The sequence below is a fragment of the Clinocottus analis genome, unplaced genomic scaffold (assembly GCF_023055335.1).
Source record: "Clinocottus analis isolate CAN_PGR_092001 unplaced genomic scaffold, fCliAna1.0.p SCAF_22, whole genome shotgun sequence".
Classification (NCBI taxonomy): domain Eukaryota; kingdom Metazoa; phylum Chordata; class Actinopteri; order Perciformes; family Cottidae; genus Clinocottus; species Clinocottus analis.
In genome coordinates, this window is record NW_027175954.1 from 2,258,090 (window position 1) to 2,312,500 (window position 54,411).

Consider the following 54,411-nt stretch of genomic DNA (forward strand, 5'->3'; position numbering starts at 1 on the left):
AGAGAGAGAGAGAGAGAGAGAGAGAGAGAGAGAGAGAGAGAGAGAGAGAGAGTTGTCGGCTGAGGAGCAACACATTGGTGAGAAGAGGGAAGCAGGCGCGCGGCACGGGGACCCGCCGGAAGAAGCAGCAGCAGCAGCAGCAGCAGCAGCAGCGCGAGCTGGACGCAGACCGACAGCACACCGGCAGCACGAGCGACACCGCGGCGGCCAGCGGGGCGGAGAGGAGGAGGAGAAGGAGGAGGAGGAGGAGGAGGCACCTGCACCGCGACTCGCTCTCCCCCGCTGCCTCCGTCGTCTCTGCCTCTCTCCCGTCGCTCTCCTCACCCCTCGTTCCTCTCGGACCGCCGCCGCCGCCGCCGCCGCTGCCGCTTCCTCGTTAAGATGGCTGACCCCAGCAGCGACGGAGAGGCGCCGGAGAGCGCGCGCGGCTTCGCCCGCCAGGGAGCCCTCCGCCAGAAGAACGTGCACGAGATCAAGAACCACAAGTTCATCGCGCGCTTCTTCAAGCAGCCAACCTTCTGCAGCCACTGCACGGACTTCATCTGGTGAGTGTGTGTGTGTGTGTGTGTGTGTGTGTGTGTGTGTGTGTGTGTGTGTGTGTGTGTGTGTGTGTGTGTGTGTGTGAGTGTGTGAGAGAGGGAGAGAGAGAGGGGGTAAAGGACACAGGTGAATCACTTGCTGCGGCTCTGATCGGCCTCCTTCCACACCGACAGTGTTCAGACACTGCAGTGTTTCATTCATTGTCATTGTCAAAAACACTGCGATGCGCCATTCCCCCAGTTTTCCACAATGCGACAGCACCGCGGGCCTGTCAGGAGGGTGAGAGGAGGAGGAGGAGGAGGAGGAGGAGGAGGAGGGTGTAGAGGGGGGGGGGGGATGCGTTGTCGGCAGCCGCCGAGCAGTCTCCGCTGCTCGGCGTTTACCGCATCGACCCCCTCGACACCCATCTCTGAAACTGGAGGTCTGGTGGAGGAATGCAGCTGGAGACACAGACACACAGAGGGCCCCACTGTTGCTGCAGCAGCTGTGTGTGTCCATGTGTGGGTCCATGCCTGTGTGTGTGTGTGTGTTTGCATATCTGTAGGTCTGTGCATGTGTCATTGTCAGTGCATCTCCTGTGGACCCCCCCCCACCCTAAAAAAAAAAAATTCACATCCCTGTCTTCTGTCCACAGGGGCTTTGGGAAGCAGGGATTCCAGTGCCAAGGTAAGAGCAGTGGCCCATTCACAAATCCCTCTGCTGCATATGGCTGTGGGTGTGTGGACGGATGTTCACTGTCTGAAGGAGTGTTGCTGTGTGTTTGTTGTGCTTCGGGGGGGCCGCAGGTCTGCGCGCTGTTACAGTGACCTGTTGGCTCCTCCGTTGACGGTGTGTTGGTGTTGGCAGGCAGGTGTCAAACTCAGAGTACGTGCTTGCCAACAGTGATAAATGAGAGTGAGAGCACTCTGAGGAGGCTCGGGCTGGAGAGACGGTGTGAAACGTAAGAGTAGAAGAGTGCTGAAAGCTGAGATGCCTGTTTTTGGCCAAGGAGAAATGGGAGGAAGACAGACCAGGAAGTGAGGTTTCTCGAGCTCCCCACCACCTCTTAACATCGAGCCTGACATCTGATTGGAATTGTAAAATGGTGGGTTTGTGCGTGGGCGGGTGGTGATGTGTGCAGTCCACGGGTGGGCGGCTGGTTGTAGTGGCGGGTGGGTGTCTAGACACGGACCTCTGCACAAAATGGTTTCATAAACAGGCTGCGACGTAGTGACACCCCTCAATCACATGCACGCTACAGCGAATCAGCAAATGCGCTCGCGGTATCACTTCCTCCTCTTCACCGATGCATCGCTGAAACCCACTAAAATCTCATCTGGCTCCAGTCACGTGACCAGTCATGTGACAAGAAGATGACCAGCTGTTTCCCCATTATGCTCTTTTGAGAAAGACTTCATTGACTGTAAAGAGTCGGGCAAAGTTGTGTAACCGTATCAGTAGGCTCCTTGAGGCTACAGGGTTTGCAGAAACGCTGGTGGTTTCACAGGAAATGCACTGAGGGTAGAACAAAAATCCACACTGTATCCGCTTGTGTGAGTGTTCGCGACCTCCTGGACTAGTGAGCTTGTGTGGTGATTAACCATGAGCTGATAACACACTTTAAAAAGCACGGGCCAATCAGATCCTTCCATTATAGCGCTGCTCTGAGGTCAACAACAAGTCGGGTTTCGTGGTGAGTTTCCAACCGTTAAGCGGTAACTCTTACATTTGGAGACGGCTTGTTGTACAACAAAGTGGCGCTCAGGGTTGTTTGTGATGTTGTGAGTCCGCCAATATTGCTCACACCCCAGATATAGAAAGGAGATCAATCGAGCTGCACAGATTTGGTGATTGACAGGTCAAAAAGGCCGAGGCATCTCGGAGTAAGGCGGGGCTAAGTCTGGCAACAAATCTGTAACTCGGAGTCCACTTACGAGCCAAATTGTGAAATAAATCTGGATACGTTTGGTTAAACTGTAGCAGTTAGGCTGAGGGCCTCCTCCTCATGGGCGCAGTCAGCTGTAGACTCTCATGCAGACAACAGACTTCTATGCAAACTACAATCATGCAAACGCACACACACACACACACACACATACAAGCAAGAAAAAGAGCTCCCTCGTTGGTTGTATTTGTACATGGAAATGTGAAAGTAAAAGAAAAGGGTGCACGCAACCGCTTGGCAAGAATACCACCATGGTTTACACAGGGAGGACAAACGAGAGTCCAGTTTACTTTTCGAGTGCAGACGGTGTGGACGGATGGCAAGTTTATGTCACGAGGACACGCAATTCATTAATTGACCTTTTTGTCAATTAATCGATTTGTTGTTAAAAATATAACGAGTCGGCAACTATTTTTAGTCGGTTTATCGTTGATGTCGTTATTTTAGTAAATATTCCCCAAATTTTCCTTTTCTTCGGAATTTAATATGATTTTATTTCAAAAACAAAAGGTTTGATAAAGTCACACTCATCAAGTACAAAAAAAGTTAGTTGCATTTTTCGATCCAATAGATTTGGCTCAACTTAAGAAAAGTGAGTGTAGATCTCTTATGACGACGTGTTGTTTGTACCTTTTTCTTCTTCTCTCCTGTGTCTTTTGACCAGTAGATCGTCAAATCAATGCTGACTGGGTTTGTTAGCAGTTAGACAGTGAAGAGCAGCTCGTCAATAATATTCAGTTAATTTATTTTATTTTCCTCCTTTTGGTCCCTGACAGGATAGTCTGAGATGGGGTGAAAAGGTCAGAAGGTGGTTTACGATGCTGTAAATCTCAGTGATCGAAAATCACAGTGAAGCTACAGTAAAAAAAGAAGAAGTAAAGCATGATTTTACATATCTTGTAAACTTAAGAGATCTTAAGGATGTGAACTCTTCAAATTCTTTCATTTTACATTTCAATGACAGACTTAGAAAAAACACGTTTGAGTCCCACTTTAGTGTGTTTTTTTTCCCTCACAAAAACTACAAGGATCTGGCCGATAAAACAGTGTCAGCTCGACATCCGTTAGCTGCTCTGGAGCGTTGGCTCATATTGTAGCTGCAGTTTGAAAGGTCAATAAAATAATGGTAAGATTAGTTTGAACGTGTTGTGGCAGAAGCTTTGATTTGGCGACTGGCAGGTCGTAACACGACAAAACTGGGGAGATTTTGTTTGCAATGTCTGTTTTTTTAGGCTTGGTTTAAACAGAATCTGATGACTATGTTTCAACTTGTAGTCCAGACTCATTTTACAGTGAAATGTTGTGTTTTGAAAGCTGTACAAACACAAAAACACTCGTCAACCAGCGTTTCAACCGCCACAACAGTTTGTGAATCCTTTCTCTTTAATTTGACATGTGAAGACCTCATATCCAGTCAGTGTGTTTTCTTTTAGTACATTTAACCGTGGCATGAGAGAAAAGGGGGAGAGTTGTGTGAACGGTGACGTCTCAAGAGAGCCCGAGGAACAGGAAGGGTGTAGATGCAGTTCAGCGTGATCGGGGAGGAGAAGCACTCGCTTCGCGGTCGGGAGGAATGTCCGTCACGTGGTGCCGACTTGTTCTGACGTGTGCGGCAGATTGTGTGTTTTAGATGTGATTTTGTACTTATGTTTGTGTGACATCGGTGTCTTGTGTTGCATTGTGGGTGTGTGGTTTTCAATACCTGTTCTGCAGGTAAATCTTTCTCTACTTTCCTTGGCAGCGAATAGAGGAAGTCTCTCCCATGTGGTTTCCTGCTTTGTAGAGATTCAGACGTCTGAGCAGAGTTTGGATCGAGGTTCACGAGGTACAATTTCTTCTCAGCCGTTACATCAGATCAGTGGAGGGAAAGTTTCTGAATTGGGAAATATACAAATAAACGGTTATGTTTTCTGACTGTGACGAGTCAAAACGTCTTCAAGTTTTATCTTTGCGCCGGGACATAAATCACTAAATTGTCCGATTTCTTTGAAAGACAGAAGCTCAGAGCTTCAACTTTCACAACTCAGGTTGCTTTGGACTTAAAAAAACAACAACAACAACAAAACACCGGGAACATTAAGCGCAGCTGAGGCTGATGGGAACATTTTTCTGGTATTTGATCATACAAAAAAGTACTTGACAAATTCAAATTTTGACTTTGTAATGGTGCTATAAGGAAAGTTGGATGTTTGCCAAAGTCAGTATTGGATTGATCCTCCTGGAGAACATGAATTTAAACACTTACAAATGTCCGGCATTGTGTTGAGATACTTCAAACGTGATCTAAATCTATGCATTGTTAATCTGAATAGCAATATTGAGGAGATTACAAAACACAGATGAACAGGAAGAGATTCTCTAAAACAGCTACCGGCACGTCTGACTGACAGCACCCAGTGCTTTATTTATTTATTTAATCCTACCTCTGACTGCCATGTGCTCCTGTAACTCCACTCAAAGTTAACGAGAGCGAAACATGTTTATTTTTCAGTCTTGTCTGAGAAGCTTTCCACATCTCGCCCCAGTAGTGCAGACACAGATCCGATCTCCTTTACAGAGCAGCAAAACAAATGATCAAGTGTGTGATGAATACATGCCGGGGCATGTGTCCATATACAGTTTTTTCTTTTCTGGCAGAAAAGCACATACAGGCATTGTGTGACACTTTTCATCCCGGTGTTTGATGAAATGTTTCTATGACAACAATATCTTGGCAACATACCGCCACTCTAACTGCTGTCGTATGATAGACGAGCGTCGCTCCGGTTTAGTTTTTTTTTTTATCATCCCTTTGGGCTACTATCTATTTGTTCGACTTTGTTTTTTTTATCCTTCATCGTCCGTGCGGACGAGCCACCGCTCACGCCGACAGCCTCGCAGCGGACGGGACGACGACGCTTCAGAGACGACGTGTCCGGCGATAAAAGCAGAAGAGCGTCAGCGTCTGTCCGGATGATTTCACTCTTTGATGGGGGAGAAACCGCCAGATGAGCCTCTTCTGTGCTTTCTACCGGGACATATTCAGCCTTTTTATGAGGAAAGTTTAGAGATTTTCCAGTGGAAGCGCACAAAAAAAAAATATGGCGCTCAGAAAAAAAGGGGGGTTAGGTGCTGATATGTTCTGGAGGTGACCTCATGCGGCTACACATGCGCTCTGCCTATTGGGAACAATCGAAAAAGCTCAGAAAAATGTACCCTGTTTGCACTCAGCCTCAGAGTTTAGGTCTCTGTGCCCACATTACAACTCAAACAAACTCAAATACAGGAAAAACGCCAAAAGTAATAAAAAAAAAACCCACTCCTTGCCATATTGGACCTGTACTTGTGATGCACTTTTCTAGTCTTCCAACGACTCTGAGCGCTTTCACTTTTCTGCAATTTTGTGGTAAAGTGCCTTGCCCAAGGACTCATCGACGTGGGCAATCGGAGCCGGGGATCGAACCGCCAAATCCTCAGATTCGTTGGACGACGGCGCTCACCACTGAGCCACGCTCGGACCCGTCCCGTCAGTTATTGGCTCAAGGCTTTTAATCCTGATCGCTAGCCGATCAGCGGCTGAAGCGGTATCCTTGTTATTGATTCGAAGACTGGCGTAAAGTTATTGATTACGCGATACGTTTGAGACACTGTGGACGAGGAAAGCGAACGCATAGTTCAGAGCACGCCCGTCCGCGGCGCGGCGGCTTGTTCGTCAGTAAACTCTCGGGGTGGGGGAAAAAATCGATACAGCAAAAAGTATCGCGATATTTTACGTGGTGATATTGTATCGATACACGAAAGCCAAGTATCGATCGTTAATTTAATCGATTTCTAAACGTTTTGGTCCGAGAATAAGAAACTCAATTCATTTTTTGTTGACAAAGTTTTCCTTTTAGAGACAATTTTCGGTTGAAAAAAATGGAATAAATCGCATTATATCGCAATACTCAATGTATCGCGATAATATCGTATCGGCACTCAAGTATCGTGGGACCTCTGGTGATTCCCACCCTGGTAAACTGCTTCACAATGAATTTTAAAGCCGACAGATCTTTGCATCTCTGAAGATGGCGGATGTCAGGATGTCTGACCGGATGTTAATGCGACGGGAGAACTACACAGATTATTGTGAGGTGAAGATAAAAAGGTTCAAGTCACAGGAAACCACAACGGTTCAAAGATGGTGGGTCTACTGATCGGTAGGGCCGCAAATAAAGATGATTTTTCATATAGATTTATTGATTTTCCCCTTAATTTGCTTCAGTCAACAACCACCAATGTATTTAACTTACAAAGAGTGAAACATGAACCAGGTATTTTTGACCTGTTTTCAACACTGTCATCACTGTGAATTACTTGATTATTAGTTAAGTGAGGTTGTTGAATCGTTTCAGCTCTATCACTTATCAGATCCAGTGATGATCACCTCAGCTGACCCGGATCACATGACGCAGCGTGCATGTCGTCTAATTTAGCGTAGAAGATAGCCAGAGCTTTCCATTAGTACTCTTCACTGTATCCAGCTTACAACACAATTAATGTATTGACTCATTAAGTTCGTGCACGAATGTCCACTTAAGCTAAAGGTTGAACTGATAAGATTTCGACGGTTAAAGGTCACTTTGAGAATTCAAATGGCAATTATGACAATTTCACACAGATGTCTAAGACGATAACAGGAATGAAGCGATAACATTTTGGACAGATGTAACGGCATTATGGCTGATTGGCATGAAGGCATACAACCGCCAGCCGGTATTTCTGCTTCCTTTTGCACATCACAGGGGGAAAAAACAACAAAAACATTCTTTGTTTCTTTCAAGCTGCAGTATATAAAAAATAAAAACACGGCTCATGACTTTGTATCTCAGTGGTCTGATTCCCCTGAATGTTCAGCTGCCAATCAAACACATGATGCTTGGATGCTAGACCAGCATTTCTGATGGATCTCCTGACACCTTTTCTTTCTTTTTTAGTAATAAAAAAATGTGAAATATCAAGTGTATCTTTGACAGAATCGTGTTAGCGCGGACTAGTTTAGCCACGTATGAAGAACATGTTTTCTGTTTGGTGACAAAGTACAGCTGGGCCAAATACTTATATATCAATGAATATTGAATTCATATATTGAAAACAAATGTGTATATTTTTTGTATGTTTATGTGGCAATTGTCTAAATCATGTGCCCCCCCCCCCCAAAAAAAAAATTAATCAGCTTTATATTGCCCATTTAAATAATGATAAAAAATTGGCTTCTTTTCTCTTGTTTGGTATTTGTCGTTCGTCAAGAAGACAAACCCGACGCAAACACAACTCCTTTTGGAATTAGCTGAATCGATTGTTTGGGTTAAAGGTCGAGTCGGTAATCTTCTCTTAGGAAAAAAAAAAAAAAAAAAAGGTTCATGAGCTGTAAATCAGCCCGAACACACTCTGCACATCTCCCGTGCGCTCATTCCCCGTCACCGGAGTCTTCCACTAGCTGCTAGCTTGACAGCTGTGAGCGCTAACAATAGCTATGTGTGTTGTTTGCGTAGTGTACACAATAATACTTTTTGGGGCGTGGCTCTGGAGAGGCCTGAGGGAGAACTTCGGGAGCTCGTGCTGCTGAGAAAAAGATGTTCTCCAACCCCAGCTTTATCATCTAAATTACTTTTATATGTCACTGACCGAGACGTCGCCATTTTTACGAGTCGACTGTCTATACTGTGAATAAGTGCCGACACTTCTGTGGTTTCTTTTCACCAAGAGACATCACAATTCACAATCCCCCCCCCCCCCCCCCTCCCCACCGATATCTCCGGCTCCGAATTTCGGCCAAGAGGCTGACTCGGTAATTAGGGTCTGAAGGGAAACGGCGAGAACGTCGGCGTCCGTCGTTCAGAGAGCTTGTTCAGCGTCAGGGTCTTATCTGCGGTTTCGGTTTCAGACGATTTCCACCGCCGTCCGTTTGAGGTTTGTGGATCCGTAGACCCGTCCAAGATGGAGGCAACGTCCCGGTGTGAGACAGCCGGCCCGCTGTCGTCCTGGCGGTCCATCGCAGGAGTCTTTTTTTGGAGCGGCTCAGTTTTTTTTTTCTTCTGTTATCGCCGTCGTTTAGATAAAACGGGGCGTTTTTGTGAGTGTGTGTGAGTGTGTGTGTTGTGTGTAGACTCAACTGTAGGGCTCAGCCTGGTTGCTAAGCAACAGAGCAAAGACCTCCTCGGCAGGTCACTAGGCCTGTCTTTCAGGAGTGTGTGTGTGTGTGTGTGTGTGTGTGTTTGTGTGTCGAAGTGACAGAGCAGATTTATGAACAAAAAAAAGCTATAAAGTGTGACTGCAATCCGTCACCGTGTTTTCTGGAGCTCCACTTCTCTGATTCTGTCTTTCTGACACACTGCAAACACACAAATGAATCCTCCACCCCCTCACATCGCCTCAAACCCAGCTGTGCCCCCATCCCTTTCTGCCCACACACACACGCACACACACGCACAAGCATGCACAAGCATGCACACGCATGCACATACACGTTTCTCTGTTTGACTTTATTTCTTCTTCATTCCCTCCTGTTTTCTTCTTCTTCTCTTTGCGTTTCCCTGTGTTTTCAGTCCCTCCAATCACTGTGTGTGTGTGTGTGTCTGTGTGTGTGTGTGTGTGTGTGTGTGTGTGTGTGTGTGTGTGTGTGTGTGTGTGTGTGTGCGTGTGTGTGTGTACCCGTTCATTTGCATCGTGCAGCATCGTGTCGGTTACTGTTGTGTCTGTCGTTGGACTTAAAAAACTGCACCAACCCAAAATGTCCCGTGTCGGTCCAGGGGTCCGCTGACGGGGACCCACGCTGCGTCCTGACGCACAAACACACACACACACACACACACACACACACACACACACACACACACACAGACGCACAAACACACACAGACTCGACTGCGAGAAAGCGGCGGAAAAGGGCCGCCGGTTGCCACGGTGCCTCATGAAAATGTAACGACAATGTGAATAATTAAGATCAAACTAGAGCTTAATGTCACCCTCTCTCTCCGTGTGTGTGTGTGTGTGTGTGTGTGTGTGTGTGTGTGTGTGTGTGTGTTTCGCTTGGGCTGTGGCTGTTGTTGCAACACGTGTGTTTTTAATATCTTCGTAATGTTGAACCATATTGATGTCCTACTTCTATTTTTAGTCGGCATGTCACAGTGAGGTGGTTTCGGATCAGCACTGCGGAAGGTTTTTTATTTTTTTTAAATTTTTTTTTTTATGTCAAAGTACACCAGCGGTACGAGGCTGAGCCACAAAGTTGGGCTCCGGCTCAGAGGACCCATCTGCCCTATTTATCTAAATGGACTTCTGGTGTCGTCCACGTCCACGTCCTCGTCTGCAGAGAGGCACTGATAAAACTTTAAAGGGATGGATTGCGCTTTATTTTCATCCGACCCCGCGCGTGCAGTTCCGAGGTTCACTGGCTCGTGGTGTGATCTCAGCTGCATGTCTGAGGGATCGGGAGCAGCTCTGCTCCAACACACCGTCTCCACCTCTCCGAGGGCTCCACGCTCATTAGTGCTGCTCGGTTTCGATCAGGGCTGCAACTGTGATCGGTTTTTTTTTTTCCTCGGCTATTAATCTGCAGATTATATTCTGATTGGATCGTTTTGTCTCCAAAAATGTCTTGAAAAATGTCTTCAAATGGCGTGTTTTGTCCACCTGACAGTCCCGAACCTCAACATATTTAATTCCCTAACTTATAAAGCGGAGAAAAACAGTTTTTTTTTTTGTATAAATAACTTCAGGGGTTATCAAAATAGTTACCAGCTCAATCCAAGTTCTGTCTCACTGTCACATCGTGGAGTGCTCAAGGGTCTGTGGCAGACATGTTGAGCCCTTTTATGAACCCTTTCCGTAAGTCAGCGTTAGATGACGACTTTGCCCAAGGGAATTACCCACAATTCATTGCAGTGTGTCGTTAAACTCGCAGTTACCAATAAAACAAAAAAAAGGTAAACAAAGTAGCGCGTGAGGGTTCGGCCCGATAAATCACATTTACACACATTAAGGATTAAAGATGGAAATTATATACACAGATTTATTCATCAAACATTTCATTTGGTTATTAAAGCTGTTTTGACAAAAACAAGCAACTCTTTTTTTGAAATGACGTCTCATCTCGTGAGCCTCAAGACGTTCAAATCAGGGAGTTAAAAGTATGAAATAAATACCCACAATGCACAATATATGTTCGTCTCGTCGTGGTCACGTGATATGTTGCAGCCAATGGGTCCCATGTCTTCATATTTACAGTTCAAGCCCTCGCGGCCTCTCACACATCACCAGGTGACGTCAGTAAGTCCCTGAGTGTTCAGGGTTTGAGTGTTTAGTGGCCAATGATTGACTAATAAAGTAAATACAGCATCTAATATTTCTGCTTTGATCTGGTCTTGTTTGTATGTAATTAATTTAATAATCTGCTGTACACAATTGAAATGTTCCCAAGTAGTGAGCACTTCCTGTTATTCTTGATGCCTTTTTAATCTTTACATTGTACCTGTAATTCTGAGAAACGACTTCCTACCTTATACACTCCATTCAAGTTTAATACATGTAGTTATGTGAGTCACTTGTGAAGCAAAACATTCACTGAATCTTGCTTTTGCTTTTGAAGTATCAATATGTCGCTGGTTTTCTTCATTCAGCAAACCAAATCTCTTTGTTTCTGTTGGTAATTTCTTCGACAAAAGGAGCCATTTCGATGTGTCAGCTTGGGCTTTGTGAGATTGTGATGGACATTTGTTCGTTGCAGCGTTCACAGCGATGGATCAGACCAGCTTGTCCGTCTCTCCTACTCAACTCCTGTCAACGTGTTGGTACCTTAAAGCATTTTGCATCTCTTTGTCTGCAGTTTGTCAGCATTTAAAAGACATTCATCAAGAGGCATGTGAACCGCCGATACGCTGAAACACACGTGACATTTCTGTCTCTTATGAATAAATAACAAAGCACCTGGGGGCACCTTCTTTTTTTTTCACGTGTGAACCCTCTGACAACCACATGTTGATCCTGTTTTCCATTTAAAAGACCAGAAAACCACGGGAGTCTTTTGAAATGTTAACAAAGTCATCGGGTTTGTTTTGAAAAAGCTTAAAGTGAACACAATTTCACACAATTTACTGCGGACAATGACGCAAGCAAGAGGTCGGATGCTTCGGCTGAGAAATGATGAAGATATTATTCAAATCCATTTCAAGAATGCTGGACGTTAGCCGTTTAAAAAAAAAAGTAATTTCATTGGTGTAAGAAGTATTTTGATGGTAAAACCTTGGTGTAAAAATAGGCTGTTAAAATAAAAGTCTACAATAAGTAAAAGTCCCGCGTGTAAAATAATACATACGTGAAAGTGTATTGACATCAGAATTTACAAAAGAATACTCACAATCTGAATAAATGTCTTCGTCTTTACGTAGAAATGTGTATGTTTCGTCAGGGCTTTGACTTAAATGCATTAATTTAACGTGATCACACATTTAGACTCAGATTTCTTTCTGAGAATATTGCAGGCACTAAACCGGTGCTTCATGTCACAGTGTGTGTGTATTTGTATGCGTGTGTGTGTCTCTGTGTTGCCAGTGTACTCTTTTTGCAGAATTATGCATAAAATATAATGATTATAGTTAGTGATGCATTAGTGAAAGTGAACGTAACTAATGTTGTGAACGTATAAAGTAGCATGAAATGGAAATACCCAAGTAAAAAGCAAGCGCCTCAGAATCGTACTTAAGTTCGTGGCAATATTTATTCTATTGATCTCGTGACATGAAACAAGGTATCGTCTTTTAAATCTTGATATTGTATTATGGCACAGCTGTTGTCTTTCCTCCTTTTAAAAGGCTGCGACACAGTGAAGTGAGGTCATTTTCTGAGCAGAGCTTCTACCTGATTGTAACGTGATAGACGGCCATGATTAGCAATACTAATACTCCCACGTAGTTCTTAAGGAACACCTGTGTGTGTGTGTGTGTGTGTGTGTGTGTGTGTGTGTGTGTGTGTGGGTGTGTGCACCCATCCAAAGATCTTAAGCATGCGTCTCTGAAGTGTCCTCATGCAGTGGCAGTGTGCAGGTGATGCATTTCAGTCCGTCGCCGCGCTGAATGGTTCGAACTTCGAGCGGCGAGCGGCAGCATCCAGTCGTCTGCTGCGGCGAGCCGTCTGTCTCCGTTTCCTGCAGCAGCTTTAATGTTATGGGGCGCGATCACGAGACGTCCCACCATGCTGCGGTTGAATTTACAATCATCTCAAACTGAAGCAATAACGCTAAATATAGATGGCGAAAGCGCGGAAGAAACAAATGGGAACTGCAGAAATACGAGTAGCCTATTGTGCAGTGACTAATGCCACATAATTGACATATTGATTCATTTCTTTGTTGCTATTGTGTCGCCTTATTTGCCGTTGTAAGGAAGCCTCCGTCTGACATTTGCTTTTTTTTTTGTGTGTGCCTCCACCAGTGTGCTGTTTTGTGGTCCATAAGCGCTGTCATGAATTTGTCACCTTCTCCTGTCCGGGGGCCGACAAGGGACCTGCCTCCGACGTAAGTAAAGAAAAACACGGGAGTCCGGATGTGAAACTGCGGATGTTGAAGTTAGATGTTAAACACACGGTTAGTTATTGTCTCGCTGATGAGTGATGTTTATTAATAACATTAGCAAGGTCAGCACTGGATTTTGGTGTTTGTGGGTGTGTGTGTACATCTATGTAGTTCCTGTAGTTGCTGCTGGATGAACACACACACACACGCACACACACACACACACACACACACACACACACACACACACACACACGTGTACAGACCTCTGGTCCTCCTGCTGAGCTGTCAGCCCCAAATCACATTGAGACATGTCAGTTAAGAGAATGTGCTGCCTGGCTGCCTCAGGTTAATCAGCCAACATCACTCATTCATTCTCACAAACACACACACACACACACACACACACATGCACTCGCACACATGTGTGAGTCAGCGTGGATTTTGTAGTCATATAACTGATGTTTATTAATTTCTAACTCCTCTGTCTTTCTTTGTTTTTGTTATATCACCAAAGCTGTTTCGTTGTTACCTATTTTTAAGCATCCTCCAAACTCACTCGATTAGAACCGCATCGCTTCTCTCAATATTTTTTTCTTTAGCGCCTCTGTGATAACGGAGGCAACATTTAAAGGAACGGTTCACCACAGAAACACTCAAAAGTGTACACAGGAGGATGGTCTCGGCTGTCACAATGATGCCAATACCATATTTTAATTAACAGTTTTGAGGCAACACTTTTTTCTTTCAATGTGGCAGTGCCTCTGTGCTCAAGTCCAGGTCATTTTAAAGAAAGTGGTTTTCCCAGTTTGGTGTGGAGGAACACAACTGGCCTGCACAGAGCGCTGTTCTCAGCCTTATCACCGAACATCAATAGCTAACCTCGCACCTTCTAGCCGGATGGGAGCAAATTCCTGCAGCCGGGTTAAAAAATGTCGTGAACAGTTTCATAATCCTTCTCATGGTTAAGGCGTTAGATGCTCACGTAGGGCTTAAATGTCCTGGTGGCCACATACCTTTGGCCATAGTGTATCTGAAAACAGGGTTAAACACCACGAGAGGTAAGTGAGATCTTTTTTTGGGGGTGAACTGTCCCTTTAAATACAACCTAACAGCACGACTGGGAACAACTGAATAGTTTACAATCTTTTAATAGAGTTTAAGCACAGCGCCGATGCAGGAACCCGACTGAAGCCACCTGGATTACTTTAAATATTGAATTCAAGTCTCTCTCTCTCTCTCTCTCTCTCTCTCTCTCCCCCTCTCTCTCCTCTCTCCTCTCTGTGTTTGTGCCTCTGCAGGATCCTCGGAGTAAACACAAATTTAAGGTCCACACTTACTCCAGCCCGACCTTCTGTGACCACTGTGGCTCCCTCCTCTACGGGCTGATACACCAGGGCATGAAATGTGACCGTACGTACACGTGTGTGTGTGTGTGTGTGTGTGTGTGTGTGTGTGTGTGTGTGTGTTGCCATGTAGTGCCTCGGAAGATCCCAGTGTACTCTTTTGTGTGCGATCTTTAGAATTTGCGTCAATTTTAAAGACATAAATAAACACAAAAGGCCTATCTATCTATTTATTTATTTTCCGGTGAGTTTTATTTCCTAACGCCACATTAGTTTCACAGCTGTTTTGATTTCCATCTGTGAAATTAATATGAGTGAGGCAAGGTTGTCTCAGATTATGGCCCAAAGCAACGGCTCAATAATTAGCCGGCTCGCGCTCTGGAGACTTAGTGGCAAGCTAGCTAACTGCCTGCCTTTTATCTTTGTCATGTTTATCTAATTATTAGGCATATTTATTTATTACATATATTCATTACAATTATATTTATTTGTTTATTTGTGGCACACATGGACTGAACATTTTAGACCTGCTTTATGGCACGCAGTATAGATGCAAACATTTCAAACAATTCACTTGTAAGACAAATTAAATTGAACTCTTTCAAGTATTGACACACATTTTATAGATTCAGAACTTGAATATCCGTGTTTATTATGATTTGCATTCAGGTTACATGTGAAGAAATGTCTACTTGTAATGTTATTTATATTTCTGTCATTCCAACTAATACGGTTTTACTTTCTCGCATTCATAATCTTCAAAGACTAAAGTTAAAAAACACATCATCTGAATTCACATCGCAGACACCGTCCACTATATTTGACCTGCTTCTGACTCCAGTTAAATAGATATTATCAGCTTAATGACCGACAGTTAGCGAGATACTATCAGGTTCTCATATCAATGAGTGATCTGTGTTTGTTTTCGTATTTATTGCTGACCATTTGCCTGTCGTTGGCGACAAAGACCCAAACAGGAAGTAGGCTCCACCTCGCGGTCTGCAGCCATCAACATTATTTAGTGGGCGGACAGTTCCTCATGGATCTGTGAGCATTACGCTGCGTTTGATGGACTTTGAAGCAGTTTTTATACATTTATATTTAGTATGAACTCAAAAAGGAAAAGAAGAAGGTTGGTTATTGAAGTGTTGGTGCTGAAAATACTGTGGTGGAGGTAGGTTATATATTAGTCCACGTAAACAAGCAACATTTGACTGGGAACGCTATGTCACTTACAAATTTTATTAATATAAACAAATTAGATTTTCTACTTAAAGCCAAAACCTGGAGAGACCTTCTTCTTCTGAAGTGTCGATACTTCATCATTTAACTGTCTGACCTGCAGGAGGTCACAGTGTGTGACCTCTTGTCCCTCAAAACTGAAGCCCGTACTCTGACTCGGATCAAATCCCTTCCCGCTTTAAACTGGAGGGACCCAAGAAGGCGTCGCTTAATACACAGGCGAGGGATTTATATATTTTACATCTGCTACCACGATGAGATGAGATGTGTTGTTCTGCCACATTAAAAACAAGTTTTTTTCTGGGTCAACCCTCTATAAAGTTTTAATGGACAGTGCCGCTGAGTGGAGCCAGACAGTAATGTGAAAGTTGCATGAATGAATGATGTGTTTAGTCCACTGCCGTGTGGAGAGATTTAAGATGCGACTCATCTGAAGAAGTTATTATAAGAGAGGTCTTCATCGTGGAATGGAGAACAAACAACCCTGTGTATTACCTCCAGGGAGCTGAGGTAAAGCTTTGTTTGTCAGAGCAGGCTGACATCTAGTGGACGGGCCGAGAAATTACAAAGAATATCTCACTCTACAGAGATGAGCTATCTCTGTTTTCTATGTTTGCCTGTGTGGCGAAACCAACTAATTAATGTGAAACAATCTCAGTGGTGAGTACATTGGTGTCGTCGTGCACGAATGGGCTAATAAAATGATGCTAGTGAGTTGCATTACGGAAGATGTAGGATCCAGTATTTCTGGGACTTAAACCTCCGGATGTCTCGACCTTTTGTTGCTTCAGTTTTGACCAACTTGCTTTCAATCTCTCCCCAAATGCTTGGCATGGGACGTATGACAATTTTTGGTCACGACAATTGAGGCCCAAACGATTGCGATTCACGATATTGTCTCACTAATTATTAAAATATGCACTCAAACTTTTAAAAATGGTACTGAAATGTACTGGAAACACTTCTACTTACATTTTGTTAAGACACACAAATGATATTTTTGTTAAAAAAAAAAACAAATCTTAAAAAAGATCATCATAAATCATAAGGTCCCCCAGCATAAATAAATAAAAATAACAACATTGTGTGAGTTTGTTGTTTGTCACATGATACTTCCTGTATTTTTAAATCATGCTCATTTCTCACGACCTAGACTCCTTTTTTAAAGTCGCTCATTTGAAGATTTTAGAGATTATCCCAGCAATGAAAATTCAAAACAATTAACTTATTGAGTGTTTTTTATCCGGATCTGCAATTTAAAGTTGTACATCGTCCCGACCCGACGCAACACAAGATCAATAAAAAGTCGTTAATCTGCAACGACAACATCGTGAGAGTTTAAGGAGGGTCGAGTCATACGGTTGTACTTTTTGATTTTGCTCCATAAAGGTGCAACTAACTTGTGCGTTTGTGTGTGTGTGTGTGTGTGTGTGTGTCTGTGTTCAGACTGTATGATGAACATACACAAGCGATGTGTGACCAACGTCCCGAGCCTGTGTGGGACAGATCACACCGAGAGGAGAGGACGCATCCAGATCACTGCCCAGATCGCTGACGACACTCTCACCGTCACCAGTGAGTGCACTCTGTCTCTTCATACACACACACACACACACATGCACACGCACGCGCACACACTGAGGACCTCCCAAAGCTCTATCAGCCCAGGACTAAAACTGGAAAGTCCATTAGTCGATCAATGATCCAACGATTGACCCATATCGCCGCTGGAACATGCGTCCACGTGCCAGCTCTCGCTCCCTCAGACAGCCGTGGATTGATTATGGAACAGAAACTAAACTGTTGTTAAATGTTGTCAAATGTAGCCCGAGTTATTTAGAGCAGGACTCGCACCAACGCCGACAGGTTCACGTCCTGCTGTCCTTGGAACGGACGCAATCCAGAATAAACTGTCTCAAAGTGCATCTTGAAATGGTTTCCTGACACTTTGTTTTGTGACCATGTCCTCCTCACCCCGTCGCAGTCAAAGAGGCCAGAAACCTGGTTCCCATGGACCCCAACGGCCTGTCAGACCCCTACGTCAAGCTCAAGCTGATCCCAGATCCCAAGAGTGAGAGCAAGCAGAAGACCAAGACCATCAAATGTTGCCTCAACCCCACCTGGAACGAGACCTTTACGTTGTGAGTCCTTGTGTTCCAGGAGTTGTGAGGCTTCAGCAAGCTTATTCTTGGCATTGTTGCATTATGCACGTTGGTTTCAAGTTACTCTATCGGACCCGTTTTTTTTTTGGTCACTAAAGCACAAATGTGACTGGAGCTCATGCAAGTGGCCCTGTCCCCGTTGTTTTTCTTGTTGTTGCTCGTTGTCGTTGCTATTCTGGGTTGCTGCGTGGCTGCTAGGAAAAGCACGGGCATTCAAAACTGTCACTTTCTGCGGTGTTTACCAGGGGATGTGGCTTTGAAATCAAACTGTGATCTTGGTTTTTACCTATTTTAAGAACGCCCTTCATCTCACTGTCCCGTCCTTCCCCTCCCCCCTCTTCTCTCATTTCCAAAGCAACCTAAAAGAAACCGACAAGGACCGCCGTTTGTCGGTGGAGATCTGGGACTGGGATTTGACCAGCAGGAACGACTTCATGGGATCCCTGTCCTTTGGGATCTCAGAGCTTCTGAAACAAGGAGTAGATGGATGGTAAGGTGTCAAGATACGGCGGATAATTGGGAAAATAACACAGGTGTAGACACTGATAAGAAAGGCAGAGTGAACAGGGTGTAAGGGCTTCATTATCATATTCTGGTGGTAATCCTGTTTTTCAATGCTGGGGTTTAGGTTTAAGATGCTTTCTCAGGAGGAAGGAGAATATTTTAATGTTCCAGTCCAGCCAGATGGAGAAGACGGTAACGAGGAGCTGCGACAAAAGTTTGAGGTGAGAAACGGAGACACAAAAAGGACAATCTGTGCAGTCCTTCTCCTTTTTTCGCTTGTAACCTTGTTTTTTTCCTTGTCAATCCTTCTCTCTAGAGGGCGAGGGTGGGGCCGGGGAAGACCGCAGACTCTTCTTCCTCCTCCTCGGTGTGCAAGTACGACAGCAATGGCAACCAGGACCGGGTCAAGCTCTCGGACTTCAACTTCATCATGGTGTTGGGCAAAGGCAGCTTTGGCAAGGTGACGGGCGGCATTAGACACGGTTGACGACCGGCTGGACCGGCGAGATGACCTCCTCTGTGAAGCTGATGAGTTTTCTTCCCTCCAGGTGATGCTGGCTGAGAGGAAGGGCACCGACGAGTTGTACGCCGTCAAAATCCTGAAGAAGGACGTGGTGATCCAGGACGACGACGTGGAGTGCACCATGGTGGAGAAGAGAGTGCTCGCTCTGGCCGGGAAACCGCCGTTCCTCACTCAGCTGCACTCCTGTTTCCAAACCATGGTACGGATGCACGACGTCTCGCGTCGGCAGAGACGGCGAGCACGCGCAGAAACGCGGTTTATCACATTTTTCACTTGTTCTCCTCTTCTTCTTTGTCTTCCAGGACCGATTGTATTTTGTTATGGAATATATAAACGGAGGAGACCTCATGTACCAGATCCAGCAGGTCGGCAAATTCAAGGAGCCTCATGCTGTGTGAGTGTTCATGCAAAACAACTTTGTTATGCTTCTCCTTTTCTCTTAAGCATTAAGGGTTAGATATACAGTATTAACAGTGGGTTATGAATACACTAATGTGCATACATACATACATACATACATACATACATACATACATACATACAGTATATGGTATGAACATGTGCAAAAGTTACAGTACAAAGTACTTATACTTGCTCTGTATGTGTTAAATACTGTATATAAGTACAAGTAAGCTAATAGTAAGACATTACATAGATAATATACATCCATATATCTGATATGTACAGTATAGAGTCTATAGACGGTGTTATAAATAAACATACTGTAGTTAGTTTGGCGTCTAGACTGCGGTCTCATGACTCATCATGCAGATATGATTACATGAGATGATGAAATCTATAACATGTATTCCCCGAGCTAGGCGGAGCCTGCAGGTGGATGTGTGTATGTGTGTGTGTGTGTGTGTGTTGGTGGGGCTGAAAAAGCAGCCGACAACACTGACACATTAACGAGGCAGAGGGGGGAGATGGGAATGTTTTGCTGCCTGGATAGACGGCAGGGTGTGTCCGGTCGATGACATGGAGAGCGAGACGCATGACTTGAATACGTATCAGTGCTGCTCGAGTCGACCGCTCCAAGTAGCTTGCAGAAAATGATTCATCACAAGTGAAAAAGTTGTCTTTTATTCATACCGTCACACACCATACTGTGTATCTGTGTCGATACAGACGCACGACAATGATCAGAAACTGGTTTGTCTGTATTTTAGGTTCTATGCTGCAGAGATTGCCATTGGACTCTTCTTCCTTCACTCCAAAGGCATCGTGTATCGGTGAGTCAGTTTTTGTGAAATGGCTCGAGTCTCCATGTGCAGTTTACGGTCATTGGAGAATGTAAGTGTGTGTGTGTGTGTGTCAGGGATCTGAAGCTGGACAACGTGATGCTGGACGCTGAAGGCCATATAAAGATAGCGGACTTTGGCATGTGCAAAGAGAACATGTACGACGGGACCACGACAAAAACGTTTTGCGGCACACCAGACTACATCGCTCCAGAGGTGTGTTAGCGTGCCGGGAACTGGTCGTTTAATTCTTATTTTTGCTTTTTTTTCAACCCCTGAATAAGACTCATGACTCCCTCATTGTGTCTTACAGATCATAGCGTATCAGCCTTATGGAAAGTCTGTAGACTGGTGGGCCTTTGGAGTCCTGCTCTATGAAATGCTTGCTGGACAGGTTGGTTTTTATTTAATGTCTTTACTTTATTTAAATTGAGATTAATTGTGCCAGGAAGACACAAATGAAGTATGTTTGTGCTCATCCAGCCGCCTTTTGACGGGGAAGACGAAGATGAGCTGTTCCAGTCGATCATGGAGCATCACGTCTCTTACCCTAAATCCATGTCCAAAGAAGCTGTCGCTATCTGCAAGGGGGTGAGGCCGCACGCTCAAATGCACGCGCACATAAGCTCAGTCAAGACCTCAGATGACGTGCGACACTACAAGCGCGCACAATGTGATGCTCACAATGTGATGCTCACAATGTGATGCTCACAATGTGATGCTCACAATGTGATGCGCACAATGATGTTCGTTGCAGTATCTTCCAAAACGTCTACTTTATTGTCCTTTTTCATTAGAATTAAATGCATAATAAAGAACTTAAGGTTGAATATCATGTAAACAATTTGATTTAACTTGCAAAATATGTACTCAAATGCCTTTTTTTTTCTCGCGCCACCTTCACTACGTCGTGTATAAACCAAACTATAGAGACTCAGTCCTAATGCGCCCCCATAAACCCTCCATATCCCGCCTGAACACTGGAGACATGCGCCATGTTCAAGGCTATTAGTTTAGAGTGAAAATGCGTGCAGATACAGCTGAGCTGACTTTTCATCCTCTACAAGCCCAAAATATAAGCTGTGAGCTCTGATAATGGAGGCGACACCGAGCACGTTTCAGAATCCCATCTTGCTACTCGGTCAACATTTTGGTGAAGCACATAAACTCCTCGATATGTTTTCTTAAAGCTGCCTTTTCATGGTGGGTTTAACATGTCGTCAATGAGCAAATGACAAATTCTATCAAACTCAGTTTATAGCTCAGCCCTAATAAAGTGTACCTGTAATGCAGCTTTATACAGTGAAGGGGGGAGGGTGTACACACCTTTGTCCAAACTCTCCTCACCTTGTCTGTCTGTGTGTGATTCCAGCTGATGACCAAGCACCCAGGTAAGCGTCTGGGCTGCGGTCCAGAGGGGGAGCGGGACATCAAGGAGCATGCCTTCTTCCGCTACATAGATTGGGAAAAACTGGAAAATAAAGAGGTCCAGCCGCCTTTCAAACCTAAAGCTGTGAGTACATTACACACACTTGCTCTTTTCAACTGTTGCATATGATCTGAGCTCCACTGATCGCCTTAGAAATGAGTCACGAGGGAATAACGTACTTAGCGAAGGTAAGTTCTAGATTACATCGTTCATCCCCTGAACCCAACCATCACCCATCGTTGGTCACTACTCTGACAAATGCTGAGATGAGATTTGTGAGTGTAATCACCAACGATGAAGCTGAGATGTCACCGGCTCACATGCGGACCAATGGAAATCCACAGTTTCGGCTGTGAGTGATTTGATTGGTTGATGCCATGTTTTAGTTGTATTTCTCTTTTTTCTCTTTGTCCTTTTGTTGTTGTCCTTTTTTTCCTCACATCCCTCATCAAACTCACTTCCTCCCTCCACCCCCCCCCCTCCCTCCCATCTCTTTCTCCTCTCCTTTCCTCTCCACGGCAGTGTGGGCGTGATGCAGAGAACTTTGATCGCTTTTTCACGCGCCACCCCCCCGAGCTGACCCCCCCAGATCAGGAGCTTATATCCAACCTGGACCAGGAAGAATTCCAAGGCTTCTCATTTGTTAACCCTGAGTACCCTCACACAACTCACTGACCACGCCACATACCACTGGGCTGCACTAGTAATCCCCGACACCTTCAGAAAACATACAGCACAAAACTAACACAACATCTTCACCATGATGTCATCTCCAGGCTGCATCGGGCAGGGTGAAACGTTGAAGGAATAGTTCAACACTTTGAAGAATTACTTTTCTTTCCCGAGGCTTCGGTGAGAAGATCGATGTCAGTCTCACGTCTGCGTGTCGGGTAATGAGCTGGAGCCAGGAGGCGATTAGCTTAGCTTATCATAAAAACTGGAGGCAGGGGGAAACAGCTTCCCCATTAAAAAAAACAAACATATCTTTATTCTTAAACTTTCTTCGTTTGTGTGCGTATATAAAATAAAGGGGATAAAACATATTAATTTGTCAACTTTGGTTCTAATAGCTGCACTTTTGAGCAGAGCGATGCTAACTGTTTCTCCCCCGGCTTCTAGTTTTCATGCTAAGCTAAGCTAATTGCCTCCTGGCTACAGCTCTGTATCTCCAGTCATGAGCTTGGTGTCAATCCTCTCATCCAACTCAAACTGACAAATAAGCGTATTTTTATTCCTCCAGAAAACAATTTCTCCAAACGACGTTCAGATGCAAATGCATACGGGTGCTCAAACGCTACGAATCAGGAGAAATACTCAGATATTCACGTGTCAAGTTGCCAGTAGGAGACACTGTTTTCGGTTTACTGTGGTCCAGCACATACCGGCTGCGCAGAACTGTTGCTCGCTCCTGAAAGCCGCCCGGCTGCGCACGCCCACAGGTTCAGGCCGGGGTCCGACCTCAGGGCCGACCTGACCCCGCTCCGTCTCCGTGTCACCATCCCTGTGATTGCATATTGAGTATGACGACCTATCGGTAATATTGACGCGTGTACTAGGATCACATATTTGGTAATACACATGCAATGTAAGGGAAAACTGACCAATTGCTTTGCTATGATTGTTTGAGGACCGATTAGTTTCCCCATGTCGACTTTATATTGTATATAGGACCAAATGCTTCTACATTTTCTGTTCAGTCAGTGTTGTGATGAGCTTAACATTTTTGCTGATTTTAATTTTGAACCAGTCAGAGAGGATAGACGTATTTATACATGCAGCCAGCAAGTCTGCATCAAGTTAGTGATTTCTGACTGAAATTTTATGACACAAAAATGAAAACGTCACCCCATCACACTGTGTTTTAATGACATATCTCTTCGCTTGTAACATTTATTGGGAGGATTTTCACATCGAGACGAGTCTTGTGAAGCTGGTAGTTTGTTAGGATGTCCAAAAGTGCCAAAAATAAAATAATAGGGTTCAGAATCATGAGGACGTAGAAAGATATTGTCCTCAACAACTGTGATGAAGGGCAGCCATCTTGTGCCATTTTTTGCAGTACATGTGTAATTATTAGAATATGCATCGCTTATCTGTTATCTCCAACCGTACAAAACCCTCGGAAAGTCATTTTCATGTATAAAATGAATGAAGACGCGTGTTTCATTGTGAGGCAGGTTGTATTATCTTTTTTTTTTGTAACTGTGTAACGATGCAGGGTTGTAACAATGTGTCAAATCTTGTTCTTTGAGCTCGTATCAAAAAGGGAGGCGGCACCACGCTGACGTCACAGATGCACAAAGATGCTCGCCGATTAAGACGATTGATTCTGCCAGGTGGAAAAAGTGAGCGTTTATTGTGATGATCGTAATGGTGTGTGATTAATGGTGACATGAGGAGAGAGACGATGAGGGGAAAAAATATATAGATATATTTGGAGTTCTACATCAAGAGAGGTATTTGGATAAATTGTTCTGGATGAGAGAGATGCTTCTGTGGATTGTGTAACTGTCCTGTATGACTGGAAACTGATAATATACTCACTGGTGCCTACCAGACTACTTCTGCTGTGTCTGCCTTGTTACTGCTGCTACACCCAGATCGGCAACGCGTTTAAAGAGCACACGTTTTTATTTGGGTGACGTGCTCCGTGAGAAGATCGGATCAAATCGTGTTCATCATATCTGGAGGATGAGCGATAGAGGCAAGAGACGCCTGGTTAGTTTGGCTAAGCATCAACTGCAAACGGGGAAAGAGATAAGACGTTATGTCTTGTTAGTTTAATTTGTAAAAAGAAAACAAGCCATAAAACGTACATTTCTAATTGATTGGACTTGTAAAACTGTTTTATATTCCCCGATGATTGTCTCTGTTGAAAGGTGTCTGTCAGCCAGCGCTCTGCTTTTTGTTTTTTTCTTACCTTTGTGATTTTATTTAAAGTAAAACCGCAATTAATTTGTGAGCCAGAATAAAACACTACCGCCTGGGTACTTGGTTAATGTGAAAAAAGTCACAAAGGTTTTATATTTTTCGCGGGGATCTCTGCTTTTACAGTGTTCGCTCAGCTGGCGTTACAAACTTGTTGAGCCATGAGCCATGGTGTGGTTTGGGGCTTACGGGAGGAAATGATGTTTGTTTGAGGTATCTGAAATACAAACAATATTACATTGCCTTGAAAAAATAAATAAAGTCCACTTACTTTTTCAGCTGCAATTAATGGCTTTCATCCGTGGATTAAGATACCATTTGTTTAAATAGATATTTCTAAAAAATGTGCCGTAAACAAAACCTGAATCTAAATTGTAATATTATTCCAACTGTGTCCATTGTCCATATACACTATATAGATACAGCTGTTACTGATCACACAATGCATTACTTTATTCACTGCAAAAAAGGAATTTCAAGAAAGTTAAAAGAAGGCCTTGTATCAAGAAAATAAGAATTGGAAAAACTGTACTTTTTATCAACCATTCATTTATTGGATTTGCCATTCTTATAAAAGCGACGTAGGACGGTTAAAATACAACGTCGTCCACAAAACAAGCGCACATTGCAGCGATGAAATATGCAGCGTCACACCTGCCTGGTTCACAAAAATGAGCTGAATTCGCGGTGAGTTCGTGGACCCGTGCTAAAGGTGGGAAAGTTTCCCCCGCTCATTTCAGCTGGAAGCCCTGTGATGAGACGAGAGAGAGAGAAAGAGAGAGAGGTAGGAAACTGAATGCTTTGTGTGTGACGTGAAGTGTGTGTGATACATGTTTCTTGCCTGGGGCTCACTGCTTCACCTCCCCGTGTGAAATCCTTTTCCCGGTTGTGGATTCGGTCCGCAGCCGGTCTGTTCTATCGATTCATGTCTGTTTTGTACTGGAACGTTTCCTCTCTCTGGCTGCGGACGTTTGTCTTGGACCTTTCTGCATTTGTGCTGTTGAAATGTTTCGGTGGCTCTTCTTTCATCTTCTGACTGTGTTTCTGGGTTTTGTCGGCAAGGTGTGTTTTTGTTTTTTGTCGACTTGACCGTCCCGTCCCCCTGTCCCGTCCCGTCCTGTGTGGAACCAGAGGTGTGTGTTTCTGAGTCGAGACTGGCGATGCCACCATTTACAGATGATCAGAGGTGTGGACGAGACTACTGAGACTCTAAATACACATGACTTCTCTTACACTTCAAGGACAGGTTCACAAAAGTCTTGTAACAATAATTGTTTTTTTGCAGGGCTTTAGAATATAACTCATATTTTCCAAATGTTTCGGGTCAGTGGACCAAATTCCTTTAATGCAAATCGTCATATTATTTTAAATTTAACATATTAAAGTCATGGTACGAATATGAATTTAGTAAAGTTTTACTTAAACGATAATATGCATTGTCTTTCAAACATTTGCCACACTGATACGACAAAAAAAGTAGAAAGTTCATTTAAAGTTGCAATGTGTAAGATGTATCCCAGGGGATTGTCCCAACATTGCTCCATTTCAGCAACTTTCTGTTGCTGCAGTCCCACAGTTACCCAGCAGCACTAGCGTTAACACTGATTACTGGGAGAACATGCACGGGAATAAATGACAATATATTATGTTTCCCCCGAAGATCTAAATAAGTAGGCAACTAAAATAAAGAAATAAAGTTGCTCAAAGCGTCTGAAAGTCAAACAAATAAGTTACAAGTGGTATTACAAGACTCAACGGGCCACACCCACTTCCACGTGACGGAGGCCGCATGCAGCGTCGGCTTCGCTGTGATTGGCTAGTGCTTATGTGTGAAACGCATGCTACGCTGTGTGTGGATGAAGCATTCATTCGTTGAATTATACTCATTTAGCTAGCTAGCTAGCTAGCTAACAAGCTAATTCCCACCATGCTGTCGTGCTACACTGAAAATAAGCCCAAAAGCTGTGACCTCAGGCTCCAGGTGTTGCGCTGGCTGAACTTGAGTTGCGACAGCCGCCAGCTGAAGGTCCGTCTCCGGAGCTGGGCAAGATGTCCGCTCCTGGCGAAGTAGCCTCCCAGCGGTGAGGAGTGAGGTGGAGGGACTGCAGGGTGTGGTAGCTAGCTATATATTCTCTAATTTTTATGGTCAGAAACAGGAGGCATGCACAAACCAATAAGTCATGAGGAAGAATCATTCTAGGAGGTGTGGCTTCATCTTAGGTGGGTTGGAAAAACATTGGAAGCTACCGCGGCTAGCTGTTTAGCGCGCTCGTTTCAGTAGATCTCCCTGCAGCACAATACAAAGACGTCTTTGACATAACGGCAAAACTATAATCTTTTTTTGTTGATTGTTCAGTTTCAAGCAAAAACTTCAGGCTAGTTCTTACATGTTGCTCCTTTTTTTAAAATTCGGAGTCAAATATTACCAAAGTTATCCTTCACATCCACAATTTGTGTTTAGCTGTAGAAATTAAAGTTTAAATTAAGAGTCCTTAATTTGTGCAAAAATATATTACAAAGCTATTTTGAGACTTCAGTCGTAGTTGGACAAAAGTGATTATCTTCCTATGAAATGTTTTTTTTTTTTTTACTATGTTACATTGTTAATTTAATGTCAAATATATCAACATTTTATACACTTTTTACGTGATGGATGAGCTGCATTTGAGGACTTTGGTCCCCTGAAGAGACGACAGAATAAGATCCAACTGGTCATTTAGCTTTTTCTTGAAAGTAATAAATGCCCATTTTGAAAGTAATATTTTATTTGTTTTTATTGTACAGTTCTCACTGCTTACAGATTTTAAAATCACAATAAGATGACGATTTACACAACAATTAGGACTTTGACTTGGGACTTGAGTCGACTCGGAAGACAAAGACTTCGTCCCACCTCTGCAGATTGTCTTTCTGTGCTGCAACTATAAATCCTCCCTTCCCTCCTTCTCCATCCTCCATCTTTGTGCCTCTATGGGAGAGTTGTGCATTTTGCTTGTTATCAACATTCTTCCTTCTAAACTTCCCCTTTTTTTTTTTAAAACGCCGTACAAATTCACTAACTTAATTTAGTTAAGTTCACGTTCTCTCTTTCTCCTTCTTCTTCTTTCTCTCTCTCTCTCTCTCTTTCGCAGAAATCTCGCCGCGACGTCGGCAACTTCGACAAGGAGTTCACCAAGATGGCGGTGGAGCTGACGCCCACAGACAAGCTCTTCATCATGAACCTGGACCAGAACGAGTTTCAGGGCTTCTCTTACACCAACCCCGAATTCATCATACAAGTCTGACGAGTTCTCGTCGGTTAGACGCAGCCCCAAACGAGACTTTACTCCAATCCTGTACCGCCCGGTGACGCGGCCATTCAAGGACTCATCCAGCATCTCATCGCACCGCCGCTGAGGCTCCACCCACACCAGCACCTTAACTGGACAATAATTACAAACCACCACAATGGCTCTCGCTGCTGGTTTGGTCACACTGGGGACTGAGTTTTGACCAGTAACCGCGTCGCCACACGGGCCAGCCTCCCCAGAAAAACCTCCAGCCATGTGTAGTATTAGCCGGTCCTCGTGGTGAGCAGGTCAATACAGAGTCATAGTGAAAGTGTAACTGTGTGTATGTGCTCTTATCGATCAACAACCGTGTGCATTTGTTTACTTGATTCTTTTCGGCCTGTAAACATTGCGTCATGAACATTCCATGATCAATATGTCATACATGCCCACACACACACACACACACACATCTGTGCAGGCCGCGGTTCGGAGGTTCGGAAGGTTTTTGAAAGCCCTGATTTAAAACCTCAAGTCTGAGTTAAACCTGAACTTAGTCTTAAGCACGTCTTGTCTTCCGAATTGATGCAAAAAAAATAATAATAAGAAGAGAAATCCCCCCCCCCTCCCAAATGCCTGTTTGGCAGCGATATTTAAAAATGTCTCAGTCTTTTTCTCTTGCTTAATCTCTTTCTCTATGGCACTGTGTACGCAGTGGTTTAGTGCTGTGTAGGCCTTTACAGTCTTTGTGGTGCAGCTCCTCTATGCATGCCATATTTGTTGGTACAGTAGTTCCCTTAAGATTTGCGTTTGACATCATGGAGGAGGGGGAAGAACAACCTCTGGTGTCTTGAATTTATCGATGCAAGTCAGTTTTGAAATACCCATGCTCTTTTTTTGTTTCTACTTCGAATGCTGTGTCTCTAATAATGTCGAAATATGCTAAAGAGTTTGCTTTACAAAGTGTGGTGCAAACACTGTTTCACTATCCTTTACACGAAAATATGAGATTCTGTGAAATGAATATATAAAGTAGATGTAATAATTCTGTATGACTTGTGTTTCAGTGTATGTGTAAATAGGAATGGGATCTAGAGGTAGAAGTGGTTGTCATGTTATAATACACTTCTATACTATTCTTCACAGCCCCATCTCACTTTTCTCTCTGCTCTTTATCTCTGCCGACACTCAGCTGTCACTTTTTACTTTGTTTCCCCATTTTTATATCTCCCTTTGTCCTCCTCTTCTTCCTCTGTCCCCCAACTCACAGTCACTTCTACAATTTAAGGAGGAAAATTAATGGAAAATGAGAGATGTAATACAAGAGGGGGAGGGCAAAGGAGGGAAGAATAAACTGTTTACTATGCAAAAGGCTGGAAAAGAAGAAGGGGTTGAGGGGAAGAGGGGAACTTTTATAAAGCAACCTGGAAAAATTGTGTAACAGGACAGTATACGTGTTGCATGCGCCATATTTACCTGCGCGTGAAAGACACTTTCAGTATGATACCTCCATTAAAGTGAATTATCATTATACCATTTCAGTAACTGTGGCTCTTGTGTTTTACTCGACCGTACATAACAGATTACGCAACACTTTTGCATCATCAAATCGGCTCCGAGGAGCTTTCATTTTGGGTTTGGATTCTTTCTGAACATCAGTGTTCCTCTAGAAAAACTTGAATTTTACTGCACCAGGGTCTGACAGTTTGAGCACCTTCTGGTTCATGTGCCTGGGTCTGTATGAAGCATGTATGTATCGATCGATGTAGAAAAAAATAGGAATATATATATATATATATTTCCTTTAGCAGCAAATCAACAGTGGTTAAAAGCAGTTTGCCATTAATGTTTGACATTTTTGCCTAATAATTGACTTCAGCAACTATTCAGAAGAATATTGTTCTCATTGGTTTTAATCAGCGTTTAAAATTGGTTATGGTTTTTTTTTTGTGTGTGTGTGTGTCGGTTTGTGTGTGTGTGTGTGTCGGTGAGCTGCATTCCAATATTTTTCCTCTTCAACCATCTTTTCTGTTGATGCTGATTGCTTTGGCTTCTTCACAGATGCTCACTTTAAATTCAAAGCCTTTAATATTCATATGGTCATTAACTCTTTTATTCACATGGAGGATCGTGGATGACTCTCTTCAGGCAGCTTCTCTCCCATTTACTGGTGCGTGTGCAGCAGGTGGTGATGTTAATATAAAGACCATGTAATGAGTAAACCGCTGGGATATCAATCAAAAGCTCCTCAGAATATAATGTCGTGGCTGTACCTGATTTAAAGTTTTCAAAATGTTGTAAAAGTGTGTCCAACGTCTTATAAAACTCATTTACATGTACCAAGGAAGGCAGCCTCATTGATCAGCTAACACACATTATCGTGACTTATTAGATGTTATATATAGCTATTATCTCAGCAATATTATTATTATCCATTGTCTGGCAAAGACAGTATTTAGATGTTATTATTTCACATAATTATTGTGGCTAATCTTCAACCAAAGATGATGCAGTAAAAGGAAAGACGTCACTCTTTGAAATAAAGACACTTGACTTATTAAGTGTGTTAGCTCATTGTGGACATTGGAAATAGTTTCAATTGGTTGTCGATCATTTTCAATATTTAGGGATTATACATTGGATTAGTGCATATAATGTACTATACGTTATGAGGCTTTCTTCATTAAACTATCATTACTATAGAAAGCATGATTTAACCAACCGGTGTAACTATAGCTCATGTCTTATAAACGAAGAAAGTAAAGTTTTCTGTACTTCTGAAAACTCACATTTGTTCACTGTCCATGGTGCTGAACTTCAGACTACAGGTTGCTCCATAATGCTCAGCGACGGGAAAACACACACACACACACACACACACACACACACAGGAGGGCGGGATCATCCCGCAGTTAGCGACACACAGTCGAGCTCCAACAAACTAGATGGTGTCCAGAGAAGCGCTGCTGCTGCTTCTTGTCCCAACAACTTTTTTTATTCATTTTTTAATCGAGGATTTGTTTTTATTTTTTTCCCCCACTTTTCGTCCCTGGGCTTGTGTTTCATCTCTAATTCTTCACCTCTACTTGTGACAAAACTTCCCACCTCAGTGGACGTGTAGTCTCGTGCATGTGAGAGGGGGGGGGATCCTGCACAGTTGTCCAACTACACGGGCGGGCCTCCAGCAGAGGTTGCAGAAGATGTGCACACAATGTGAGTTTCCTTCAGCCGAAGGGATCCACGCAAAAAGAAGACACCGGGGGAAAGTTTTTCACAGTTTCTAAACGCCGCCGGTCTCCGTCCGCTGGAGGACCCCTCGCTGTGGAGGAGGAGGAAGAGGAGGAGGAGGTGGAAAAGGAGGAGGCGAGGCCGACATGAGGCTGTGTAACCGCGGCGTGATGATGCTGCTGACCACGGCGGGGGCTTTCTGCGCCTTCAGCCTCATGACCATCGCGGTGGGCACGGACTACTGGCTGTACTCCCGCGGGATGTGCCGCTCCAAGAACCTGAACGACAACGAGACCGTCCGCAAGAACGAGGAGGTGCTGACCCACTCCGGACTGTGGAGGACCTGCTGCACGGAGGGTAAGACACACACACACACACACACACACACACACACACACACACACACACACACACACACACACACACACACACACACACACACTCCTTCACAAGTTTTGCGCAGGGGCAAACTCACAGCAAAACTTTTGGATACAGCAGTATTATTGTCGTATATTAATATATCATCACATATGAATGTGTCAAGTAGTGTGTAGGGAACTACTTGATATGAAGTAACAGATACACTGTAGGTCCATGGTGCAAAGTCACTTAGAGAAAATGTACATCAAGTCTCTATATTGGGTTATACGCTTTATAGGTATAGTAGCCTACATTATACATGAGTATATACAGCAGATACATCTTAATTTCAATCATTCACCGTATTCATATCTACACAACTCTGTCTGAGATCTTGCAGAATTAAAATAATAACATTACTCAACATCATTTAGCAGTGGAGGAAGTGTTCAACCAATATCACAATGTAAACTTATTTACGAGGGAAAGTTTTCAAGTACTTATTGTAATATTGTTAAAATGTACTTAAAGTATAAAGAGTAAAAGCAGAATAGCATTATTTAAATATTATGATTATTATTTGACGTGCGACAATATAAATCATTTGATTGTTGTTTTATGTTGTTTTACATTACATCAAAATGAGCTCATCATATATAATGTCATATGTAAAATCTTGACCTCTGAAGTAACTACGAAACTAACATAATTTGAGTAACCACTGACTTTTATGTATTTATCTATTTCATTACTTACAAATGATCTACACAAGGGATAAAACCAAGTCAATAAGAAACTTGAATTGACGTCCAACCAAATGATAAAACCACTGATGCTGAGTTGGAGTTTGTTCCACAATCTTTGAGCTTTTATCAACCAGCCTTTTGAGCCTAAAACAGTCAGTTAAAAATACATTTGAGTCTTAGTCTTTATTTTTATCTCTCTGCCTGATGAAAACCTCCAACTCTTTTGTTCGGCGCTGACAGTCTTCAGAGAAAATGTGCTCTCCTCCAACACATCACATGTTCTCAAGTGGATTCATGGTTGGATTTAGATTGCTGTACACCTTGAGGAGGGAAGGAGAGTTCAAGTCTTGGATGTGTGATGGATGGAAATGACATTTTGAATTATTCATTATCCTATATCCTCCGGTTGCACTTGATTTGCTAATTTCCTGAATGAAATGGAAATACTCATCTCTCTCTCTCTCTCTCGGCCCCTGCATGCTGCCCCACCGTCCCCAAACCCCAAAATGGTTTAATGGGAAGGTAACAAAGCATGCAGAGGACATCAATGCTTTTACAGTCCTGTGTGTGTGTGTGTGTGTGTGTGTCCTTCAGTTTGTGCCACCGCGAGCCAGAAGCAGGCAGACAGAGAGACGGGAAGCTGAAGGCTCTTTGTGTATTATAACTAATTATAGGACGAGGCTGCAGAGTGTATTTTTTCTTTTTTTTTTTTTTTACAGGATGACACACTACAACAATAAATAGTGACATGACAGGCATAACAAAGACATTGAAACAAATAACAAACGCACAAGGACAGCAGCCCCGATGCGTGGCTGTGTGCACTTGTGAAACCCAGCGCCATAAACTTTAAACTACTAATGGGAGCTCTCGGAGATATTTCCATGTCGAGCAACAACAAAATTGTCCTCTAAAGCATCTGTTTGAATAAAGACTAATGGCACTAAGCCGGCAGATAAACACGCCGCATCATAAAAGTGCTCAGAGAATATCTATTCTTCCTGAGAGTGAAGGGTGAAATGTGAAAAACAACATGTTACCTCATCTCTCCCTTTGTCTCCTGACAATAATTTGAATAAATTGCTGATCACCGACGGCCCGAGTTGTAGCCCTCTGAATGAGTTTTCTTTCGGTAACCATGGCGACCGAGTCCCATCGTCAATACTGGTCAATCGGAGCAGCATGCAGGGACATAATTATCAATACCTCCCCCACGTGAACAAATGCTGAAAGGCACTGCTGGGCCAGAGGTTACTGGGATGAGGGAGGATGAGTGCAGCTGACTTTTTTTTTTGGCTCTTCAGAGGAGTTAAAGTACAGAAGTCATACTTAGAAATAAGGTTTCCAAAAGGTGTGAAAAGGGTGATGTCCTGCACAGAAACAGTCGCTTTTGAAATAGCTTTATTTAAAGAAAGGGTTTTTTTTTCTAGAGTTCTTTACTGCTGTGTTCCCACTACAAGGCTTTGGCTGCTCATAGTGTTGGCAAAAGGTTGCCCTTAAAAAACCCTTTTCATCCAAATAACCCTTTGTTGGAAGAAAGAGTTGTTCAAGGTTTGTTTGAAGCAAACACAATGAATGTGATTGTGAGCCAGGCATGTAAAGGTTGTGCTGCCCCACATCAGTCCCAGGTTCTTTAAACATTTCTTGAGGAACCCCAGGTGTGTTTTGGATGAAAACCCAGGGGACACAAAATGGTTTTTGGTACATTACAACATTGTTTTTAATCTTTAACATTTTTTTTTTTAGCATCAATAGAAGGTCAGAGGTTCTGGATAGACCCTCTGTTGAGGGTTGTGGGTTTGTATATTAGATGAAGGGTTCTCTTTAGAACTTGGGTAGTTCTGGCTGGATTCGTTCCTCCATTTATGTAGAGATAGAACCATCTGCACTGGGTTCCTGGAGCAAGGTTCAACCAGGAATCAAAAAGGAGTCATGGCAGTCTGGAAAGCCATAAAGGGGTCGGGCCTGACCCCCTGACCTCTTATTCTCCCTCCAGGTCCCTCAGGTCAGCTGACTTGGGGCTCCTTGTTGTCTTTTGACATAATTACCTGGAAGTGCTCCAAGGCCAATGAGTAAATAAGTGCACCATCAACACTAATAATGTGAGGTCCCTCCAGTCTCTTGGAAAGTGAAACGTGAACGTCGGTCAGTTCAAATGCCTCCGACTGTTTTATTGAACACGTTCAGTGTCCGATCTATCGTGTGAGTTCTCATATAAAATCATCCTCTGATCATTAGTTTAATATGTGCGGAGTTGTTGATTTTGATTAAATCAGGTTTTTTCAGACACAAAGGCATGTTAACTCTTAATTGGACTCCCCAGTGAACAGAAATTGAGATGAGATAAATGTCAAAATTAGCTTATGCATGTATAAAAGCAGAAGAAATATCAATACAGTGGTCAGCATCACATTCAGCATTATGCAAGTCATTGTTAGAGGGTTAAAAAACATTTGTATGTATGTTATGTTATAGCGTGATACAGAGTTATCAAATTATGTTCTGCAATGTATTTATTTGTCTTTTGTCTTTTTCTGCAGGGACTTTTCGGGGCGTTTGCAAAGACATTGATCACTTTGCTGAAGATGCCGACTATGAGCAGGATGCTGCGGAGTACTTACTACGTGGGTAACCAATGTGCACGTGTAACCGCGAGATCCAACATCCAACAGCTGTCGTGGAAGTCTCCAGTTTTTCAAATGCTGCATGTACCCCCATTCTCCTCTCCCCAGGCGCCGTACGAGCCTCCAGCCTCTTCCCCATCCTCAGTGTGGGACTGTTATTCCTCGGAGGCGTATGTGTGGCTGCCAGCGAGTTCTACAAGTCACGTTACAACGTCATCTTAAGCGCGGGTATACTCTTTGTCTCTGCAGGTCAGAAACACACCCGCACGCACACACACACACACACAAGTCTAATGTGCATGCATGCATTGACAGTATGGACCATACATGTGACCCTCTTTATCTCTAAACTCTTCCAGGTCTCAGTAACATTATTGGCATCATTGTGTACATATCAGCCAACTCAGGCGACCCCAGCCAGAGCGACAACAAGAAGAGCTACTCCTACGGCTGGTCTTTTTATTTCGGCGCTCTGTCCTTCGTGCTGGCTGAGATGGTGGGCGTCCTTGCAGTGCACGTGTTCATAGAAAAACACAGACAGCTGCGCACTAAAGGCCGGCCGTCCCTCAATAAACCGCCCATCTCTCGCAGCTCGTCTTACTACCGCAACCGCTACTACCACAACCGCTCGCGGCAATACAGCTGCAGGAGCAACCACAGTGCAGCGGACTCGGTCTCGCACACCTTTCGAGCATCCTTGGCGCGAGACCGAGAGCCGTCCATCTCAGCTGAATCCAAAGCCATGGCGGGTTTGCCACCGCCGGGGACAGTGGGCTCGGAGTTCATGCTCTACACCTTGACCTCGGCCCTCAAGGACGATAAGATTGACATGGCTGTGGGTGATTTAGCTCCGGCAGCAGCTCACAACAACACAGAGATGCTGTCGGGAAACTGCGCTGCCAACAGGAGGACCACGCCTGTCTGAGGAGAGGGGAAGTGGAGGATGTAAAACAGAAGAGGACCTGCTGTGAGAGGAGAACATTACGTGGTAAAAGTGAAGAAAAAGGAAGGGAAGACTTTGGAGACCGGAAAAGGCCTGCACGGACTGATCTGTCAGAAAATAAATGACAAAAAGAAAGAATCACAACCACAGTTTCCCAGCGCCAAGTTTGACGTCTCCAGAAGGATTGTTTTGTCTGACCAACAGTCCAAAACCTTAAAATATTGTTGAAAAAAATGCATATTTGTATGCTCTTTGTACGTCAGCTTGCTATGCTATTACAGTAACTATATCTACAGTATATCCGTGTGTGCGAATGAGTGTGTGTACAATTATAGCAATGTGTGTTTGAGAAGGACAGTCATGCAGAGAGAGACAGGAAGGAGGAGAGGTTCACGTAGACAATGAACATAGAAACATCGAAAAAAAAAGACCACACACACGCACACACACACACACACACACACAAATACCTGGGAATGACATAACTAACGATGTCCATTTCCTGTCCTCGTTTTTGTGGACCTAAACTCTAAATCGAAACCCCATTAAATGCATTAGATCCCTCTCAATCGGTCTCTCGCTGTGTCTGTTTGATGTGTGTGTTGCATAATGAGAACACAAAGTGTAACAAAGGGAACCTAATTGACTTTGCCACCGAGTCTCTGTTTACAAATAAAGTTCATGAGTTAACTCAAAATGTGCTCGGCGGGAGAACTACGTGTGGTTTGAGGACGAGTGTTGTTGTTTTTGTGTGCACATCGCGGGAGGAGAATCTGTGAAAGAGAATATTCAAATGTCTTCTCTTTGCATAAGTGGGCACAGAAAGAAATGTCCATGCAAAGTACAAATATAAAAACAAGCAATCAAAGTAAAATTGACCCCTCTCCCCCCAACTCCCTGTGGTGAAAAGCAGGAAGACTTTGTGTGTGAACGTGCATGAGTAAGCGTTGTTAGAGATGATGATAGGACAGCATGACAGCAGCAGGCAGACTGATGCGTTACTATGGCAGCAGCAGCATCACGCAGGCGGCCATTCAAGACGGTTTTGATGAGTACGCTCACATCACGTACCGACCACACAAGAAAATCAACACCATCACCAATGCACCGTGTCACCTGTTGCGACACACCACCTCACATGAGGTCATATTCATTCATTATTTCACAGTGTAAAAAATTGTATTTATCTTTTATGTATGACTCAACGTCCTGGTGTTGCTTTTTATTATTACTTCATAAATACAACTGGCAGCGGTGGGATTTTACCCATAACCCCGAAGAGACTGGAGCCTTAATCCAGCACCTATGACTGCTCGGCCTATGTCTGAAAACCGATAGCAAGGCAAGTCTTCCAGTCTGTTTAAATATGGAGAGAGAAAAACAGATTAGTCACTGTTATGTTTAGTCGATAACGTCTTTTTTTCCATTTGGTGCTTGGCAGAACGGTGTCTGCAGGGACAGAAAATGGGGTTTATAAACCCCAGTAAGACTGGAACGAAACAGTGAACTGAGAGAAGCTGAAGTTGCAGAATTTAGGAGATAATTACATGTGGGTTTGTCCATATACACGGCTAACATGGCACATTTCTTATTTAAATGTATGAAGAAAAGTAAAGAAAATGTTTGATTAGTGCAGCAAATTATTGCTTGTTAATTAATACATGTGACATCATTCACTAACCATACAAGCAAATTATGAGGGTTGTGGAAATGCTTCGACTTTGAGTAGGGACTTCTGAATGTTTGTTCGGTGTTTATTTCTTCTGTATATGGTATTAATATGTACAACGACAAAATCATGGCAGCGGTGGGATTCGAACCCACGCCTCCGAGGAGACTGGAGCCTTAATCCAGCGCCTTAGACCGCTCGGCCACGCTACCTATACTGACGTCAACTCACGTCTACAATTGGTGTGCATGGATGTAGTAATAAATATGTATATATCGTTCTGGAGGAATAATATAAATCCATGTATACTGCTCCAAGACAACGCAATTAAACAGCCAAAGACTATCAGGAAAACAAGACTGTTGCCATCCACTTTGGAACCTGTTTGCCTCTAACGCTAAAATAAAAGGCAAGCATAGGTTCGCTTGTACAACGACACGCTATTAGGTGGCAATAATACAAAATGCATCCATTTGTCTATGAAATAAATACCTAAGGCCATGTCATAAATTACATAGGCAATACATATATTTAGATATATGAGTCAGTATAGTTAAATAAATAGATTTGTTTTATCTAAATCTATCTATAATAAAGAATAATGCAATTGTACTTTGATTTATTTCGGGGCCGTTTGCTTTTTAATTCCAAATTTGTTTATTTCAGGGACTTTTATACAACTACATATTTATGTATATATATATTTGTTTTTTATTTTTTATTTTAATCTTTTATATTCAAACTAATGGGTCATGGTTTGCTCACAGATACGGACTACCGACCAAAGCCATTTGGACCGAAGTGCGCTTCCATTTTGAAGCAGACCGAAGGGAAACCTCTCGTCTTCACGCATTAGTCTTCGGAAGAAGAATCACGGACGCTTCCGGTTCCGTTCTGCGCCATTTTGATGAAACGGCGAGGAAAGAAGCAGTTTGGATCATCGAAATGGATTTTATGGATTTAAATTGAAGATTAACGCGGATACTCTACTTTCGACTTCACGTGATGGAAAAAGGCAGTTTAACGAAGAGGAACCACTGCGTCCCGACGACCTAACTGCAGCGTTGGTGACGTCATTCGACAGCGAAATTTAGGCAACACTGTTAGCTTAGCGCCGTTAAACCGTTAACGTTAGCCGTTAGCTTTTGGTAGTTTCATGTTGTGTTGAGTAACGTTAGCTAATCTCGAGGTGTAGCATGCTCGCCTTGCTGTTAGCTAACTAGCTAATTTTCCATTTAAACAGTATATTTCGGTTTCCTTCGAGGTCTCTCGGCGGTAAACGTAACATTTGTGGACTCGCTGCGGAAGATTTCACGTCGTTTTGTGGACCTTTCGTGGAGCTTGGGTCGGGTTTTTTGTCTTGGCGAATAAACAACTGAACCAAACAAGAAAAACATCCAAGGACTGATGCTCTGGAAACCCCTGGCCCGCTGTTAGCTACCGGCTTTCCACTGAAAAGACTGTTCATTGCGGACTTGGCCTCACTCTAGATTTACTTTGTTTCGGATGGACTCTCTTGGACGCACCCTGTTATGTTTAATCGGACTCTAAAGAACTGACGAGGCACACGACGCCGCTCAATGGCGCTCTGGCCTCACGTCTCGGTCATTTTTTGTTGGCAATAACAAGGACTCTTCGCCATTCTGTGAGCTGAACCCTTTTCCCTACACCCATCTCTTGTCCACAGTGTTTCAGCGAATATAACGAAAGTTTACACATTAAAGTCACCAGATTTAGCTGTGTTCAGTGTTGACGCTGTTTCATTTTATCATACCAGGCCTGTGTTTTTTTTTCTTCTTGTGCTTGATTGACTTAAGTGCTTAGACCTGTTAAAATGTCGTGTGTTCACTATAAATTCTCTTCCAAACTGGACTACAACACTGTCACTTTCGATGGGCTCCATATCACCCTGAACGAGCTTAAAAAGCAGATTATGGGCCGAGAGCGCCTCAAGGCCACAGACTGCGACCTGCAGATCACCAATGCGCAGACTCGAGAAGGTATGTGATCAGCTGTCACGATTTAATGTGTCATATTTATCCAACAGTGGATAGATAGCAGGTGGTCATTTCTTCTGTCTAAACATAAGGACAGAAGTAAAATGTCATGCCATATGTTTATGCTATTTATTGTGATGCGCCACTTAAGGCCTGAAAGGACTATTGTCTTTGTTTATGATCAGTCCACTCCTTTTCTTGATTAATGACGAGGTCAATCGAATATGTAAATAAGCCCCAAACTCCTCAATAATTGGGATTACAATTAAAGAACAATTATATCACCTAATGATACATATTTCCATTAAAATTATTTAAAGATAAATAACATTTTACAAATGGATCCCCCTTTTTTATAGCTCAAAACCACCATTTATGTTCTATACCACTTATTTTCAAAGGTCAAGCTACTAATATTGTAATATTGTTTGTATCATCTACCCAATGTACCAAGTAATTCATGACTTTGTTTTGGGCTCCTATGTAATATAAACGTTACGTCTAATGTGGTTTATTAAGACACTTTGTGTACATAAATGCTTGACTTGGTATTTTTTGACATATTCTAGTGAACAATGTTTTATTTCCGAAATATAATTTGTGTCATTTTTTGTAGAATACACCGATGATGAAATCCACATCCCGAAACACTCGTCTGTGATCGTCCGCCGTACTCCACTTGGAGGAGTAAAACCTGCTGGCAGGACGTTCATTGTGTAAGTATACCAAAAATACAAAATTGTTACTAGAATCACAGTTAAACAGTGCCGTTGCTAATATTTAAAAATGAAATATAAGCCTACACTACATTTCCTGTATCGCAGGTCTTCCTATAAACAGTTGGGCTGCATTCACACCGGGCAACTGTACCTCATCTTGCGTCTCTTTCGCCTTTACAGCTGTGTTGTACAGCCCTGAATCACTGCAGAGAAACCAAATTACAAAATGTAATTCTTTAACTTCAGCACTTTTTTTCAGCATTCCCTGCTGTAGCCAACATGCGCTAACCCCATTTACATGAAAGGGACGACTGGCGTTTACGTTGCACTGCCTGACCTGGTGTGAATGCAGCCATCTTGGCTCTGGACTCGGTTTTAAGTCTGCTCTTGAGTTTTGTCAACAACTGATGTGGGTTTTTTTCCTTCATTTCTGCAGAGATCGTTCTGACACAGCTGTGGTGGGATCTTCTAGACCCGTATGTAAAACAAACCAAAAATCAACACACTCTCCTCCTCTCACCTCTCTCCCTCTCCCCCTCTTTCTGGCTTTAGTCACCTTTTCTTGAGAACATTATGTCAGCAATGATTGAGTTGTGTGTATCCTATGTTCACTGTGTGTTGGCTACATTTGTGTTGAGATCTCAACCTCTATGTGTTATTTGATGTCTTGTTGGGAGGGTTTCCTGCAGTCACCACAGTTAACAGTTTGTTGTTTCTCTCTGAAAACACTGGGTTTCTGTTTTGAAATAAGCAGATTAAAGTTTAAAATTGCTGAATGAGCTGAGGTTAAAATGAGAAACAACAGACTAGCCACCTTTTTTGTTTTTTAATGTTCTGAACTTGTTGAACTGTTGCCACTTTATAATGGATTGAGAAATTACGTAAACTGTTACTGATTGTATTTCATATTGAAATGGTATTGTTGCCTGTCCCAGGCCAGGAAAAATGTATTTTAAAGGGGTTTGTAAAAGAAAAAATATGGTATTTTTGTACTGGTAATCCATTGTCATTTTATTTTCTGTGAAAATATTCTCTGTGGTTTAAGAACCCAATGAAGTAAAGTGTGGCTGAGATGGATTGTAATTAACTTTGATTACAATTACAATACTAAAGTTGTGTGAGTGGGAGAGACTCACCAGTGTTTTTATTTTGAAATCTCACCCTGCTAATCTTTAATATACTTAAACTTGTTCAGTAATATTTGCCAATGTCTTTTTTTTGTCCTGTGCAATTGCAACATGAAGCTGTTCTATTCTGCATTGAGTATGGTCTGCACATAACCTTTGAACCCCGAAGGCTCTAAGATTTCATTCTGCTGAGTTCAAAGCTTTGAATTAATTCAGCCTGTCTTACAAAGAAGCAGGTACTAGTCTAAAGTGTATTTTTCACATCTGTGGTTTGGGGCATCCGTAAGAACCTAGTTTTGATACGCGAGATGCTGTCCCTTGGACACTGACTTCTATTGCTGTGACATGATCACAAAGTACTTTGACAGTAAAGTAAATACCTTGTCAATCTCTGGAGGCCTTCCATGGCTGCTGCAGTGAGAAGTATTCTGGTGTAGTGTGTCCTGTAAGCTGTAAGCTGCAGAACCTGTCAATAAAGTTGTTCAGTGGTTCAGTGTCAGAACCACTTGCACCAGATCCCTGTGTGTTCCCTCCACAGCATTCTGCAATACCCAGTCTTTCCTCTGAGCCCCGCATATCATGATGGACAACCCACCCTGCCCACTTGTTTATTCACCCAAAGAAAATGTCCCTCAGAAATAGGCAGTGCGGCCATTTTGTTTGTCGTTGTAAAGGATGACCTTTTCTGTCCGTGCGTGAGACTTTATTCTCATGGCTCATTGACTCCTGACCTGCATTAGAAACATCACTCCGCTTGCTTTCGCCCTTCACGCACGAGGTGTAGGAGCTGTTTTTTAGGGAACACTTTGAAGGAACACTTGACCACTCGTGGTAGTTCCTTCATCAGGCACTTTATTTCAAGAAACATTTCTACATTTGGGTCTAATCAGCTCTAAACATTTGACACTTTACAGTGTTTGCATTTCGTATTGAAACAGCTTGGCACAACTCCCTGCAAGCTCATTAGTTTCCAGAAAGCAGGCTTAAATTGGATTTGATGAAAGCGCGTAACATCTATGACAACCTCTTTTGACAAGTTGGTGCAAAAAACCTAAACCACTGTGGCCTGGTGAAGGAGAAACTGCATGCTCAAATTAAACGTCAAGTATTTCTTTGAGAAAATCACCCTCTGCCCACCGTAGCGGAAGCTTTAGAGTTTCTACTGACGGATGTGCTAGTAGTGTACTTCTTGAATTTGCTGACTGTGCCCAAATAGTGAAGGCGGTTCAAATTGTTTAAGCAGATGCTCGTGTACATTACCATAGCAATAACTTAAGGACTCAGAGTATATGCAGGTCTAGACTTGTAAATATGTCAGAGTACAAGTTTACCGTACTTGTTAAATTTGATTTGAGCTTATTTTTTTTGCAGTTAAGCTGTGTTGAAGTTGTCAAAGGTTTCCATACAGTGACAATCGTACATGTTTTTCATTTAGATTTTTCAGGATATGTTGGCGCCTGTAAGTCTTTATGAAACTAAATGCAAAAAAGTTTCATTTTTATATGAGCTGTAATAGTTTTATTTCACCTGGCCAGTGAATTTACATTATTTTAGCTTTTCTTTTCAAAAGTCTTCTCATCTGGTAACCATCCTATGATTGGAAAAGCTATATTTTCTCCAATTAATTTAGATCTCCATATAAATGGCTCTGACTAGATACAACCTTAGGTAAGGCTTTCACAACATTGTTTTTTGTCATGACTCAAAGCTGTCTGTAGAGGGATGAGCATTGTGCACAAGCCAAATAAACCATGTCTGGATTTTCACATACCTGCATCATTTCGTGCTCTCGGTCCTCAACGAAGACTTTAATCTTGACTTAGATGGAGACTAAGGGACTGGACACGGATGTGGTGGGGACTATCTGGGCTCTTATCTTCCACTGTGTGTCTATTAGTCATTATGTTAAAACCTTTAATATCTGTACTCTGATTCTCCTACAGACTGACTCTTCTCCATCTATGTCACTTGCCCAACTCGCCAAGGTACAGTTTCTGTCCACGCTGGCTGTACTTCAGAAAATATTGCTGAAGTTGAATAGATGTTTCCTTTGATCTTGTGTGGCTGACGCCCTCCTTTTCATGTTTTTTTTTTCTCCCTCCATTTTGTGTTTTAGACTGCTAACCTGGTTGACGCTAATGCATCAGAGGAGGACAAGATTAAAGCCATGATATCTCAGTCCAATCATGAATATGACCCAATACAGTTAGTACAAACAGTTTTCTTTTACTTGATTAAAGTCAGACTTTTGGTCTGTGCTTCTTGAAGCAGTGTACTAAACAACAGCCTTCTCTTGCCGCATATAATTCTAAGAAATGTATTGAACTTGTCTCTATAGTTACTCCAAGAAGGCAGTTGGACCTCCTCCTGCTCACTATACCTGCTTTCGTTGTGGAAAGGCTGGTCACTACATTAGGCAATGCCCCTTACTGATGGTAATTATCATGTCATTTTTCCTCATAGTCTGTGATTATTCTGTGATTATCTTTTACTATGTTGCAGTGATTTTAGATGATTTATTTAATTTAAATGTTTTCCTTTTTAGATCCAGGATAAAAGTGTGGATTCAAAGCCAGTGAGGATAAGCAAGGGCATTCCTCAGAGCTTCATGGTGAAGGCAGAGCCTGGCACCAAGGGAGCCATGTTAACCAGCACTGGAGAATATGCGATACCTGCTATAGATGCGTACGTTTCGTCCAAGGACATCCACGAATACTAAATGTTAAATATTCTCCTGTGGCACATTAAGTTTTGCGATATTTGTCTTTGTCATAACACATATTTTTTTGTCCACAATGACCCCTTTTTGTTGCTAGTAACAGTTCTCAAAACTAAAAACCAAAACAAATCTCTTAATATAGGGAGGCCTATGCACAAGGAAAGAAGGAGCGCCCTCCGTTTGTGCCACATGACCAGTCATCGTCTGAGGACGAGACGGACCCGATCCCCGATGAACTCTTGTGTCCGATTTGCAATGATCTGATGACGGATGCCGTTGTTATACCCTGCTGTGGAAACAGTTACTGCGATGAGTGTGAGTTCTTGTGATCAAAATATTAATTTGGACGGGACTAAAAGTAAGAATTCAAAACAAGGCTTTGCCAAGCAAAAATGTTAAATATTTTAGTGATATTTTGGCCCCGTCACGTGTTTTTAAAGTGTTAATTTTGCTTAGACGTTTAGGGAAAAAATCCACTGGGTACTTAGCAAAAATGCCCATTTAATCAACAGTGGCCCCAGTAGAGTAGTGCTGCACCAGGGCCATGCTTCTCCTTGAGTAGTCGTTGAAACTATTTCTTTATGGTCCACAGTGTCATGAAATGATTTCACACTCAAATTCAGGGAAGTTGAAATTCCCTCTTAGAAAATAATGCCCTCAAATATATGGTTACTAGGCCAGTTGAGGTTATTTTCATAAACAATTTACATTATCATAAGTCTAAAGCCCTTGATTGAGTTTTTTGTTTGTCTGTTTAACAATTTAGCTTTTGTCTAATTAAGGACGGTTTGTTTTCAGGTATAAGGACTGCCTTGTTGGACTCAGAGGAGCACACCTGCTTCACATGCAAACAGTCCGACGTTTCACCTGATAACCTCATCGCCAACAAGTTTCTTCGACAGGTAACCCCCTTCAAATGTGAAACATGATGTGTTGCATGTTTTGGTACTTAAACTCAACGCAAAATTAGGGCGGCAGTGTCTTTTTTTTTTAAAAACAAGTTTCTCTTCATGCAGGCTGTGAACAACTTTAAAAATGAGACGGGATACACCAAACATGTTCGCAAGCAGGTACAAAACTCAGCCCCGCCACCACCGCGCCCTCAGCTGGTCAGGCCACTGCACTCAAGACAGCAGGACCCACTGCTGGCCAATATCACGCACCCTCCTTCTACAAGCGCACCCTCCACTGCCCCTCAAGTACCGGTCCCGCCCACTGATCCCGTTCCTGCACCCGCTCCCGTTCCCGCTCCTACTCCTGCACCTACTCCGGCTGCTACTTCGGCTCCTACCCCTCCTCATGCTGCTGCCGTTGAAGAACGAGAAGATTCACCAGCCCCTGCGCCTGTTGTGGACCACCATTCTCCTATGCACTCCGCCAGCCATGGGGAATCACCCCCACCGGAGTAAGCTTAGTCTTAAGATGCAGTCTCAAGAAGTGACGTTTGAAATGAAAAGCCATTTTTACTCATAAGTGTCTCGTTTTATGTTTTAGTGAGACCAATCCAGAACCTACTGTGACACCGGACTCTTCAGGAACCTCAGTAAGTGGATCACAGATGAAGCCGCCTTGAACATCTGAATCAAGGCGTTTTCACATTACCTAGTTTAATTCATATCGTGGCAGAGTACAATTACCTCCCTTCCACGCTGCTTTCACATTAGTGATGTCGTTCCGTACCTCTACATTTAAGTAGACTAATATCTTCTTGACAAGCATGTATTGGTATATTGATAATCCACTTTTGGATCAGAATTGGGAGCATGAAGGCTATTTTACCAAAAGGCAAACCTCATTTCCCCATGGCTGTAACATTTGTTGAAAAGAGGTTTAATTGGTTTGTGCCAAGTTGAACTGGGAACCTGCCTGCTTTAGTCTAGTCTCAGCACATTCTTGTGCTTCCTTAAACACAATAAACTGTAATTTCTCTTGGAGGTAACTATATTCTCACTGTGATTTCTCTCACAGAACTACCATTTATCTCTTTTGGGCCACCCACCACCTTTACGGCCGCCTCATCCACCAGGTAAGAGGGTCAATTTAAATAATTTAAGGAGACTAAGTGAGCTCGATGGAACGACATTCTGCAACTATCAAACTCTGTTCTATTAGGCCACCAGTCACGACCACACCACGCTCACAGAGGTGCTGGAGGAGGAGGAGGAGGAGGAGGAGGAGGAGGCGGTGGCAGCAGCAGCGGCGGCGGCGGCGGCAGCAGCAGCAGACCCTGGGAGAGGTAAGACCTGTCCGTGGGGCTATCTGATCAATTAAAAGCTTGTGTCATTGTGTGTCAGTCTCACAATGGTTTATGTCCCTCCCTTTGTACCAGGTTTTTCAGAGGAAGAGGAGACCATCCTTCCAGTCACCTCCAGACACCTCCACCTCCTGCACACGTCCCTCAGGTGTACCCGGCTCCGTCCATGTACCCGCCCCCACCCCAGTCCTATCCCCCTCCGTACACCTCTGGCCCAGGCCTTCTCCCTCCCGTCATCGGTTACCAACCCCAGCCTCTTTATGGTCCCGGACCACCAGGGCTCAACCCACCCTGGGTTGCCCCTGGGTCCCAGCCCCCTCTTATCTCTTTGCCCCCCCTCGGTCAGCCCAACCTCTCTAAGGAAGATTTCTACAGACAGCGGCACCACCAACAAGACACGTGAGTGGTTTCCTTTTGGTTCTTAAAACTGCTACAGCAGCTACCAATTTCTAACGTGACATGAATAACATTTCCATCACTCGTGATAATTCAGTGATATAAGACTATAGAGGTTTCACACCGGAGCAGCTTTTAGTAGTTTCAGTGTTTTTGTCTTCTTATCCACAGAGTTACATCCAAACTGGATGAATTTACTAAAGATTTCCACAAAGAGCTTATGAAGTACAGAAATGCACCAAAGAGACGAAGACCATCATATTCAAGGTAACCTCATTAAGACACATCAAAATGGATTTTAGTTTTTACTATATAATGACATATACATAATCCATAAAGCCATTTGTTACAATTTTCCTAATCCAATCTTTCCTTTTGGTCTTCTAAACCTTCTCTAGATCCCGTTCGTACAGTCGCTCTCCATTCAGCCGCTCTCCTTACTCTCGCTCGAGATCAAGATCCAGGTCTTACTCTTATTCTCCCAGTCGATCCCGTTCACGCTCCCATGGACGGTCTTACCCCCGCTCACCTTATTCTAGACGCAATGGGCGCAGTTATGGAAGATCGCGGTCAAGGTCCCGTTCCCGTTCAAGGTCTTATGGGTACCGTCGTTCTGGCTCGCCACGTTCTCCTCCCCCTTACCGACCAGGAGGCTGGGAGGGAGCAGAAGGAGCAGCGGGACCGTATAGGTCACGGTCTCGCTCCCCCGGGCCCGGTGGCTTCCGGCCCCGCAGCCCTGGTCAACGAAAGCCGCCTCCTCGGGAGCTCCCACCGTATGAACTGAAGGGTCCTAGTCCTGGAGGCAATGAGCGCTGGGAAAGAGAACGGTATCGGCAGTGGGAGAAGGAGTATGCAGACTGGTACAACCAGTTCTACAAAGACTACGACAACCAGCACCCCTCAATGCATCACAGAGGTCGTGGTAGCAGAGACAGGGAGAGGGACAGAATGTCCCCATTATCTAGAAATTACTCCCCCCAAGGGAGAGGAAGAAGAGGACGAGAAGAGAGGGGTGCTCCCTCTAACCATCCTCCATCCTCTTCCTCATCAGGGAATAAGTCCAGCGCTAAACTCCTGAAGACAAAGAAAGTAAAAAAGAGGAGGACTGGGGACGATTCGGAGGCATCGCATTCAGTAGACAGAGGTGATGCGACCCCTGTCAGAGACGAACCAATGGACGAAATCCCGTCACTGGTTAAGACGCCTCCCATGTCCTCCAAGACTTCAGTTGGATCTGCTTCCTCAAAAGCTCCAACTTCTAAAAGCTCTTCTGCACCCGTTAAACCCTCAACCAAGTCAACATCGAAGACTCCGTCTGATAGGACTAAGAAGGACAAGGGCCAAAAGGTAAAAGCTAAAGTTAAGACGGAGAGCGTGAAGGTAAAGAGTGACAAAGGGAAGAAAAAGCCGGGAGACTCTGTGGCGACCAAAAAAGACTCCTCATCCTCCTCCTCCTCTGGCACAAAGCCGTTAAAGACCGTTAAAACCAAATCAGAAGATGCATCCAACTCTATCCCTAAAAAAGAAAAGGGTAAAAGCTCTGCAGTGAGACCAGCCCTGCTTAAGACCCCTCCACTGTCCTGCCAGAGCCTTCCTCTACACCACCCCTCTCTTCACGACGGCCCTCGCCAAGGCCACGACATCCGGGGGAGAAGAGATCTTCCACAGAGCGGTGGTCTCCTTCCCACCCCCCATTCACACGGACTCCCACTCCTCCACAGACCTCCCTCCCCCGACAGTCGGAGGAGGATGGGAGAAGAGGGCCGCTCTTTACTCGGACCCCCTCCCGGAAAGCTGAGAAGAATAGATGGGCTCGGCATCGGAAGTGATGTCCTTTCCCACTCTCACATGTCTCATCAGCTCCCGCTCCACAGACTCCCACCCCCCTCTGACAGGCCGGGTCTTCTTCCCCTACCAGGGAGCCGTGATATGGGCCGGGGAGAAGCGGATCGAGGATCCATCAGACCCCTAATGGACCTCCAGGTGGGTTTGTTGCTTCTGTAGCCCCCAAACAATGGGATATAAGGATTTGTGGTTTTACAAAGGCTTCTTTTCAACCTAATATAATTGTGTTGGTAATTTCTAAAATCATAATCACTAGTCAATAACCAGAACAGTTAGTTTATTTTGTTGTATTATAAGTTCTGTGTCATCTGATTGAACCCATTGTAACATTTTATTTGTGCTTTTGTCCATATTCAGGTGAAGCCACTGACCCAGAGGAGGATCAAGTTGAACAGAGACCTGGGGAGGAAAGGCAGCACCGAGAACGTAGCCACAGACAGGGTACCGTCTGGTTCTGAGAAGACGACCTCCACCTCAGACCGATCAGCGGCTGCTAACCTCTCTGAAGGAGACCGGCCCAGCAGTGCAGCAGAAAGCGCTGTTAGAAAGGAGCGCTCGGCATCTTCGGAGAGGGGAGTCGGCAGAGAGAGACCAGGAAGCGCTGGAGACAGACTGCAGGGTTCAGACAGAGATCAGAGTAGAAGCTCAGGACCGGACAGAGAGCGGGACAGAGCTTCAGGATCCGACAGGGGCACGGCGTCGTCCGACAGGGGCACGGCGTCGTCCGACAGGGGCACGGCGTCGTCCGACAGGGGCACGGCGTCGTCCGACAGGGGCACGGCGTCGTCCGACAGGGGCACGGCGTCGTCCGACAGGGGCACGGCGTCGTCCGACAGGGGAACGGCGTCGTCCGACAGGGGCACGGCGTCGTCCGACAGGGGCACGGCGTCGTCCGACAGGGGAACGGCGTCGTCCGACAGGGGAACGTCCGACAGGGGCACGGCGTCGTCCGACAGGGGAACGTCCGACAGGGGAACGGCGTCGTCCGACAGGGGAACGTCCGACAGGGGAACGGCGTCGTCCGACAGGGGAACGTCCGACAGGGGAACGGCGTCGTCCGACAGGGGAACGTCCGACAGGGGAACGGCCGACAGGGGAATGGCGTCGTCCGACAGGGGAACGGCCGACAGGGGAACGGCGTCGTCCGACAGGGGAACGTCCGACAGGGGAACGGCGTCGTCCGACAGGGGCACGTCCGACAGGGGCACGGCGTCGTCGTCCGAGAGGGGAACGTCGTCGTCCGAGAGAGGAACGTCGTCGTCCGACAGGGACAGGGAAAGGGACAGGATCTCCAGCTCACAGAAAATAGCAGTTACAGTGGAGAGAGACCTCGACGAAGAGAGGTCGGTGAGGACGGAGCGAAAGTCCTCCAGTGCGGGCGGGAGGTCTGTCTCTCTGGATAAAATGACCATCGCAGAGAAGACATCCGTCTCCAGGAGCTCGACCGACCCTCAGGAGAAGCCAAGCATATCATCCAAGGAGAGAGGCGAAGGGTCAGAACGATCTGCTAAATCCAACAGGTGGAGTACATTTATTACTCGGCCCTTTGTTAAACCACCATCCATGTCATGATAGATATAGTGGTTCTGTAAACACAGTTGTTAATACGTGTAATTATATCTTATTCTTATTTCCCAGGAGTGTGTCCAAGGACAGAACAGAGAGGAGTGCTCCCTCAGGAGAGAAACCAGCTGCTTCTCACAGAGAAGGTAATTTAAATGTCTTTGTGTGTGCGCGCGTGTCTGAAGAGATAATAACTTAGATTCTTGCCTCGTGCCATTTAATTAAGCATTGATTAAGCCAGTTCCCTGCCCGTTCCTTCTCTTCCAGCAGTGAAAGATGGCGAGGAGCCCGTTGCGAAGAGCAAACTTAGGATCAGCCGGAAGGCCTTGACCAGCCACACTGTGAGCTCCACCAGGTGAGTCCGTTGTCTTTTACTTCCCTCATGACAATAATAGAATCCACGTTGATGTACAGTAGCTTTGAGTTACTTACCAATTCATACTTGAATTGGCATTGCCTCTAATTGGTCATTAGAAATGGTTAGCGGGTAACTAATTGATATATTAAGACCAACTCGTGATGTATAAGAGGCAGTTACTTTTTAGTTGGGTGTTCCCTTGACTTAATAAGCTTCAGCGGCACATTTCAAACAATTAGTTTGTTAATTGAAAGGAAATTGATCAACAACGATAAAAGGACAAACGTTTTTCTGTTGAATAGCTTTAGAGAAAAGCAATTTAAGCGAGTGCAAACAAGCAAATTAAAGACATCTTATGGGATGTTTGTCATTTTTCATTTGACATTTTATAGTCCAATCCATTAATCAAATAAATAAATTGCCAATTTTTTTTATAATGGAAAAAAAAATCATTACTTGTAGTCCTAGAAAGTGTTTTTGTATACCCAGCCAGTGTGTTTAGATAATTGATTTTACATAAGCAAATTATGTTCCTTGATTACCCAAAAGGGAAACTTAACCAATTTTACACCAATTGTGTAACGCCTTTTGTTGCTCCAGAGGGAGCTGCTCAAAGTCATTACCTAATACATTACCCATTAAGTGTTGTCCCTCGAGTCCCGTCAGTTGGGGATCACGTCTTGAAGTCTGAAAATGGAAAACGTCTGGGCTGAGCATGACGTGAGCATACCAGGCCCCTGTAGCTCGAGGTCACTTTAGCTTGCTACTAGCATGAAACACCCCAAATTCAAGATGAACTGTCAGCAGTTGCTTTGTCAATAAAGTAGGCGGCAGGTTTTTACAAGGAAGAAGAATGTGTGGAGTAAAAAAGGTGATCTTTCTGGTTCTGTCGCATCATCGGTGATACTTTTCTCTCCATCCTGAGTCTGTCAGCGTTGCGGGAGTGAAGCGCTTAATCGTTACATTACTCTTTTAAACATGTCTGTTTTTTCCTTCCGCACTAGGTCATCTCAAGACACAAAGCGTGACTCGGACAAAGATCAGAAGAGCGTGTCCTCCAAACCGGCAGAGCAGCTCCCATCGAGCCCCGTGAACAGCCGCGGCCGCAGCGCGAGCATCAGCCCAGAATCCACAGCGGCCATTGAGGTGCCGCTCATTCAGCCTCCTCCTCGCTCCAAGTGGGAAAGAGAGGATGATGATGAAGGCCAAGAAAACGGACTTAGTGCACCCAAAGAGCCCTCACCGGTGCCGCTAAGGGTCCGAAGCAGAGAAGCGCCGACTGAAGCCGCTAAACCTGTTAGGGGTGAAGCCCGGGACGCTCCAAGGGAGGAGAGGCGAGGACCGGCGAGGGAAGAGAGGAAAGGGAGAGCACCGAGGGAAGAGGGCAAAGGCAGCAGGGCAGCGCCGACCAATTCCGACAAACCAACCAGAATCAAACTTGTTAGGGAGGAGGGGAGAGGAGGAGGAGGAGGAGGAGGTCGAGACGAAGGGAGAGCTGCAGCAAGAGAGGAGGGGAGAGGCGGAGGAAGAGATGAGGGGCGAGGAGCGACGGGGAAGGAAGAGAGAGCCGCCGAAGGCAGAGGAGGGCGAGAGGAGGGTCGTATCCTGGAGCCCAGGAGGCAGCGGTTGTGTTCTGACCTCGGCCGCGAGACAGACGAGGCGGCCTTTGTGCCCGACTACAGCGAAGGCGAAGGCTCTGAGACGGAGAGAGGAAGGAGCGGCAGCGCCAGCCTGTCCGGCAGCCAACCCTCCAGCCCCACCCAGAGCAACAACAGCGGCTCGGCGGCCACCGCCACCACCGCGGCGGACAAGAAGAAGAAGAAACACAAGAAACACAAAAAACACAAGAAGCACAAGAAGCACAGCGCCCAGGCCAAGGAAGGGGAACAAAAGGAGCACAAACACAAACACAAGAAGAAGAAACGCAAAAAGAGCAAAGACAAAGACGTGGAGGACGAGGAGGAGGAGAAGGCGGAGGAAGTGGCTCCACACTAACAGGAGGGGGCGGCTAAGTTTTGTTAATAAGGAAATAATGATGTATTCTAGAAATATGGGCCAACACTGGCATGCTGCTCCATGTGCCACTGTGAGGGAACGGATGAAACGAGTCCTTGACTGTACACGACGCGGGGCGGCTGTTTGGCTGTTATTTCCTTAATGTCACTCTGCAAGTCTCCAAACGTACTCGTGGTACTTTGTTGTGCCCGGATTGCAGCATTATGACCGCTGCTTACGGTTTCTTTAATGTTCAATGTGAGCCTTTTTCTTTGTGACTTTGGGTCAGAGAAAACTGTGAATTGGTGCCGCGCGGCACTATTGTGATCAACTTGGAGCCGAGCGGAAAGGACTTCACGATGATAACGGATCCACAGCAGTGAATCGAAATGATGGGAATAACAAACACTGTACTCAGGGATGTGATTGCTTCTTTGTAGAGGAGAAATTGCCGTTTCTCTGATTCATTTGTAAATAGAGATGAGCTGTTGCTTCACATAATAATAATTTGCCCTCAGTTTGTTTTGCTCACATCCCTGTGTGCTGCTTAAATGCAGAATAACCTTCATTGCAATGAGGGTCTTTGTAAACTCTTTTTTTTTAAGGACTGTACTTGTGGTTTTGCATGTTTTAGTACAAAGTACAAATCATTAATTCTTTCCATTACTGCAAATCTCATTTTTAGGCAGCCGTTGGTTTCCATCATGCCAGTAGCTGCTTTTTTGGGGGGGGGGGATTATAAGTTTTAAGGCAGAAAATTATTCTTGGCTAGTTTACAGAGTTGGTTTTCTTAATAAACTTCATTTGAATGAAGTCCTGTGGTTCTCTTAGGACATGGTTTGCATTATTGATCAATGGGCTAAAAACAGACACGATCACCAGTATAGTCCTTTTAAGTTGAAAACAAATCTGTATGTACCCATGCTACACTGGATTGTATAAATCTAGGATGTGTTGATTAATAATGTCTAATCAGTCGACATGTTTTTGTTCCGAAGGTGCAGTCGGTGTCCATCACGTTGTCGGAGTGACTGAATGTGTGCGTGTTGGTGTGAAAGTGAGATGTGAGTTGGACAAATTGGAGGACTAGTGTTCTTACGAATGAGATGTTCGGGGTTTTTTTTTTAATTAAAAAATGTTTTGACCTCCATAAAAATGCCTGAATTGTATTTCATCAATGATTGAACTCTGTGTTGTGTAATGACCGCACAAACGAAGGTCAATGTGTGTGGTGCTAAATTGACGACGCACGGACTATTTACCGCAACATTTATAGAGATTCACATTTAAACGTGGGACTGCTGCGATGACACAGGAAAACGCTCGTGTGAATGACATTTCTTATCAAATGCATTTAAATAAAGCAGATTTTAATGAGTGCGGTTTTAAAGGCCAATGCTAAAATGGAGCCAATCGGTTGGGGATCTGTCATAAAAACGCTACGCTACCACTTAGCTGACCTCGCCGCCCTTAATGCACTTCTGTTTGTTTTTAAGCATATTTCAAATTGATGCAATTGGTGAGTTTAGCCTCAGAACTGAGTGTTTCAGGTGTTAGTAGAACCTTCTATCCAAATAAGCATGCATAGAAGGTAGAAGCGATCCAACAAAAAAAGACTTATAAAGTTGTAAGTTATCTCAAGTTAACTTTTATGTTGCACTGCAGGATAATAGTAAAGTAAGTGTTGACACCTCCAGAAGCAATAATACCTTCTTTGCAACAATCCACCACGATGTCGTGGGATTATCCTCACTGAAATATAACAATTAGCAAGCAGGCTAATCATGCATCAATGAGTGGCCGTTTAAAATAAACAATAATACAACGTTTACAGTTACTGAGGCTCTGAAAGAAAGAAAAAGAAAAGAAAATATATACTTATATACTCGTGCTAAGAATTGAGACATGACTTCAGTCCGTTTGACTTTAATTGTGTGACCATCATGAATAATTATAAAACACAGGTGTACCGCTCTAATCTCAATGTGCTATCTATATATCGTGGGTTCATTTGGGCAAACATTTGGAAGGATGTTTACTTGAAAAGGTTGAGGATTTTTAATCAAACAAAAATACTGTAACTGATGACGTTAAAACAATGTTTAAATTACCTCGACCATAAATAAATATTTCAGTGGAGCTTACAAAAATGGATGCTGAAGCTGATACAACACAATATAAATATATTACTACACTTTTACTTTGTGTCATGGGGGCGTTCACAGTGAAGTA

The 54,411-nt window shown here is 44.0% G+C and overlaps 3 protein-coding genes and 1 non-coding gene across 8 annotated transcripts; 3 read left to right on the plus strand and 1 right to left on the minus strand.

The window, feature by feature from the left end:
• Positions 1 to 262: 262 nt before the first annotated feature.
• On the plus strand, positions 263 to 29,177 carry LOC137793296 (protein kinase C beta type). Of its 3 annotated transcripts, XR_011078202.1 has the most exons (18): positions 263 to 545; positions 1,175 to 1,206; positions 12,913 to 12,995; positions 14,294 to 14,405; positions 17,027 to 17,155; positions 17,565 to 17,721; positions 18,098 to 18,232; positions 18,371 to 18,467; positions 18,563 to 18,706; positions 18,795 to 18,968; positions 19,072 to 19,163; positions 19,939 to 20,001; positions 20,088 to 20,226; positions 20,324 to 20,404; positions 20,494 to 20,601; positions 21,383 to 21,523; positions 21,962 to 23,784; positions 27,499 to 27,588. XR_011078202.1 is itself a non-coding variant. In XM_068589385.1 (17 exons), the coding sequence occupies exons 1-17, from the start codon at positions 382 to 384 to the stop codon at positions 27,649 to 27,651; spliced, it is 2,004 nt and encodes a 667-aa protein (XP_068445486.1). In that variant the 5' UTR covers positions 263 to 381; the 3' UTR covers positions 27,652 to 29,177. The 3 variants fall into 3 exon arrangements, 2 of the variants coding, with proteins under 2 accessions (XP_068445486.1, XP_068445485.1); XM_068589385.1 differs by lacking the exon at positions 21,962 to 23,784 and having other exon boundaries at positions 27,499 to 29,177; XM_068589384.1 differs by lacking the exon at positions 27,499 to 27,588 and having other exon boundaries at positions 21,962 to 24,000.
• Positions 29,178 to 30,995: 1,818 nt separating this feature from the next.
• On the plus strand, positions 30,996 to 36,006 carry cacng3a (calcium channel, voltage-dependent, gamma subunit 3a). Its single transcript, XM_068589386.1, has 4 exons — positions 30,996 to 31,221; positions 34,511 to 34,594; positions 34,703 to 34,843; positions 34,954 to 36,006. The coding sequence occupies exons 1-4, from the start codon at positions 31,011 to 31,013 to the stop codon at positions 35,517 to 35,519; spliced, it is 1,002 nt and encodes a 333-aa protein (XP_068445487.1). The 5' UTR covers positions 30,996 to 31,010; the 3' UTR covers positions 35,520 to 36,006.
• A 1,330-nt stretch (positions 36,007 to 37,336) lies between these two features.
• trnal-aag (transfer RNA leucine (anticodon AAG)) lies at positions 37,337 to 37,418 on the minus strand. Its single transcript has one exon. It is a non-coding gene; the product is annotated as a tRNA-Leu (tRNA).
• Positions 37,419 to 38,084: 666 nt separating this feature from the next.
• On the plus strand, positions 38,085 to 53,329 carry LOC137792801 (E3 ubiquitin-protein ligase RBBP6-like). Of its 3 annotated transcripts, none has more exons than XM_068588519.1 (20): positions 38,085 to 39,206; positions 39,820 to 39,919; positions 40,359 to 40,398; positions 42,993 to 43,034; positions 43,166 to 43,254; positions 43,388 to 43,484; positions 43,595 to 43,734; positions 43,911 to 44,083; positions 44,567 to 44,670; positions 44,785 to 45,173; positions 45,263 to 45,311; positions 45,737 to 45,794; positions 45,881 to 46,004; positions 46,098 to 46,421; positions 46,590 to 46,685; positions 46,817 to 48,401; positions 48,621 to 49,783; positions 49,902 to 49,972; positions 50,094 to 50,181; positions 51,189 to 53,329. In XM_068588519.1, exons 1-20 carry the CDS (start codon positions 39,041 to 39,043, stop codon positions 52,177 to 52,179), a joined length of 5,889 nt encoding a protein of 1,962 aa, XP_068444620.1. In that variant the 5' UTR covers positions 38,085 to 39,040; the 3' UTR covers positions 52,180 to 53,329. The 3 variants fall into 3 exon arrangements, with proteins under 3 accessions (XP_068444620.1, XP_068444621.1, XP_068444622.1); XM_068588520.1 differs by having other exon boundaries at positions 50,097 to 50,181; XM_068588521.1 differs by lacking the exons at positions 38,085 to 39,206; positions 39,820 to 39,919; positions 40,359 to 40,398 and adding an exon at positions 40,484 to 41,285.
• The last annotated feature ends 1,082 nt before the right edge of the window (positions 53,330 to 54,411 follow it).

Excerpts from the sequence above, each read along its gene's own strand:
- LOC137793296 (XM_068589385.1), top strand. The coding sequence starts at position 382 with ATGGCTGACCCCAGCAGCGACGGAGAGGCGCCGGAGAGCGCGCGCGGC. Across the intron at positions 12,996-14,293 it reads ACAAGGGACCTGCCTCCGAC|GATCCTCGGAGTAAACACAA; the intron begins GTAAGTAAAGAA and ends GTGCCTCTGCAG. Across the intron at positions 20,405-20,493 it reads ATGAAATGCTTGCTGGACAG|CCGCCTTTTGACGGGGAAGA; the intron begins GTTGGTTTTTAT and ends GTGCTCATCCAG.
- cacng3a (XM_068589386.1), top strand. The coding sequence starts at position 31,011 with ATGAGGCTGTGTAACCGCGGCGTGATGATGCTGCTGACCACGGCGGGG. Across the intron at positions 31,222-34,510 it reads GAGGACCTGCTGCACGGAGG|GGACTTTTCGGGGCGTTTGC; the intron begins GTAAGACACACA and ends CTTTTTCTGCAG. Across the intron at positions 34,844-34,953 it reads TATACTCTTTGTCTCTGCAG|GTCTCAGTAACATTATTGGC; the intron begins GTCAGAAACACA and ends AAACTCTTCCAG.
- LOC137792801 (XM_068588519.1), top strand. The coding sequence starts at position 39,041 with ATGTCGTGTGTTCACTATAAATTCTCTTCCAAACTGGACTACAACACT. Across the intron at positions 39,207-39,819 it reads CAATGCGCAGACTCGAGAAG|AATACACCGATGATGAAATC; the intron begins GTATGTGATCAG and ends CATTTTTTGTAG. Across the intron at positions 44,671-44,784 it reads CCAACAAGTTTCTTCGACAG|GCTGTGAACAACTTTAAAAA; the intron begins GTAACCCCCTTC and ends CTCTTCATGCAG.